This window comes from Podarcis muralis, chromosome 2, assembly GCF_964188315.1.
Source record: "Podarcis muralis chromosome 2, rPodMur119.hap1.1, whole genome shotgun sequence".
NCBI classification, from domain to species: Eukaryota; Metazoa; Chordata; class Lepidosauria; order Squamata; family Lacertidae; genus Podarcis; species Podarcis muralis.
This window is the reverse complement of record NC_135656.1, coordinates 35,731,673-35,782,929: the sequence shown is the minus strand read 5'-3', so window position 1 is coordinate 35,782,929 and position 51,257 is coordinate 35,731,673. Positions and strand designations below refer to the sequence as shown.

The 51,257-nt window shown below is 44.8% G+C and overlaps 1 protein-coding gene across 2 annotated transcripts; it reads right to left on the bottom strand.

Annotated features, from left to right (window-relative positions):
* Positions 1-19,021: 19,021 nt before the first annotated feature.
* Positions 19,022-50,930, bottom strand: UBALD2 (UBA like domain containing 2). Of its 2 annotated transcripts, XM_028716995.2 has the most exons (3): positions 50,204-50,814; positions 48,522-48,584; positions 19,022-20,961 (listed from the first exon to the last, which is right to left on the bottom strand). In XM_028716995.2, exons 1-3 carry the CDS (start codon positions 50,321-50,323, stop codon positions 20,641-20,643), a joined length of 504 nt encoding a protein of 167 aa, XP_028572828.1. In that variant the 5' UTR covers positions 50,324-50,814; the 3' UTR covers positions 19,022-20,640. The 2 variants fall into 2 exon arrangements, with proteins under 2 accessions (XP_028572828.1, XP_028572829.1); XM_028716996.2 differs by lacking the exon at positions 48,522-48,584 and having other exon boundaries at positions 50,204-50,930.
* Between the last annotated feature and the right edge of the window lie 327 nt (positions 50,931-51,257).

The window sequence follows — 51,257 nt, the reverse complement described above, 5'->3', positions numbered from 1 at the left end:
GCAAGTTTGTTTCCTTTTTCTTAACACTGTTAATACAGTTGCGATTTGACTTCGAGGAGCAACTCATAGCACGTGTGGTAGCCTTTTTTGAGGTTTTTGAAGACTTTGGTGATTTTTGAAGCTTTTCCAAAACTTTTCCGACACCGTGCTTCGCAAGACGAAAAAAATCGCAAGACGACAAAACTCGCGGAACGAATTAATTTCGTCTTGCGAGGCACCACTGTACAACCCAAAAATAGCAGAGGAACTGTGGGGAAATACATGTGGGTTTCACAAGGTGAACATTTATTTTCTTCGTCTCAAGTATGGGTTTGAACTGATCAGTGAGTTGAGCAAGCCGCTAACTAAATTCCACTTCTGTGTGGCCAAAACTTTCACCCCCTTGCAAATCTTAAATCATCACTTTGGAATTCCAAAAGCTTTCCAAACCAAATAAGCTTTGGGTGGAAAACATAACATTTGGTTCCCCAGTATGGCTGCGGATCTTTCAGTGCCTAGTTACATCATGCAGAATGCAAGCAGACTGGGAAAATATCACAGGCTGTCTCATAAGACAACAGAAGGGCAATATCGAACTGTTCACGCAGAGGTGCTAACACACAGTAGAATGAGAGGGATACTGGCCGAATTGTTCTTGGAGGTCAGCATGGGTAAGTTACCAAGAACTGTCTTTTAGCAACATATTTGCACCTATTCAGTCTTCCCCTGACAGAAAGGCTGGCACCAAAGAATGACAGTGTCAGGCATTTGCAAGGGCTCAGAGAACAGTAGCAGGGCCACTGCATCCACGTTCTTGCTGTCTTTTATTTTATGCAGGACATTCAAGAAGCTTAAGTAGCAGTGAGAAAGAAAAAAACTTCCGGCCACACAAAGCAAGAGGCTTTACCTACCCTTCCTCCAGAGTTCTCTGAAGGACCAGAGGAGATAGGATTGATCTCTTGTGTCGCACCAAGGCCTGCAGTGTCACAGTATTTTCTGCCCACTGTAGATCACAGGTGTCTCCCCACTATACATTCTTGGGAAATGCTTCATAGGGACTGAGTGCTTGTGGGAGTCACACCTTGGAACTCTTGGTGACCATGGCAGGTAGGTTATCAGCCCATCTGCCAGCTCCCTCAAAATGGGCAGAATATAATAGAAGTAGAATCCTTACAGATGGGAGAATCTTTAATCCAGAGGTGGGGAACTTGGGACCCTCCAGATGTTGCTGGAATACAATTCCCTTCTTCCCTGACCATTTGCCATGCTGACTAGGGATGATGGGAGCTGGAGTCCAGTAACCTCATGGGCTCCCCACCCTACCCCCTGCTTTTTTCCACCATCATGTGGGGGGATTTAACTTAAGAATTTGTGAATAAATGTGACAAAATTACATTAGTTTGCGCAAGAACCACCCATAGGGCTGAAATTAGGACTCGTCAAATATAGGCTACACCTGAGGCTGTGGAGTTAAAATACCATGATGCTGTCAACGAACTAAAGAAAGGTGTGTGAGACAAACATTCCTCAATGTCAAGCTGTTTCAAAAGCAATCCATCTAACATACAGCATACTTGGGAGGGGTTTAGTATTCAAGCAACAAGACCTGCACAATGCCTGTACCTGGATCCATCTTCGTACATCCTCCCCAAACCAGAACGGTCAGTCTTTTGACAAAAGTCTCTCTCAAAAACATTGCCAGTTTATTTTAATTTATTTAATAAAATTTATATGTGGCTAGACTGTAGAAAAACCTCTGAACAGTTTATATATTATCAATTAAAAATGTAAAGTATCAATAAAGTACCTTCCATGTATGTACAGGAGGCATGTAGGAGATGCACACCAAGAGATGTTTGACATAATAGTCCTCAGGCTTTTTTGCTGCAATCCATCCTATTGTGTTTGTGATTCAGGAAATCTTTTACATTTGGTTACAAACAACAGAAAAACATGCTGCTACTCCCCAGACACATTCCTGGACCCAAAGAACTCTGCCCACTTCAACTGCATTTGTATTAAGTAGTCAAAGATCTAAAAACCTGATCCCTCAAGTATGAGACTAGATTTAGTATTTGGTCAAGATAGCCTTCAAAATTTACTGGAGAAAGTATAAAGAGACTGCACAGTCTACTATGCATTTCCCCCCAGAAGCAAGCATGGGCTGCTGTATTTTATGCATGCTCCTTTTTATTTGTAGCACTTTCTCCATCCCTAGCATGCATTTGGGCAGCACACACATCCCCTCATCTCTACATCCCCCAAAATGCCTCCTGTACTTCTCCCCCCCCCTCCAAAACCCCCCCAAACCATAAGGCTTTCTTTCCCTCCCATGCTGCATCCTGCCTGCTTTCGCTATACTCTCTCAAATGGTTCTTCCTTAAGTTAATGTGCTGGTCTCACAAGCGTGGGCATGAGGACTCTCTATTCTGCCCTCCACAGTTTGGGCTCCATCATATTGCAAGTCAAACAGATGCCCATATGCCAATGAAAGGGATCCTTCTAGCATAGCACAACCTAGCTTAAAACTACACCCTTGTCCAACAGAAATGCAACGAGGGAGGCAGAATGCCCAGGGCACTTGTGGTCCTCAGCTATTTACACCCCAGGGTCACCCCCTTGACACTCAGAACATGTCCCCACTGCAACCCTATCTCCATTTCTTTGTACTGTGCGCAGAACCTAAGCCAGTATCTTGCATGCTTGGAGTGTTGAAGTGAGGTAACAAACAGCCAAGCTGTGGACAACCATCCACATTTTATATTCCATGTGATGAAAGTGGAGGAGGAAAATGCATTTCAGCACCACTTCCTACTGTGCTTGGCTCCTCAAAACGCACTTCCAGTGAATTTAGTGGGACCTACCCCCAGGTGTGTACAGGATTGCAGTCTAAGTGTGACGACGAATGCTGTGACAAAGAAGAGGTGTTAGTGTCCACCATCATACCAGAGGTAATATGATAGGGGGACCTGCACAGGCAGTATGGCATACAGAGCTCTGCCAAGAGAGGGGAATGGTCACCCCCACCCAGCAGCTGCTGCCTGAGGTGGTCATCTCCGCCCCGTCTAACAGTAGGGCCAGCCCAGCATGTTAAGCAGCAAGAAATTACAAGCTCTCTTCTCCTCCTCCCTCCATACTGTGGCATCTCTAAGCAGAAGCTCCTTTGGTTTCAAAAGTGAGTTATCTATCTTCTCAGAACGACCAGAGCTGTGGCCTGTGGCCTACAAAGTCATCTGCCTTTCACAATATGGTATCCTGTCTCCGGAAGCAGAAGCATCATTCATAACCCCTTCCTTGGCCTGTTCTTTGGGACTGGAGATAGAACAGCAAGAGCCGGAGACACTATCACTTCCATATACCCTCCCCCTCGCCTCTTCTTTGCCCTCACAAGCTGCCTCCCATTCACCAACGGCCTCTTCCACTCATTTCAAAAGAGCTCTTGAGGGGCTGTTGCAACACTCAAGACTGGAACACCGTGTCACTGAGGGGAAACCACAGAGACCTTAGGGCTTTTTATTTGCACATTAAAAAGGAAGTTGCAACAGCAGCTTGTGCTTTCTTTTAGACATTGTGAAGGGAGAAACTCCCTTGTTTGCACCACCCTGCACTGAGAGGCATAGGGGCTAGGCCCACATCTGGAACTGGGGCGGGGCGAAGAGACCCACAAATTCCCCCTTTCCGTGTCGTTTTGCAGCACATCTTTCTTTCAAGGACATCAGGCCAACATACATAAATATGGGCTACAAATGGAAATGGGATGGGCCATAGGACTTGTTTTCAATCCTGTTGTTTTGTCTTGTCGTGTAAAGAGCCATAATATATAGAGTGCAAGTGATGCCTGCCCTTGTATCTGCATGGAAAATGTAAGATAGAAGGAAAAGGCTACATGGGCTTTATCTCACTAACCTCACAATATAGCCCTGAATGGAAATTAGGCTAGACTCGGGATGAGAATTACCTAAGGCCAACCCCAGTGAACTTCAACAAAGATTTGAACCTAGGTCTCCCTGGGTCAACTACACTACACAATATAATAAAGCATGCGATGCGGCATCTTTCATCACCTCCTGTAATGTGCAACATGAGTTTGAGGAACATTGTGACGGCAGTTCTCTGTCCAGCCAACTGTCCAGCCTCCTGCAAAACAGAAAGCCGGCGAAGATGCTTTAGCTGTACCTTCTAACATTGGACTAAAGAAAAGCCATGTACAGTGGTACCTCGGGTTAAGGACTTAATTTGTTCTGGGCGTCTGTTCTTAACCTGAAACTGTTCTTAACCTGAAGCACCACTTTAGCTAATGGGGCCTCCCGCTGCTGCCACACCGCTGCTGTGCAATTTCTGTTCTCATCCTAAAGCAAAGTTCTTAACCTGAGGTACTATTTCTGGGTTAGCGGAGTCTGTCACCTGAAGCGTATGTAACCTGAAACATATGTAACCCGAGGTACCACTGTAATCTAAACACACTGGGTACAATGGCGCCCAGATTTTTTCCCTGGACTTTCCACAAAGCATGCAAAGCTGAAGGTGCACAAGTTAAATGTATGTAAGATGTGCGCTTACTATACTGCATACCGCATACAAAAGAACTTCCTAGCATGTAGTCAGCTACTTGGCGTGTTATACAAAGTTTTTTTTTTTTAAAGGACTGTAGATTGGATTGAAAGGGGGGTCTGGTCAATTTCCTGCACTGATCCAGTTTGTATAGAACCCTAAGCCTAAGAAATAGATGAATAACCGAGTGAACACTATTCCCTCCTGCACTTAGCACTCTGACAATAAATTTTCGAAGGAGAGAGACACCAAGGCGGCATTCTAAAGAGAAAATGTTTTAATAAGTGATTTTAGCTTACTCTCACATCGACTTGAGTGTTCATGTTGAGGAGACAAAATTTCTCGATGTGATAAATTACTGTGACCCAGAGAAGCAGGTCAAACTCACACAGCTAACTAGAGGGGAGGCAACCCCTGACTTAATCACGAAGACGCCCAGATCTGGGGCATGTTATTTGCTCCTTTACGTATCATGCGCACAAAGAGGAGTTTATGAGAAGGTGAAGCAGGGGTGCACCCTTGTGTGCCTCCCCCTTTCAAGCCCCTAATATCTACACACAGGTGGCAGGGGGTCATGCAACAACAATTGCAGTGCCAGTGGCAAGGTTTTGCTTCCCCTTATACTCACAGATACTTATTAATTTGTGTCATGTGAGCAAGTATTGGTTAGTAGCTTGGAGGGAAGACTCGGGAAAGTGACCCCCTCCTTGACAATGTGTACAATGGTAAGGGAGACTTGTGTTACTGAACTGCTTGGGGACAGCCACACATTTATATGAGCCACACATTTATATGAGTGGTAAGATGCTCCAAAAATTCAGTACATTTAACAATGAAAAAATGGAACTCTGTAATAGAAGATTACTTGCAATGAAGTCAAAGGGAGATTCAAAAATGGCCAGATATATTGAAGATGCTCAAAGGTTAGTTAAAACTGTCATATTAGGAACTCGAAAACAGAACGTTTATCTTAAAATTGGAAAGTTACAACAATCCAAAGAATGCAGCACTGTGGTAGACGAGTTGAGTCAAAGAAACTATAAAAGGAAACACCACGAGACAACTTCCTTTAAAAAGTGGAAGTCCTGCCCAAACGAGATAAAACATGAAAGAGCGCAGATACTGACAAAATAAATATAAGCTGATAAGACAAGCAAAAAAATGTCAAGAAACACAATGCAGCGGAGATGTTGGAAAGCATAATAAAAGCCAGAATGAAGAAGCCTTGTTGAGGAAGTGTCAGCAGAACTTCTGCCAAGTCCTGATTCTCCAAACTTTTAGAATTCTTTTGGTGGGCTCAACATGTTAGGGTTGCCATATTTCAAAAAGTAAAAACCAGGACACCCCAAAAGTTGTTGAGCCTTTTTTAGACAAACTCCAAAGCTTTTGAGGCTGACTTCCCAGGTATGTGGTTGCGCTTTGCTAGCAAACTAGCCCAATAAAACAACCAGCACATAAATGTAACTGATATAATATTGCAAAAAAAAAGAAAAAAAAAAAAGGAGTCATTTGCACTCAACATATGATCCACACAGACTCTCAAGGAAGGTTTGCAGCATGGTTGTGCACACTGTAAAGCTGCTGCTATGGCGGCAAAGAAATGTTTCGGAAACCTTTTAAAAACACAACTTGATCACAGTTGACCAGCTCACTGTTGTACCTGGTACCTAAATCAAAGCAAATTAGCAGAAATGCTCAGGAAGGGAGGCACTTGGTCTTATCAGTCTCTTAGTGCCCAGATATAAAAAGCTGGAAGCTACATATGGTGCTTCATAGCAGTCACTGTTTACAAATGATGAACAAGTCTAACTCTGGTCTCAGACCACCACGCTGCTGGTATTTTTTTGTACAACCAATGTGTGTGAGGGGGGAAACTGCTTTTTCATCATACTTCTGGCAAGCCTTCAAGTACTTCTCGCAAACACCTCTTCCTCTCTCTTTCTCCCGTCCCACGCTTTAAGTCTTAATCAACGCATGAGTGGGGAGGAAATCCAAGTCTGGGCAGAGTGTAGCAGGGCATGCCAGGAGGAAACACACTCCCCACAACCCACCGTTCCAGCAAAGGCAGCAAAGCTGGAGAGGTATTTTTATTCCAGAAACCAAGCCACTTGCTTGTCTTGTGTATGAAAGGAGATAAGACGCTTCCTTGAAGCCACTCGCTGCGCAACACGTACGGGAATATTGCATTGGCTCTCCCTATGGCTTCCCTGCCCTTACTTGGCCTCTGTCCAACAACACTGGTCGAGAGTGTTAAAATAAGCCTATTGCAAAAGAATGGTTTTGTATACATACATAGGGGACCTTTAAGGGAAGTTTAGCGGGTGTGGAAGGCCTGAGTGAAGCAAGAATGTGCTTGAACTCCTAGAACAGGAATTGTTTTGAGCAGCCAGCGGGTACAGTTATCAGTAACAAGGCCAGTCTTTAGCCTTTGTTTTGCAGCCTTGGTTCGCGATGGATTAATCGAGGAACCCAGCCTCCTGTTTCACCCGTAAGGGGTGGAAGGGAAAGGAGGCAGAACTGTGAAATGCTACCAGTGCTTTTACTCTAGGGGGGAAAAGGTACTGGTAAAAAAACTTGTTTGTAGCTCAACAACTTTGGCCAAAAAATAACTTTTGTGTCTGGATTTTCACTGTTTAAAATATGGCAACCCTAGCTAAAAGCGCCTTGTTTTTGTGGTTGTGGGTTGTTTTAAATTGTTTCTAATGGTTTAATGGTCCACCCTGGGACCACACGGTGAAGGCCGGTTAATAAATTTAACAACAACAACAATATAAAAGAGGCAGTGTTCAAAAACATGTGATACAGATAAAGCTCCTGACTGGCTGAAGGAACACAGAGGAAAGAAGTACAGCTTTTTTCCATATTGGGGTGTGGGGTGGGGAGTGCAGCTCCTATGCACAACATGAAGAAGCACTTACGAAACCTGCATTTGGAGTCCCTGAAGTATTTTGTGTTGTTGAGTTTGCGGTGTTTGCTGCGTTTTCCTTGGCCGCAATGCCAGACTGCAGCTTGAACCAGTTGAGAAGTCAGGTGTGCCTCAGGTTCAGGGAGCCACAGAGTGCAGGACTAGATTGATTTTCAATTTTTAATGAGCAACTTTCCCCCATACAACTCATTTAAGGCTTTAGAGCTGGCCTTCTGACAGAGCAATCAGACAATTTGCCCCGCAGCCAGCTTTAATGCACACCCTGGTTCTGTGACTGAAATACCAACAGACTTAAAAAACTAATTCAGAATTCCTGTCATCCATGAGGAAGCACAAAAACCTGCCAGGGTATGCGTGGTGGCAGCAGGGAGATCCAGTTTAACCACCCTGACAGGGTGATTAATGGACAGTTAATTCACAGAATAATAGAATCGTAGAATTGAAAGGGACCCAAGGGTCATCTAGTCCAACCCCCTGCAATGAAGGAATCTCAGCTAAAGCCTCCATGACAGAGGGCCTTCCAACCTCTGCTTAGAAACCTCCAAGGAAGGAGAGTCCACCACCTCTCATGGGAGTCTTTTCCACTGCTGAACAGCTGGTTGCAGTTTAAGGACCGCTTAAACTAATTTATTATAGCATAAGCTTTTGTGGTCTAGATTCACGTCATGTGTAAGTTGCTTGACTGACCTCATATACCTGCCAACTGAGGTAACACTTCATGAATCTGATGGCCTCTGGGCCATGAAAGTTTTGAGTCATTAAAAAAAATAATGCATTCATCTTTAATATACTGTACCAGGACTCTTTTGAGAGACCAGAGGTATAGCAGGTGGGCACCACCTTCCCTTTGCAACACAGTTTATTCAGCTTTCCAGTACTTTAATTTACATTACGGTGTAAACCCTACTGCCCCCTCTGGTGGTCTGAGATAAGGCATTCTTGGCTTCTTACAGGTATTGCCATTTCAACTCCCTTTAATACAGGAGTATGCAAACCATAGGTAGCTGCCTACGATATTTGGCCTAACAAGGAGAGAAAGCAAGCAACCCAAAGCAAACCAAAGAGAAAGCAAGGAAAGAAAGAAAAAGTCCTGTGTGTGTGTGTTAGTGCCATAACATGGTCTACATAAAGTACAGTACTTCCATTTCCGACTGGCAGTCGCACGAGAGCGTCAGTCTAACTAAAAGTCTGCACAGGGCAACTAAAAAATTGGTGATACTGTATAAATCAACCCTAACTGAATATAAAAGGGTAAAGCTTCGCTACCCACCTTAGACAGTTTCTACATCCAAGACGACCTGCACTGCACAGCAAGGCCGAAGATATACCTCATTCCTACTCTTAAGGCCTTAATGCTATGAACAAGACAGGCCCAATAAAATGGCCGTTGCGGAGGGGTGGTGTGGAGCCGACTGCATATGGGTTAATCTGTTGTCAACACACACAGCGCTTATGAATGAGCACAGCGCTCTGGCCCTTCCTGCTGTCAGCCTCCATTGCTCCCTGAACAGAGCAAGCATTCAGTATGTTGCGGGTGGAAAGGGGGCAAAGGAGCCCTGTGAACTAGCCTATTCATTGCAGCTCTCCATATTTCCCACAGTGTCGGTACATTAAATACATGAGCACATTCAGTCCTGAAGCGAGAGAAAAGAATAGGCGCCGTAGAGTCAAAACAAATTCTAGCCAATGAAAGGCCAACCAAGCAGGTCTGGAGCTGTTGGGCCTCCCTGCTAGGACGGGAGCAGCAAATGCTTTCCATACGTGTGTTTGTAAAAATTATTTCTTAGCAATGTGGATGAATGGCCGCAGTTTATCCATGCTGCTGCTGCTGCTACATGTCCAGGGATCTTAAGTTTATTCTGTGGGCGTATCCAAACTACCAGTGAATACATGCCCCCAAAGAAATTTCAGCATTCATGCAACAGACCTCCTCTATTTAAAGATGAGAACATATTTTGGAGGGGTGGGCGGGCAATTCATTTTACACAATGACCTGAATGTGTGCTGGAGGCGGGGAGGGAGGGAAAATAGTACAGCTTTCGAAAACACAAACTTTAAAAGCAAAGTTTGTGAGACGGCAAGGTGTCGATGCATGGGAAAGGGGGTTACTACTTAGGAGTAGGATGAGTCCTTCCAGGCATGCCGTATTAAACTATAGGGTTTTTTTTATTAAAAAATATGGTTGAATGTGAACAAGCAGTGTGCTCACGCTTGCTGCTCAAAAGGCTCCTCCCACTCCTTTTGCTTCTACACTGTCAACAAAACAAGCTGGCGTCTACTTTGTTGTGAAGTTCGAATCCGGGCTTGTGGGTTTGTTTCCTCTAAACATGCAACAAGCAGTTAAGTCAAGAATAAAGCATGGTTACTGCTTGTGGCTGGTTTGAAGAACAATGAACCACAAGCCAGACACCACAATAAGCCAGACTCTACCTAGTTTCGCAGTGGTGCAACAACATCAGGAGCAGCGCTTATGGGTGGGGAGCAAGAACTTGCTGCACATTCACATTAATGTATTAATGTTGTATTTTAATCTCTTTTTTTTGTATTTCAAGGGTGGGTCAAGGGGGGTACAGGGAGAAAAAGCAACATGTAGTTTAGAGCCTAATGAGTAGTTCCCATAAATGTAGACAGAGGGGGGAAACCGTTGTTTAGAGCTTTGGACATTCTAAACCTTCAGCGTCACACTGTGCAAAATACAGAATCTGTGGCCAGGTACAAAATGCATCTTCCTTCAGCAGAATGATGGCTTATGGCTACAGCAGAAGCCGTTAGATGCTAAACATTCAGCATGTGGCTTATTCGGTCTCTTAGTGCACTGCATATTGACATTATCTTACCACACGTTCCTGTGGCACACACAATGAGGAGCAGATATATATAATTGCTTCAACCATTATTTAGAAGAACCAGGGCCTATCTAACATAGGAATGGGGAACCTGTGACCATTGGGGCCATGTTTACCGGGGCTGATGGGAGTTGGAGTCCAGCAACATCTGGAGAGCCACAGGTTGCCCTTACAGGTGTGAAGAAAATAACAAAACAGGCAGGCAGGCTGAATCCCTTTGCAATGCTCAGGGAGGGTAAGATTCTGTGCACAGCATAGTCTTTTTGTCCATGTCCATAACTAGAAGCAGCAGGCAAACTAATGCAAAACAGGCATGTACAGTCAAAGCATTAATGATAGCAGCAAGCTTAAAAAGCATAGTAAACATGCCAGACAAGACGAAGGGTCTGTTTAGTCCAATGTTTTGTTTCTAGCGGTTAGATGCCCCTGGGGCGCTCACAAACAGGGCATGGAATCGCCCTCTTTTGCTTTCCCCCCAGTATACTGCCTCTGGCCAGACAGTTTTCATTTAGTTATCATGGATGATTCTTATGGGTTCTGAAATATACTCGGAGTCAAGAGTGGATTTCATGCTCTTTATTCAGCTCATAGTGGTGAGGAGGAAAGGAAGGTCCCCCACAATATCTGCTTTATATACATTATTTACACAATGGGCTGCATGTGATTGGCTAATTCCGGGATTCTCCTGTAGGCCAATCAGGTTGTGGATTCACTTCCACCTGGAGCTGGATTGGGTGGCTCCTGCGGACCAATCATACTGCTGCATTGTTCTAGGACCAATCAGACTGCTGCATTTTGGATCCTATTCAACTCAGTACATAACAGGTTCCTTCCTGCATTTGTCTAATCCCCAGCTTTTAAAAGCCATTTCATGGAGGTTTGCTCCTCCTGGAGCTTCACCAGAGCCCCAGCTTCAGCATCTTTCTGCAGAAAAGAAACATTATACATTGAGAAGACATTTTTGATGGTTAATTAGGGGTGGGTGTGGATTTTTTAAAAATCATTTGCTCTTTTTAATCAGCATTGTTACTGACTTTAAAATCTCTGATAGAGGATAAGATATAAACTCAAACCACTGAACCCTTTTGCCTGGTGCAAGGAAGCGAATTCATGTGCATTTCCAGGAATATGCCACGTGTTGCAAGAAGAGCGGAGTACACACAACCCGGCGGGGAGGCTTACGCAAGAGGGCAACTCTCGCTCATAAAAGGGCACAGACAGCAGCACCTGCCAAGCAGGGATGACACCAGATCCCTAGGCTATTCCAGCCAACTAGGACTGGGTTTCTGAGGTCCTGTGGAAGTGATATCATTTGGTGACAAGAGTCAACAGTGTCACTGGCTCCATCACTTAAGTCACTGGTTGCTTCACCCTTCTCCAACTTCCCATTGGTTGACATTCTGCAAGGCTATTTTCGGATTTGTTCCCAAAGCACAGCCAAGACATTAGCTTGTTATTGTTCAGCTTCTCTCTCTGCCTTTGTGCAAGATTTGGTAAGTGTAACACAGCCAAGCTTTTTAACAACATTACAGCATTCAAGGCAGCTTCAGTTACTACTGGAAGAAAAACAGCAAGCTTTCCTCCAAACCACAAAGCTATCAAGCTAACTGCGACTACGGCCAGGCATTCTGGGGGGAAACCCCCGATCGCCTACTTCTGAAGCAACCCTTTCGCAGTTGTGGCATGCAAAAAACCCACACAAATTGGTGGTCTGTCCCAGTCCCAGGCGATGAAAGCAACAATTGAAACACATGTGTGCTTTGTAGCACTTTAGAAGTCGAAGCACTTCTCTTATCTTCTCAGGAACCCCTATATAAGAATCTTGAAAAAGGTGAGTCAACACCACCACCATCCTTGCACAACAAGGCACCTACTGAGGTCAGGTCAGATAGATTTGAGTAGAGAACTTCCTGGCTCGCTGCTCAGTTGCTTAACCGCTACATGGCACCACCTCTTAGCTTTGGACTATGTTTCTCTGTGCCCAAACAGTGCCCCTCCTACAGCATGAGTCAACAAATCTAGAAGCAGTTTTTGTGTTGCAAGATCTAGCTGCTAACAACTTTTACTTCAAATTAACATACAGAATCAATCCTGATTAGGGCACCCAAAGCACTATGTCTGTACACTTTATCCCTGCCAGTCTATAACGTCAGCCAGGTCAAGCTGCATAACGTGCCTGATCCTTATCTGTATTGACAATGCCTGCGACTGTGGCGCCATCAGCAAACTTAATTAAAAACACTCCTACTGCCATTACCCAGGTTACTACCCAAAGTATTTCCTAACATGGGTCCCATGACTCACCCTTGAGGAATGCTACTTGGTACTTATCTCTAGCATGGAAGCGCTTTGTTCTCGCCACTAATTCCTTACCCACTGCATGATACCTGCACAAAATGTTAAGTTAAAGGAGGATAACATGAGCTTCCTGTGCCTTATCATATCAATGGTTTGCTGAACCAGAGAGGCATAGGTTTTATTTGACCAACTGATGTTCATGTTGCTGAAACCGAGTTTTGATTTACTGAAATCCAGAGAATTGGTTCGGACCACATTTCCCTAATTAAGGAAAATCAGCAGCAATTTTTAAAAGATATCAGATTAGGGTGCACCGATCCATTCTACATTCCGTTACCTACCAAAAGCGTTCTAACACTCACATAGAATCTACTCCGTCACCTTTAGAAGTCTCGCTTTTACGGTTTGGTCCGGGCCTTGTTTACCTCTGAAATTAAACTAACAGGTCTGCAGTTACCTAGGCAACTTATTCCCTCTTGTTACATATAGGCAATATATATAACCATCAAGCGGCAGCCATCAGGTTCCGTGTCAATCTTCTATTTTACATACCAGCTCCTTTGACACTCTCAGTGGTAGATCAGTATAGGAGTTCACAGAGCGATATATTGAACATAAACTTAACTGGAAATAAGTCTCATTAAATGTGACTTAGCCCAATACTTCTGAATAGGTGTGGTTTAAGACTTTCAAGGTGTGCTTCCAACAAACGGAGCAAATCTTTCTCTATGATCATTATTGGGACTAATAAGAGTATTCACTGTATATTTATACTACACTGTACCTGATCTCTTTCTCACACACAGCAACTGAAGTACAGCAAGAAGACAGGTGTAGCAGCAACACGTTGACACAGCAAATCCTATACATCAATAGTGAACTCATTCTCTTAAGTGTGGTTCCTTCTGAAGCTAGAAAGGACTCCATCCATGCCTAGTAGGGAAGAAACCTCTTGACAGGTTTGCAAAAGTATGAAAAACAAGGGTTAGGAAAAACCTAAAAGGAGATCCCCAGAACAAACCAAAGAAGATTTTAGCATGCTTAAATGAAACATCCCGGAAAAGGGAATGGCCGACTCGTATTATGGACAGGAGCATTTCACACTGCAATATTTCGTTGTAGGTCCAATGTTTTCTATACAGTACTTCTTATGTTTACAAAGCTTCAAGTATAGCTACACCATTTGCAATGCTCCTATTAAAATTTTAAAAATACATAAATCTAGATGCCCACATTTTTGCAGCCTAAGACTTGATTGAAGCTGTTCTCCCACTCCCACCCCAGAGTTAAACAAAAGCAGTCTGATGAACAACAAAGGCCAGAAGACTTCCCAAAACAGAACAGCAGACTCCATTCCCCTCCTGAAACCATTTCCCCCACAGCTGCCAAGTTGCTCATTTGCTGCTTTCAGGAAACAGTAAGTAGTGCATCAGCAGCAGCTGCCTGGAGTTTAACCTCTTTTATACGTAATGCTTCACTATAATTTCTCGGCTGAACGTGGACACAGTGTGAGTCAGCCTGACTAAAGCACAGGAGGGAGAAGACTTATTTGAAGAAATGAGACCATCAGTGGCCAAAGCATCCACCCCTTTGAAAGGGCATTCTGATCTGTTGGCAGAACAGGACGGGCACTGCATGAGTGTCAATGCCTCTAAGGCAACAGCTGTCACCCATATTATGCACACACAATATCTAAACCACTCTTACTTTTGACTCAATTCATTCTAATAGCAATTTTGGGTCTTTGCACTATTCAAGCTATTGGGTCAATGAGGACTAGAGCCATGACCATTTGAGATAAGAGAAAGGAAGCTATGGTTTCCCCTGTAGCCTAAAGCCAGATTCCAGATTTTATATGCCATGCTAGGCACACACAGCAGCTTCGCCACAAGCCAGACTTCGAACATGCTTTTTTAAAAACAACAGTAGTGATGAAAACAGATCTTTCCAGAGGGAAAAACACAGAGAGAAAAACCCTCCTGTGTTATATACCCAATTTCTCTCTGCCAAAGCTCAAATCACTTGAAGCACACAGACAGCAGAAGCCAGCCAGGCTGTGTAACTTTCAGCTCCCCTCGCCTCCCATTTCAAGCATGTTGGTGGTGGGAACTCATCACAGGCAATAGTCGAAAGCCAGAGAGAGATATCCCTCAAAAACTTCCAACTGGTTCAAAATGCAGCAGCCAGATTACTGGCTGGGGTTCTATTGAGAATTTATGTAAGCCCTTTTTCAAACGGTTGCACTGGCTGACAGTTCATTTCTGGGCCCAGCTCAAGGTGTTTTAACACATTTGTGTGTAAAAAGCCCTGATCACATAGCTGTGTCTTGCACTGTATAGCTTTCCCCTTATGCTGAAGACACACCTCTCCCCTGCCCCAACTTTGGCAGTTGCAATATTTTGTTTTATGGGGTCCACCTCTTTTGCTGAATTTACACTGTTATGTTTCATTTGCAATGGAGAGATTGTGCGATGTGTTGTTTTTTTTAGTTGCAGATTTCATTGCTGTGATGTGCCCCGGTGGAAGGCAGGATGTAAGAAATCGTATGAACAAACCCTGAGAATGATGAGTTGCAGGTCTCTGCACCTACTCCCACAATTTTCATTGCTTGTGGAAAATGCAATGCCATCGGCATTAAGTTCAGGCCTTACTTAGCCACGTTAAATTTGAGGTGGACCCAGGGGTTTTGAAAACACACACAAAGCAAGTTCTTTAGAATCCGGGCCATCCATCCAGTGTACTTCAAAGAAACCCAAAATAACACCAGCTTGGTGCTTTTGGCACAAAGAGTCAAAAGAATTGTAGCTTAGCTACGCTGCATGTGAAAAAGTAAGAATCTAATTTCTCAAAGAGGGGTTCTTGGAGAAGGTATTCAAGAGCATCAAGAGCCAATTCCACAGAAGGGCTAAAACCAGAGAGGGAGATTGTAATTCTCCATGGCAACAAGGACATGGGAAGTGGCACCCCTAGCAGTTTTTTAAACAGAGAAGCAATCCAGAGGCATTTAGGAAGCAGGGTAAAGCAGCACATGGGCGAGCTGGGGGGGGGGGAACGGGACAGTGTGGGACCAAGTGCACTACCTCTACCCCCTGAATCTCATCACCTGCTGCAAATTGGAGAGCACAGCATCATGCAGAAACCTGAAAAAGTAGGGACAGTGGTTGCATGCTCAACCCCCAACAAAAGCCTGAATAGGGCTTAAGAGTCAAGCAAAGATGTTAAGCCTATAGCCTCTTAAAGGTATGTATAATTCAGGAGTCTTCTACCCAGACTTTTGCTTTCTTTCATGTACGCTGTTATGTTTTGATAGTCAAATTGCTGGGATCTGGGCGGAACAGGGGTGTTGTGGCTCTCCAAACATTGTTAGCCTGGAATTCCTTGTGTGTGTGTAAACCAGGGATGGGAAACCTGTGGCACCGCAGATGTTGCCAGCCTCCAACTTCCACCATCCAGCACATTGACTATACTGGATGGGGCTGATGGGAGTTGGAGGCCAACAAGATTTGGAGGGCTACAGGTTCCCCATCCCTGGTCTACATGGGGTGGGGGAATTCTAGGCTGCTTCTGCCATGCCATCATGCTATTAGAAATAAAGCTCAGCTATTACTGACTGTAACAGAATGGTGCATTCTACTCACTAAAGAGTATTTTTGTTTACCTAACACCGAGATGAAAAGATGGAACCGTCTCCAGTCTTGCTAAGGATGGTTGACTCAACTCAGCCTATAGGTTTTGTCTCTCAAATGTGTAAACATGGGAGCAAAGAGCCTTCAGTGCTTGGTTGCAAACACAGTACTACCACTCTATACAAATATATGCAAAGCAGGTCCTGCCCACCAATGTATATTTGGGCTGAAGGTGGGGCTTCTGGGTCAGAAAAAGTTGAAGACTACTGGTTTGGAGTGAGCTCAGCGGCTGCTAATATACCTGATCAGGTACGTGGGGGGCCACAGGTGGTGCTCTATTGAATATAAGGAAGATTTTAAAAAATGGTCCATTGGTAGATCACTAGAATGACAGACATTTGGCTGAACAGAAGGCAGTCATACAAGAAGGCCTAAACCGAATTCACCAACACCAATGTGGTCCAATAGCGCAAGGCTGGCCTACAGAAGAACAGTGGCAGTAGCACACCATTGCCTGCAGGAAAGTCTTTAGCAATGAAGTGTTGATCACAGCCCCACTTTTGTTCTTACACCAAGTTGACAAAGGAGGGGGGGGGGAGAGAGAGATTTGAGCAAGTGTTAAAATTCACACTTATAAAGCTACACTTATTAACAAGGCCAATAGTGTGAAGGAAGGGCTTACAGCAGACTTTAGTCTGGGCTGTAGAAGAAAAGATGGGACTGAGAAGCAAAATGGATCTCCTTCACCAAGTTCTTCTCATTGCAAACAAGATCTCCCGGACTTCTTTTTTATGACAGCAGGCTTTCCCTCTCTCTTCGGAAATATGCATAGCACTGCTCTTTTGGGTTACATTATCCCAACTGAAAGCAATAACGGCAGTGACAAGATTCCACAATGCAGAGATCAACCCCCGACTCATAATTATCCCCCAGGTGATGTTAAATTCTACTTTCCTTGCCCATAATTTTTCACCCACCTTCCATTATATATTGAGCTTCTGAAGGCACCCCCATAGTAAGAACAAACAAATGTACATTCAAACACCCACCACAATTTGGACTAAAATCCACACCTTTATATACATGTAGATACCTACCTCTGTGTGCCTGAGAGACAGAGAGTTTCACACCCCTTGCATGAAACTGGAACTGAGGGATCTTGTGTTTTTCTGGATGTTGGTAGGCCCTGATCCCAGATCCTGCATTCAAATCAATGTGTGGCCCCTCTGTTCACTTCTCCATGTAGTGAGGGGAGGGATGGCAGAGGAAGTGTGTAACCCCATCTTTTAGTGACACAACAGTGTGTGTGTGTGTGTGTGTGTGTGTGTGTGTGTGTGTGTGTGTCTGTCTGTCTGTCTGTATGCACACTCACACACAATGGAAAAAGATGCCTCAACACCTACTTCAATGTGTTTTTGTTCTGGTCAGAGCCTACTCAAAAACTTCTATTTAAAAAAAACCCACTTCTTCCAAAGCAATAACGCCGACAGCAGAGATAAACTTGAATGCAGCTTGATATAGCGGCTCCACACAGAAGTCAAAGCAGCCAAGTGTTCACTACAAGGCAATTAAGATGAGAATATACAAGCACTCTTCTTCAGGGGTCTAGGGAAGAGGTGGAACTAACATGAGGAGGTGGTGTGGGAACAAGTCTGCGAAGGCTGCTGTTTATTCCGTTTTCCTGACATCTCCCTAAATGTTATTTTGCACATTATATTTGAGCTTTTGCACAACGCAAAAGCTACTTCGGGAAAACGAATGGAATGGAATATTGTGCAAGTTTAGCACTCATTTTCATGTTAATTGACTCCAGCAAAAACTGTTTGCAGCCCTCTCAACCTGGAAAATCACAGGACCTTTAGTGTGGCATTCCCCCGTTTTCACGCCGCAGCTGCTCACATGACGAGCCGAGAGGCGGCATACCAGCATGCACTGCACTTCCTGCCCATTTTGAGGCTCATGCCCTCCTTTTTTTACCTGGTTAGAAAGCGTGCTGGAATTTCAGCACAGAACAGCACAGTGTCAAGGGACGGCATTTTGACATCTGTGCGAACGACATTTCCCGCACCGTGTTGGTGCAGAGGTAGATATGTGGTGGAACAGGCTTATGCAGCATGCAAGGAAAGTTAGCAAAACCAGGCACTAGCCTTATAATAAATGAACGCAATACACCCACCATGCGAATGAAACCAAAGTCTGCCCCCTGCCCCATCATCTCCCTCTGCAAATTAGAGGGCAGCAGCCCGAAAGGGAGGTCCTGGTTTTCCAGGGGTCCTGGAAATCCTGGTTTTCCAGGGGTCTACACTGCATGGGGGAGTATACATGAGTAGAAGCTGGCTCCCCGATTCACAAAGACACCCTCCAACCTCTGGAGAGAGAAATGGGAATGGGAGTACAGCTAGCACTCTCGTTCCCATGTTTCTCTCCTCATCTGGCACTGAAGTGTGTACGTGCTTTTTCTTTTTTAACCTGAATTAAGAAGCAATTCCAAATGAATGCTAATATTAACACTGACGACCTAGTTTCGTTTTGCTTTTCACATAAGCCAATGAGTGACGTGCAGCAGGGATAGCAGGGAAGAGTGGAGTAGGTTTCTAGATAAAGGAAGGGAGGGGGAGGAAGAGGAGAGCAAGCTGTGTGCCTTTGCAATGTCGCATATGTAAAGAGGAAGCATTGGTTTTTGGTTTCCGTTCAGTTCTAACGTCTATCATTCATACCCAGCAGATTTCTTTGAATTAAAGAAGAAGAAGTGTAAGGCAACAGGGTGGGGGACAAAGAGACAAGTGCCACTCTGGTTAAAAAAGTGATTTTTTTTTTATTTTTAAATTAATATAAAACCTTCAACCTGTTTAAGCAAGATTCTGATTTTAAAACCTAAAAAACAAAAAAACAAAAAAACAAAAAGAGCCTCAGCATCGCCCTTGCCGCCGGATGTCAGGGAGCACTCTCTTGAGTCCTCCTTCGAAAAATCCATCTTCTGGGGAGGTTGACGTTTGTGTTTTTATACCTTTGAAAACTTCAGCAACTTCCCTTCCAGCTTATCCTCCCAAATGCTTAAACTTTGTCCTTTTAAAAAGGGAAACAGCTTGAGAGCTGAAGGGGAAAACCATTCCCCCCAAAAACAAGAAGGGGACAGGTGGGGGGGGGGGTGGGAGAGCAATAAAGAGTCTGTGGTAAGGTACCAAAAAACAAAACCCCCAACCCATTTCTAGTTTCTGCTACTTGGAGCACACCTGCTGCAGCCGTTGAAGAAAAAGGGTTTCAATAGGCCAAAGTTGGGGCAATGGAGAAAGGGTTTAAACCCAAATGACAGCACGGACGCAAGCCCACGAAACCCCACTCTCGCCCATAAATTTGCCAGCCCATGTATAGGCTAGAAGAGCTGGCTGGTTTTGCCAGACTGTACATGTCTCGGCACCTGTCAAAAAAGGACAAGATTTGCCTCCTTGAATGTACAAAATCTTGAGTAGGACTCAACATGGTCTCACAGATTTACAGCCCCGATAACGTGACATTTTGCACTATTCCATTTTTTTTCTTTTCTTTTCAGGCTCCTTCTGTGGCCTACAGGAGAGCCCTGTGGAGCGGAGCCCACAGTGGAAAATTACTTCCCCAACCCCTCACGCTCAGTCACAACATGGGGCAGGGGGTAGAAGCTCAATTCCTTTAGCAGGTGACACCCCACCCAGCCTAGGAGGCTCTCTGAACCGCACGGCCACACAGACAGCCACAGAATCTGAGGCCTGTGCTTTCCCTTCAAGCAAGGAGGGTTTCTTCCCTCAAGGCCCCTCAACCGTCTCAGCTGCTACAGGCAACTCCTGACAACCAGGAGCCAAAGGAAAATCAAGAGGAGGGCAACAAAATTGGGAAAGGGTGGAAAGGGGAGGCAACTTTCTGAGCTTTCCCAGCCACCCCCAATCACATACATACGCGCGCACACACAGGGAGACACCCTGAAACCCCTCCCCGACCCCCCGGATCCAACACAGCCACCCTTCTTTTTTCCAGGCAGCTTTCGCAGAATGCTACCTGGATCTTTGCAATTCCGTTGCTTTCATTCGTGATGTATATACATTAGATATATTTATATATTTATATATTATAGTTATATAATTTTTTTTCTTTTAAAAAAGAGAAAAAGATCAGTTATTAACTCTCCTGAAGAGTGGATAAGGGAAGAGAAGGAAGGTGGGTGCGGGGGAAAGGAACATCGGGGTTTGGGTTGATGACGACATCTCATCAGTTTTTTTTTCTTTAAAAAAAAAACACTATAAAATATTCCAGTGCGATCTTCAGGGGGGAAAAAAATACCCCCACCCCATTTCCCTGTGCCCCCTTGGATTTGCCACACCCTCTTTACCGCCCCCGCCACCCTATCAACTTCTTCCCCCCCCCATTCCAAAAACATTAAGTCTTATCTCTGGCCATCCATTGCCGCCATGGCTTTCTGCTGGGGGGGCCCTTGCTGAGACACAGGAGGCCACATGGGCTGCTGGTGGTGGAGGTGGTGGTGGAGGTTGTGACTGGTGGGCGACGAAGGAGGGATCCAGGCAGGTTGGTGGTTTGGAGGCGATGAAGCCCAGTAGGGGCTGAAGCTACCCGGAGGAGAGCAAGCCATGGATGTGATAGGGCTGTTGCTGCTCTGAAGGTTCTCTGAAGTCCGCAGCTTGGAAAACATGGCAAGGGCGTCTGGGAAGTTGGGAGGCGTGGCTGGAGTATTGCTGGGTGTGCACATCTGGAGGGCAGAGAAAGAGAGAAACAGGGTTATAATTGCGGCTCCCTTCGCCTGGTCAGTGCAAGGGTTCACCTAATGACTTCCCAAGTCTACTTTAAAAATAATTAATAATAGAAGGATATCCAACTTCCACATGCAACACAAGGAAATAGCCCCAACAAGAGCACATGGCTTCCTCTCCTTCCCCCAACTAAGCAGTACAATGTAGAGTCTGGGAAAATAGATAAAAGAGTTTAGGTTGTTTCCAAAGCATGTGCCACACCCTTGAGCTCCCTCCTTAAAAATTAACTACCCCACTCTGATAAATATTGGCAGAGCAGGGTCCCATATTCACAGCTAAAACCAGTGGCTGGATCGGCATTTTCACCAGCCTGACTGAATGCACCAAATGGAAGGTCTGAGAGGAAGGGGAACTCCATTTTCCACATGGATTAATCAACTGGATGTGCAGCGGATCAATAGGAGCTTGGTGTAAACTATTTTGAGCTCATGGTAGAATGAAATAGAATACAACAAAATGTATAAATAAAACCAACTGATGTTTAAGAAAGGGTTTACAGCTGGTTAAACAGATTTGATGACCTTGACTAGTCAACCTATAGACTGGCCCGGGTCCCACTCAATGCTACATTGCCCCTACACCCATACCTGCCGGCAAGCTTCTTCCTCAATAAATTCCCACCTTCCCACACAATAAATTATTGGAGGAGGATGGGGCAGATTGCTGCTTGGTGAGCTCCTCCTACCCAGAAGTGGCCAACCTTTTGCAAGATTACAAAATGTTGCTGAAGGAAACCAATGGCAGGAACTGTTGTCAAGATTCTGGCCAAATCTGACTTCAGAGAATGCCCTGCTTTAGGCAGGTGGAGGAAAGAGAGAAAGGGGTAAAGTGATGGGGGGGGGGAGGGAGAGGATGCAACACTGGTTTACAAACTGCTTCACAGAAGGATAACAACTAAGGTCTACACCAGTGCTCTTCAGATGTTGTTCAACTACCCATCTTCCCTCACCACTGGATATCTGGCTTGGAGTGATGGGAGTTGTAGCTCCAACAACTGGGGGACCCAAAGTTGAAGAACACTGGTCTACACCATCCTCCATGTTTATCCAGCCCCCAAGCAACTTTTTCTGCCCTTCCCTCCAAAGATGGGGGGCAGAGAGATCTGTGTGTGTGTGTGGCCTAAAAATGTTCGCTCCAAAATCTTCCACAACAATATCTAGTTGCTGATCAAGGTATTAAAACCTTCCCACACAATAATAGTAGGAAACTAAGTGATTTCCCTTTGCACAAACCTGCAGGAAGCAGACTTTGGGCTGGCACCAATCTGTGGGCTGGTAGTTGGAAAACACACATAACCCCCTTTTTGGTTTTTGGTGACAATATAAAACCGAAGCAGGAGGGTTTAAAGGCCCAGACCATGTATGATCCAGAATGCATGATCTACATGCCAGGAAAATAGCTGGTCCTACAATTCAGAGAAATGGATGCAAAATCTAAAAGCCTCCAAACACTGGTACACACTGACCAAATAAAGGCAGGGTGTGTAACTGATGCCTGTTTGTCATGTAGTTTGCAAAGTTATGTTTCATTTTGCTTACACAAAGACAGAGATGGATTGCGCAATCCCAAAATGTACAAAAAGCTTTCTGTGTTATGCCATCAAAATGAAGCAGGTGAACAAACAGAACTGAGTGTGTTTTGCATAATTTCAGAACGGGGAACCTTTCTGGTTCACGGGAGGCCCCATTGCCAGTGAGCAATGTTGCCTCATCCCCGACAACTGCATTTTCCACTGTGCAGGGCTGCCTTCTTCGGAGTCTTGACATGTGATGTTTGACTTGCATCATTAATCAAGCGCCAACCTCAATCTTCTGGGGAACTCTAAGACTCAGGGTTGGCCCTTTATCTCAGCAGCATCTCACAAACCACCCCCTCACAATAAGCACACTTCCTTATTAAACATCTTCTCCCTCCTAAAGCCTGAGAAGGAAGCATGACAGCTTGAGAGTTGAGAACCCGGCAGAAATTAGCTGCACCAATAGAGGCCAATTTGCAGAACGTGCCATCTATGATGAAACAATGCATATTAATTGCCCCAAGCACGTTGTCTGTCTATACCTTTTGTCTGGCTCCGTCACCATGTAAATCGACTGCTCTCTAAAGCGGTTCCCTCATCTGCAAGATGACCTCTTTTATCAGATCAAACACGGCCAGGTACGCAAGTTCCAGTTTAAGTGAGCAGCTGTGCCAGCTTCAATCTTCTGCAGCCATCCAACTTTCCTATGGGTCCACCCTGCAGTCAAATTCTACTCATGACATGCTGGAGTGCTCCAACAATCCATGCTGGCCTGGTCTGGCACGCCACTTAAATGGGGGCAAGGGACTGCGTTTGGGAAGCCCATCCACAGAAAGGCACACAAGAAAACGAAAACGCACGCACAAAAGAAACTAGTTACACTTTAACTGACCTTTTCCTCACACATGGCTCGGCATATAAAGCAGGGGTGGCTAAGCTTTTTCTGGCGAGAGGGTCGTGTTCACCCTTGGCCAACCTTCTGGGAGCTGCATGACAGTGGTGAGTGTGGCCAGTTCACATGGGGACATAGAAAGGTGGTTATACAGAGTCAGGCCATCTACCTCAGTGCTGTCTGTACTGAAAGGCAGCGACTGGCAGTCTCTCACAGACCACACGGAGGTGCCAGGAGCCGAACCTTTCACAAGCAAAGCAGATGGTCTGCCACTGAGCATCTTCCCTACATGTGCCACACATGCCCATAAAGCAGAGGATCATGCGCAGCCTTCCCTCCCAAGCTGATCTATGCAGATCACCTGAGGGAAAGGGGTTATCATGATCTCTCTGCATGTCAAAGGCCTGATCAGATGACTGGGGAAGGGGTGATTTCATCCCAGCACTGTCTCTACTTTCTTTTAATTTTGCCAGAGGCAAAATCAATAGGGACTTTGAGGGGTGGGCAGAAAAAAATTGCTGGGGGGGCGGCGGCAAAACGAGAGTTGCAATTTTGTCACCTCAATATGAAGAGTAGGGACTTTCCTGTCTTTCCAAATGTTATATATAGGTAAATCAGATCTAATTTGCATTAATACCGGACCATTCCCCAGCTAATTACCCTACAATAAATACACACACACTGCAAAATTTGTATTTGCAAATGAAAGAGTTGAGCACAGTAACAGGCAATATCCCCATGTTATGGAACCACAAGTTTCCATCTGTGTTAATGCTTGAAAACAGAAGCTGAGGGTTCTATGCTTTTTTCTGGCTCAGACATTTCCAAATGAGAGCACATGATGAATATTTCCTGTCTCTGCTTCACATGCATCAGGAAGTTTCATCCAAAATGCCCCCATCTCAGATATTAGGTACTTGATAAAAGGTAAAGGTACCCCTGCCCGTACGGGCCAGCGCTGTCCAGAGACACTTCCGGGTCACGTGGCCAGCGTGACAAGCTGCATCTGGCGAGCCAGCGCAGCACACGGAACGCCATTTACCTTCCCGCTAGTAAGCGGTCCCTATTTATCTACTTGCACCTGGGGGTGCTTTCGAACTGCTAGGTTGGTACTTGATACTGGACAGCTTTAATAGAGGGAGTTGGGGGGGGGTTCCTCGTTCTTCAGGTAATCCTAATAGGGTAGTTTCAAATTGCTTGGAGAAAAATTGGTTCATTCCAGCACAGTCTGGGCCCCACCCTGCAAATAAGTATACTCCTTTTTGTCGGGTCCCTCTAAAAGCTACATTCAAAGTCGTCTGAAAAGAGGAGCAGCTACCTCAATCACCAAGCACTGCGTCCATCCTACACACCTACATGTAATGTAAAGCCCTGAAGTACTCTCCACGTTTGCATACAACTTTCCCTTGGGGTGGAATTCGAACACGCCACCCTTCCGCTCAACCTACTGGCATGTTTGTTTTGACGACTGAGCTCTTTTTTTATTATGTGTACGCAGACTCTCCTGCCTTCCATTTCCCCAGTTCTAAGACTCTGTTTTGTATCTATCTCAAGGTGCTCTTTTTAAAAAAGGAAAGAAGAATGAAGATAAAACACCAAAAGCTAATCAATTTGTCTAGGGTTTTTTTTAAAAAAGGGTACCGTGGCTAGCTCAGACACCAGGTTAATAAAAACAAGTTTCCTTTTGTGCAGTCAACTGTGTGAAGGTGCATCTGAAGGGTTGAGTGGGAACAGCAGCAATTTAGCTAGCGCACTACAGTAACTCTACTCTAAAATAAGAGAAGTTTAAAAGGTTTGCTAGACATCTAGTAAGCATGTATATCCAGTGGGGCATAGGCTGCAGGTATGTTCATGCTCCTCTCCCTTGTGTGCCACAGCGTAGGGTTGATCTCCCAAACCTCCCCCTCATAAAAAGGAGCCTGGAAGATTGCCTTGCATCACCCACCTGCACAGTGAGGTGCCCAAATCATGTATGTAAATAAGCCGGGCTGACAGCATTTCTCAACCCATCAAGATGTCAGCCAGCCCTAACTCCCTGATGCCAAATACATTGTGTGGAACTAGTTGAAACAATGGGATTTGGCTGCCAAGTAAGAGTGTCTCAACCTACATAATTTATTCAAATTTAGTTTTTTACACAACCGCTTGCATGTAGGGAAAAACCCATGAACGTCATCAGACATGTGCCTATTTCACATCGCATCCAAGTGATGAGGATTAAAATTCCCACTGTATGGAAACGTGACAAGAGAAGACACACAACAGCCTACTTACTGTTTTACCTTTAAGGAAGTGATCTGTCTGTAGGAAACTCAAGCCAAGCAACCCTTACCAGAGGCAACTTAGGCACAAGAAGTTGTCGGAAATAAAAGCCACTGATTTATGGTGCTCACTTGCATCTCGTATATTTAAAACATCAGAAGCAATAGTATTTCTTTACTACAAGTGTACCTCCCCCTTTCCTCCAAAGAGCTCAACGGGCAGCATACGTTGTTCCACCCCACCCTTTATTTTCACAACAACCCTGTGAGGAAGGTTAGACAGAGAGATGAAGACTGGCCAAAGGTCACCAGTGAGCTTAATGGCCAAGTGAGGATTTGAACCTGCATGTCCCCAGTCGCAGTCCAACAGCCTAACCACTGTGCCACACCAGCTCTCGTTACCCTGATATATTTTGCTTCTTTACTTAGAAAATTTATAAACCACTTGCTCAAAAAGCACAGTCATACCTCGGGATAAATGTGCTTCAAGTTAAGTATTTTCGGGTTGTGCTCCACGGCGACCTGGAAGTAATGGAGCGCATTACTTCTGGGTTTTGCCGCGCGTGCATGCGCAGATGGTCAAAATGATATCACACGCATGCGCAGAAGCAGCGAAACGGATCCCGTGGTACCACTGTACTTCAAATGGTGTATAGGTTCACACATACACGACAAAAAAAAATGCACCATAGAAAAGTACACAGTTACCAGTCTTCATCCAACTCCTGGAATGGAAGATTAGAACCACAGTAGAAATATGCCATAAGCAGATGAACACAACTAGTTTCTTCTATTTTGCAGCCTACGTAACATCAAGCACAGCTTTTCCTTTGATGGCCTTACTCTAGAAGTACTCTCAAATGAGAAAAACAGATCATTATTCAAAAGTTGCTAAGTGAAACCTGCCACAAAGTTTTGAAGTGTGGAGCGGCTCCTATTTACGTTTCTAGCCTGTCCCCCATTTTCAACTCTGGTTTTCCCTCTCTCCCACCTGTGCTGAACCAAAGGTGAACTTGTTCCAGAAGCTCTGCTAACACCATCTTGGTAGTCAAGATTAACCCCACAACGAATTGGTAGTAGTTGTAGCAATGAGCTTTGATATACGTGAATTGGCTTGCTTTGATGTTACCCTTATCTGTGGGGCTTGGGGTGCTGGGCTCTGAGCCCAGAAAAGGGGAGCTATCCAAAAGGTTTGGATATTTGCCACCTATGCCCTCATCTGGCCAGGTGGAGTGATGGGAAGTCCTGGCCAAAGTTACATATGCTGCAATTTTCTTAGGCAATGTTTATAGTAAGTATAATATAATCCAGGGTAGGGGAACTGAGTTTATGTAGCTTAATGCATCAAAAAGTTAGCCAGAATATCCCACCTCAGGCAATGAAGTCAAAGACATAAAGCCAAGATGCAGTTGGCCTCTACAGTTATCATCCATGCCCACCTTAGGCAATGTTGTGAAGATGCCTCACACCGTATAAACACTGGCCTATAGGGCTATTTTGTGATATTGTGCATGTTTTTAAAAAGCAAGCTTCTAGTCCTCATACGTAAAAGGAAAACACCTGCAAGCGTCATGTGCTAAAGGTTCAAACAGCAGGGGCTTGCTGCAGTCAAGGGGCCTTCCATGCCCCTACCTGCTCCCCACTCCTACTTCATCCTTTTGAGGCCTGTTTCTTTCCGCCATTTCAATCCTTTAAAATATTCTGAATTCTGAGGGGAGAAAACCCACCCGACTGGAGTCAAAATGGTCTAACAATGCAATGTCAAAATCAAGCCTGAAGGAAAAGTTATGTCCAACTCTGAAGCCTCTGCAAAATACTAGCTAGACCCCACCCACTTTTGGCCTCTGGCCCTGAGCAAACTACTTCTGAGGGAATGTGGCCCTCAGAATGTGGCCCTTGCCTGGGAGTGGAGGTTCCCTAGCCCCTTTAATCCTGCAATCTCCTCACTTGTTCATTTTTAATTCTTTTTTATTTTTAAAACAAAACCTATCTCTGCATTAATTCTGAGGAGATCCAGAACATTTTTGGCACGAAGCATCGTTGTGGCATGTTGCTTTGCTTTGTTTATCCAACGCCAACAGAAAAGGCGTCATGTGAGTCCAATAAGTCACTGTAAAAACACACACACAGAAACTACCAGAGCCTTGCTTTATTGGAAGGTGTGTTCTGGGGGTCATGTTTACTAGAGGGCAAGTTTCCTGTGTCACAAACAAGCCGAATCAAAAGAACTATAGTCCACAACATATATGGCAAAAACATTGCCAGTGAACACCATTGTCCTGAGGAGAAATGAACATTTCCCTCCAAGTAGCGCGTGCCAGATTAAACAATCCCAGAATAGACCAAAGGGGTGGGGGAAGAGAGAGAGAGAAAGAAAGAAACCCCACATCAGTTTTAGTCTATTTAGACACCGTGAACATGGCTGCCCTCTCTAAAAGGCAGGGCCCCGTGTTAGCAGCCTCACAGTGATCAGCAGCGTTACCACAACAAACAGAGAAGTTACAAAACTAGCAAGGAGGGGGCTTCTTGCTCGGGTTACAAGAGACCTCCAATTCCCCCCCCCACACACACACACACCTGCAGGGACATCCATGCTAGGGTCACATAACACAACTTGGTGAAATCCAATACCAACCTAAAATCCAATGGATCTTTCAAGAGGAGAAAAATAGGTGTGAAAAATAACTTAAAATTGACAACACCTCTTATAATATAACAAGGGACTACATATGTATACACACAGAGAGAGAAAGAGGTGCTTTCTTCTTTAACTCAATGTATAAGTAGTTTTTAAAATTAGGAATAATAGGGAGCTGCCTGGCACTGCCAATCTATTGGTCCATGTGGCTCCGTTCCTAGACCAGTGTTTCTCAAACTTGAGTCCCCAGCTGCTGTTGGACTACAGCTTCCATTATCACTGACCACTGGTCTTGCTCACTAGGGATGATGGGAGCTGTAGTCCAACAGCAGCTGGAGACCCAAGCTTGAGAAACACTGTCCTAGATATTGCTGAACTACAACTCCCAAGCTGCTTGGTCAGGGATTATGGGAGTTGTAGGTCAGAAACATCTAGAGCACTAAGTCTACAGTGCTGACAGTGGCTCTCTAGGGTTGCAGACAAGAGTCTTCCAACCCATCTTGAGATGACAGGGATTGGACTTGAGACCTTTTACATGCAAACCACACGCTCTGCATTGAAGCTAAAGCCCTTCCCTGTGTTTTGGGTTGGAACAATAAAATACACAGTCATATCAAGTAATATGCTTTGCTGATACTGAATGATGGGCAATTTTTATATAGGGTTTTTTTTAAAGGCACACAAATGGAAAGTTCAGGGTTAATTTGCAATCCAGAGCAAACACACAAAACAGCCATTCACAAACAAAGGTAGTTCCTGGTCTCTAGGAGAACCAGCCAATATAGTTCAAAGATGAGCATATGCATAAGCACTGCATCCAGCTAAATCAGTGTGCGTGGGGAACAATTTCTGCGAAGGCCATAATGGAACGTTTGTGAACACCCCGCCAAATCAGCTCAGGGGATTCCCCCGGAGCAGATTTGGGGTGATGCACCCAAGGAGCAGCAGTTCCACTGTGCTTGAGCAAGTTGTTCCACACAATTTTTTTATTGGATTCAGTGCAAAGACTCAAAAGCCAGGAGAGGCCTGCTGGCCATAGAAACAACTCAGGACACTGTGAGACCTGAAAAATTCAAGTACTGTAGAGAAATGAAATCTAAAGAACACATACGCATCTTCAGAAGAAGCAAGTGGCCAGAGATTGTAACTTCCTTTATTTTTCTGAATGATGTGCAGCAGCAAAGGGTTTGTTCCATCCATGCAACAAATCAAAGCTACGTGGGCTATGAAAAATGTGGACAGGCCCAAGCACAAAGTTCTTTTTACACCTCCGTCTCAGTTCTACTATGTCTACTTTATAAATGGCAAATTGCCTGTGGCAAGCAAACTTGAGGAAGTTGTCGTGGGTGGAGTTAGGGCAGAATATAACCTCCATTATAGTAACTCGATGTTAAAAGGGTGGATTTTGTAACCAGGGTGGAAAAAAACCAAGGAACAGGCTCGACTTTGCAATGTAGATGTATCCCTATCAGCAAGAGCCAGGCTGCTTTTCCTTCTCATCTACAGACTAATTTAGCTAGCAGCTTGCGACATCCTAGAAACCTCTGGAGAGGTCCAACACAAAAGAGTACAGCAGAAAAGCATCTCCGTCTCCAGCTTCTCCTCACTTCCTGGTAAGTCCTCACAATTTTGTGTAATCATTCTAATTTTAGCATCTTAAAACACACACGCACACACACACACAACCCTCCTGTCAGGTCTCTCTCTCCCCCCCCCCCCAGTCGTCACCCCAAATGCCTGCTGTCAACACCCATTTTGCAGCTGAAGGTGGGGGGAAACTTAAAATGCTGAGGGCCAGCCCACAGAAGGAAGAATTAGATCACTGTGTTCGGTGTGTACAAAAAAAAGAAAAAGAAAGGGAAAAAAAGCCTGCCGAACTTCAGAAAGGAAGAGGAGAACATGACTAACAGAAAAATGGGTGTGTGTTATGAAACAGCTGCCTGGGAAAAAGTGCGCAGCAGCCCAAAGAAAGGAGTGGGGAGGAGGAGAAAGAAACAGCAGCAGGGAAGGGTTCCTTTACCAATGCCCCAGTTTTAAAGGAGCAACAGGCCATTACTCCTTAAAGCATAAGGTATAGAAATACTACTGGACCACACAGCCTAGACACCCCTTTGTAAATGAAGGCACCGTATTTTTCGCTCTATAAGACGCACCAGACCACAAGACGCACCTAGTTTTTGGAGGAGGAAAGCAAGAAAAAAAGTATTCTGAATCTCAGAAGCCAGAACAGCAAGAGGGATCGCTGCGCAGTGAAAGCGATAGCTGCGGAGCCTGCATTCGCTCCATAAGACGCACACACATTTCCCCTTACTTTTTAGGAGGGAAAAAGTGAGTCTTATAGAGCAAAAAATACGGTAACTCAACGGAACAATAACACCCAAACATACTGCCCAGAAAATCCATTCTCCCTCTTGTTGCATTTGCTATTGGATGCAGCAGAGGGACGGTGTTATCTATCCTCGCTGCAGGTGAGTTGCCTCACCATCAAGCAGCACAGCCTGGCAGGAGGAAGCCCAGAACAGGCAGAAAGCAGGACCTATATAATTATAAACAGGGTTCAGCAGGGAGGAAACCATTGCATAATGCTCCCTTATACATGACTCAACCTTCCTGCCTGTCAAATTAAAAACAAACAAACGCAGCAACAACAAAATCCTAACAGAAGCTTTGCAAACTAAGGATTGGCAAGCGGAAGCACAGAAGGTAACCTTGACCTTCCTGGCATAAAACAAGCCCAGCTCGCCACGTGGGGCAAACACTCTTTTGCAATCCCAAGCAATTCAACTTTAACGCTCAATGCAGCCTAATAAGGAGGGGAATAGACATTGCTGAGCTTCGTATGCTGATTTAAACTATACTACCTCGGCTACCACAAAGATCTCATCCTGTCCTTCTATCATTAGCCTTGCACTGGAAGCTCCACTGTATGTTTCATACGGCCACAGTTCAGTGTGGGGTGGTTGTGCAAGCATGTTTTTAAAACAGAGAAGGCATTCACATGTGCCACAACAGGAGCATTAATTCCAACTGATTCGCTGCAAGTCGGAATCACGCTATCAGCTGCTATGTGTGTGGGAAAACGGCACCATTTGTGCCTGCAGCAAGCTGTGCAAAGTTAATATAATTAAAACAGTTAAGCTGTCACAGATCTCTTTTATTAAAGGCAAAGTCAATGCAGTGGTGTGAACTGACCCCAAATGGCATCATTGAACGCATCCATTGGCAGAGTAAGCAGCCTGGGTCATCGTCTATTTAGGGGTGAAGGCGTCAGCTAAACAGGGTGCCCACCCCCAGGATAAAGCAAAATGGTTTGCGATAAGCAATACACTGACAGCCAAATCAACAGTGTTGCTAAACGGAAACCCACCAACAGCCAAAGCTGGACTGCTGCGAGAAGGAAGTCTTAGGAAAGAGCCAGTTCATGCGCTGGGCACATGACTGTGAGTTTGTCACTTGTCCACTTTGTGCCTCCTGGTGAACTCCTGTAATGTTTGAAGATTCACGTCTATAAACACGTGGGGGCAAACCATCCCCTTGTGACACAAGTCCATCAAGCACCTTTAAAGACATACATTGACCTTTCAAACTCTCTAGCAACTACTCAAGTGTACCTGAGAGGCAAATTTGTCTGCTGTGTAGGAGAAATGAGAACTTTCCATGCTGAGAAAACACACAGGCACAGCGGTATCTTCACTGTCAAGCTACATTCATAAATATCACAGGTCGCATCCACAGCATATATTTAAAGCACCACTATACCACGTCAACAGCCATAGCTTCCCCCAAAGAATTATGGGAACTGTAGTTTAAAGGTGCTGAGAAGAGAGCCCTATTCCCATCACTGAGCTACAATTCCCAGAGTTCCCTGGGAAGAAGGATTGGTTGTTTAAGCACTCTGAGAATTGTAGCACAGGTCTCCTAACTCTCAGCTCCCCTTAAATGACAGTTCCCAGGATTCTTTGGGGGAAGCCAAAGCTGTTCAAAGTGCTGTAACAGTGCTTTAAATATATGGTGTATTGGCAGTCTTTGAATCACAGAGATCTGCTTTACAGTGCAAGACATTGCCGCTAAACACAAGGCCAAAGTTAGAGCATATGCAACAGCCAGTTGCCTGGGACAACTGCAATTCTCGGAAGGTATTATCAATGCCGTTTTGTCTTGAGATGATCCTATACAAACATGCCAGTTTCAAACTAGGTTTACTGTGTTGAACAATTTATTTTGCTTTTGCCAGTCATGGGAAGGGGCAACTAGCTAAGCAGGGTCCCAAAGCCTCGCCTCTGGCGATTACTTTTGCCCTCACCCCCCCACTTAAGATTTTATGTAGGTCCATGGGGTGCTCAGTGCTCTTGTCAAGCACCTTTTGCTTTGTGGAATCTCAGAATATACATAGCTGTGTAAAAACAATAAAAATTCCAATGTTGCTCAACACATCTCAACAGCACTCCTACATATTAAATTCAATTATTCCACGTAGCCTAAACCACTTTCCATTTATCATTCCAATGGCCTCTGGCCACAATCCCTGAACCTCTGAAGCTGCTTCAGCCCCTCAGACATCACAAGGCGCTACTATTTTCTACGTGATTTGTGAGTCGCCCTGAAGGAGAGTAAGTAACTGCAACTCCACTGCATGGTTAACAATCAAAGCCTGCTATACCTGCAACACAGAATGAGAGCTCAATTTTTTTTATTAAAAAAAACCTTTAAAATGGCATTTATTTGGGAAATGGAGCATTTGTCCATATTTGCTTCTATTAGCCTAGAAACTGAGCTTTTCTGGGGTGTCAAGGCTGCAGCTGGACAAAGAAAAAAAGGAGGAAGGTTGGATGCATGCATGCATGCATGTGTGTGTGTGTGTGTGTGTAAGACAATCATTTTATTTTTTTAGTTTCCATTTGTCCCTTAATATAAAAATGTTTATCATACCCTGTTGCTGCTCATGCAGCATTCAGGGCAGTTCCCAACAATGTAAAATCGCATTACACTAGCACATAGTCAAACAGAAAAATAAAACAATAGGAGAGACAAAATAAACTATATTAACATCCATTTGAAAGCAGCAACAGCAGAGATCACAGGTAAAACTGACCATATGTATTTTTAAGTCTTTTGAAGTGTTTAGGCTACTTGCATTCTAACACATTTTTGTTCCTTCATATGCTCACCACCTGACCAAAGACTTTCGGCTGATCTTGGGAGAAGGAAAGTGACATCAAGTCTGGTTTCAATAGCTCTGAAATAAACCCTGAAATAGCTCCATTTACAGCACACCAAATGTAGCAGAAATAGCGCTGATTTACACATTATGAATGAGTGTTCATGCAAGCATTGACTAGAGCATATACGGCCACATGACCAGTACAGTGCAAAGAACTTATGACACCATGTATATCGTCTCACATAACACCTTGCTGTTCCCCTGAGCATGCAGAAGCATGCACGTGTGTGTGTGTGTGTGTGTGTGTGCGTGCGTGTGTGCGTGCGTGCAAAGAACTTTGAACCACAAATGAACACTGCATGATCTTGATGTATTAAAACAATGCTCAGTGGGCGGGGGTGGCTTCTAGGAGGAAGTCTGGACCTTTCATTATACGCTGGCTGTGGCCAATGCTACAAGCGCTACGATAACAGACATGCTTACACAGAATGCTACGAAAAGGCTCTGATTTCAGCTGGTCATTTATATAGCACTGACAATGTGCATAGTACAGAGCAAAGCAAAGCAAGCAACACACCCGCAGGTTCCTGCCCCAAGGAGATTACAATGTACAGTTCAACCTTGGGGAGATGAAGGCAGGGGGAGAAGAAAAGGGTGAGGCAAGAACAAAAGAAAGCAATCAAGATGCAAACTTAGGAACATGTTGCAGCACTGACACAGCCAGGGGGAAAAATATTATATTGTCCCAGCACAAAGAAAGCACACACAAAGCAGTCATGGCATCTTCACAATAGACAAAACTAAAGTGCCTAGAAACGTACAAAGCCACAAGCAAGCATCTTACGCCAGTGCTCCGTAAACATCCAGCGCACTTGATAACCTTAAATATTTTATAGTAAGCTGTAGTAGTAGGAAGGAGAAGATCCCCAAGCCACCCTTACAATCAAATGTGCGCACACCCACCCACCAATTTCTTTTGTCCACATCCAATTACGCAGTTGGCCTTGACATATATTCAAATGGAGCTTGGCTGTGTTTTTCAGAACTCAATAAACTAAGCAAATAGACAATCATCCTGGGTGCTGGAGGAACTACAGAAAACACAGAATACTTTGAGGTAGCTACTTGCTTGCCTTTACTCAATTCTGCGTTGCTCATTCACTTTAGTAGCCCAACTATTCTCCAACAGACAAGGCTGCTCGTGTTACCTCTACTACCTCTTGCCTACAAATATGTACCCTGCTTATCAATAAAACCATGCCCTAGGTAGGCTTACGAAGGTATAACAAAAAAAATAGAAATAAAGCTATAACCCAACAATGAGAGGTAGAGGAACATATAAGGAGAGGGATAAAACAACAACAACAAAACTGCTGCTAAATATATTTGTTAAATTTGCACCTTGCCCTTTCCACCCCATAGTGGCTCACAGTGAAATAAGGTCTGGGTAAAACGCACACACAAACATTTTTTTGCCAAGAGTCAAAAACACAAACCGTTAGGTGCCAAGCATACGGAGCTGCAGGGGAAACAATTCTGGAGTCAAGGTAGCACTAGACAGAAGGACCCAAAGTCTCAACCGCCAACCAGCCAATCTTGGCTGGTTAGGTCATCTGAAGGAAGAACTCCTCAGATGACCTCAAGGAATGGGCAAGTTTGTACAGGAATAGGCAGCCTTTGAGATACCATAAGCAAGGGCAGGGATACTATGGCCATCTAGAACTTGCTGGTCTACAACTCCCTTCATCCCTGAGCATTTCAACCTCTGGAGGGCCACAGGCTCCCCATTCCTTCCCTATACAGGGTGGGTTCATGTCTCATAGGTTACCAGCAGCATGTTGACTAAAGCCTCAGGACACACAACATAACGCTCTTGAAACTGGCAAGCTGTGCTCCAAATGGCCTGGTCATGTTGTGCGGATGCCTGATTATCGTCTTCCAAAGAAACTACTCTCTTCCGAACTTAAAAATGGAAAGCGTATTGCTGGTGGTCAATGAAAGAGGTTTAAAGAGTGTCTCAAGGCAAATCTAGAAAAATGTAGTATAAACACTGACAATTGGGAAACACTGGACTGCAAGCGCTCCAGTTGGAGAACAGCCTTTACCAAAGGTGTCATGGGCTTTGAAGACACTCGAACTCAGGATGCAAGGGAGAAACGTGCTAAGTGGAAGGCACGCTTGGCAAATCCACACCATGATCAACTCCCACCCAGAAAGCATGTGTGGATCCAGAATTGGCCACCACAGTCACTTATGAACTCATTTTTAAAACCGTGTTTATGGAAGACAATCTTACTTGGCTACGAGTGATCGCCAAAGAATAATAATAATAATAATAAAGAGGTCCCAGTAACCACAACCAAAGCTGGTGAAAAGAACTTCGTGCCATTTGGGTGTCCAAAAAGCAGGAGTATAACCTCAGATGAAACTCCAACCCTTGGATCAGACCATTAGCAGCACCTCCATCTTGTGTAGGCAAAATCTCAGTTTACCCCTTGTCCAGTTTATTACTGACCCCAAGACATAAGATCGCCACTTTACTACCATCGTTTTCGCTGGTGGAAAACAGCAGCAGAGAGGCACTAACTGAACCCAAGCCAGGAGGAACACCCAATTCTCCTCAATACAGACAAATTGGTAAATGCATCTGCAGACAAGGTGTCAGATATTCCTTACTGCACAGGTTATTTTCTTCTTTTCAGCAAGTTAATAAACCCAGTCTGTACCATTTCCACTTCTTCTAAATTATCTGCCTTTGAGGGGGGAAGTGGGTGGGTTTTTTGTTTTTTTAACTATTCATGACAAGTATATTTCATTCAAAATACTCTAGGCCAGCACTGGGCTGCCTCTTTTAGCAAAAAGTGCTGCAGTGTTGCACATTAAAATTGTCACACGTACATCAGCATGCAGATTAAGTGCAATTAAAGCATTCTGCTTGTTATTTTCAAAACTCTGGCAGACACAAAGATGTGATTTAAATGCATGTTGTTACACCGTGGCAATAACACAGAATCAGTTATTTTGTGCAGAATTTAGGACTCGGACCCTCATATTTATTTCAAGCAAGTTGCTAAATAGGTATGCTTGAAATTGTTTGTAGACAATGCCTGACAGTGGTTCAGAAACTGGTGAAATGGGAGAGGGCGGTTGTCACCGAGCCGAACTTCCAGAGATGAGGAAGAAGAGCTCAATGCCTCCCTTCCTGGGGCTACAAAAACAGTACAAAAGAAATATAATCAAATGGGCTTCGTTACACAGGTCACAGAATACAGGTTTTCTTGTGGCTGTGTTTTAAAACAGAGATTGTGAGGAAAGACGTGCACCAGGCTTCAGGAATATGTTTTGTCAGAGCAGAAGACACCTGGAAGCCAGTGGGATAATTACTGTATTGCTACAAGCAACTGCTTGTATAAAGCTGCCCCGAATCCCCTCAAACACACCCCTACTATCCTCTTGCTGCGGCCAGGAGGAAAAACCAGAAGTGATTACCAACTGAGTGACTGCAGGACTGCACACCTACTTTTAACACCCTCCCCAGCTGCATTGGAAAACCTGCCTCCATGGTCCAAGAGTCTAGGAAAGTGGACAGAACTATGCATTTATTTTTGGAGGCTGTCAAGATGCTGTTGGATTCCCCAGTGCCATGATTTGGAGGGCCACACATTCCCAGTCCCCATTTTAAAGGAAAACAAGAGTGCCTCTTGTTACCTACCAGCATTGTAGAATTCTACAGTGGTACCTCAGGTTAAGTACTTAATTCGTTCCAGAGGTCCGTACTTAACCTGAAACTGTTCTTAACCTGAAGCACCACTTTAGCTAATGGGGCCTCCTGCTGCTGCCGCGCCGCCGGAGCACAATTTCTGTTCTCATCCTGAAGCAAAGTTCTTAACCTGAAGCACTATTTCTGAAGCGTATGTAACCTGAAGTGTATGTAACCTGAGGTACCACTGTATTTCCCAAGGTACTCCCAAACCTCAAAGAGGTGGTGAATGTAAGTGAGAAGTCTGCCAGGCGAAGGGAGCACAAGAGCCAAGAACTATTTCAAGCCCCCCTGATTATCATAATTTCAGCCTCAACATGCTTACTTGCTTTGAAGTACTCCCTCTCTTTTTTTTTTTTAAAAAAATTCCTTTATATAAGAAAATCACAAGCATCAAAAATATACAAAAACAGAAGTGTCCATCCATTCTTACCACAACATTGAAAACACTTGAATTTTCAGCTTTTAAAATTATTGATCCTAACTGTTATAGGATCATAGAATTCTAGAGTTGAAAGGGATCGTGAGGGTCATCTAGGCCAACCCCCTGAAATGCAGGAATCTTTTTGCCCAACGTGGGGCTCGAGCCCTATATTTTTATATTTAATAAATTGCATGACTTTTACAGTGGCCAAAAAAACACAATCAATTTTCAGTGAATTCATCCCATCTTTGATTTTCTTCTTTCCTTATAACGTATCATTATTTAAGGGTTTGATGAACCAAGAGGATGTAGGGGGGGGTTAAATCTCTGCAATGACAGCTAAGTACCTCCCCAAATAATTGTCCATGTAGACTAAAGCAAGTGTTATATCCATGTGGTGCTCTAAGGCAGTGTTTCCCAACCTTGGGCCTCCAGCTGTTTTTGGACTACAATTCCCATCATCCCTAGCTAGCAAGACCAGTGGTCAGGGATGATGGGAATTGTAGTTCAAAAACAGCTGGAGGCCCAAGGTTGGGAAACACTGCTCTAAGGAGTGTTCACTGGGGAGTGTAGACAAGTGTGCAAAAAAGGAAGAAGAGAAGTGGGGCAGATGACTTGTAACCATGCTTGCTTGTGACACAACAGGGGGACAGTCCCTGCAGATTCCAGAAACAGACTGAAGAGCAGCCCAGGAAGAAGTCAAGTTTGCTTCCAGGTACTGCCTCATCTACATGTTAGGGCCCTGTCCTCTTAGGCTGCGCATACAGCAATACAGCATACATTTAAAACACAATGAAAGCACATGGCTTCCGCCAAATAATCCTGGGAAATGGTAGCTTGTTAAAAGCGTTGGAAACTGAAGCTCTGAGAAGGATAAGCTACAGTTCGTAGGGTTATGCAGCCTTCGGGTCACTTTCTGCTACCCTTGATTTCCAAGTACAGTGATACCTCGGGTTACATACGCTTCAGGTTACAGACTCCTCTAACTCAGAAATAGTACCTCGGGTTAAGAAATTTGCTTCAGGATGAGAACAGAAATCGTGCTCTGGCGGCACAACGGCAGCGGGAGGCCCCATTAGCTAAAGTGGTGCTTCAGGTTAAGAACAGTTTCAGGTTAAGAACGGACCTCCGGAACGAATTAAGTACTTAACCCGAGGTACCACTGTAGCTGAAAAATGGTAGGACTGAAGAGGGCAGGATGGGGAGAGCCCTGAACAGCATTCACTAAAAGGTAAAAAGGTCGTGGCCTTCGCTGCAGGAATGTGGGGGGTGCAGATTTTATTGTAGTTTTCGGACTAGAGTTTGCCTTTTCAGGCCATCTTAAAATAATTCCTCCTTTCTCCTGCAACTCTCTGTGTCACTACAGCACTACACTGTTCTGGAAAGTCTGATACTCTGGGATAGGTTCTTGGGATCAAAGAAGGCTTCAGGTGTTGGGGGTGGTGGTGAAATGGGTTAAAGATTACCTTCTCTCCTTTCTGCAACTGGAGATCTTCCAGGATCAAAGTTCCTCTGATGGGAACAAGTTAGTCATGCCCACTAATTTCAATGGGTCAATTCGGAGAATGACTAACCCTAGATCCAGGCCTCTAGATCCAGGCAGTAACATCTTAACACTGATATTGGGTCACTGAGTCACACACACACACCATGTTAAATGCTCTCCTCTGGTCTAAAGGACTGGCTAGGTCTATACATGGTTAGTTTTAAGTTATGCTTCATCACTCTAGAGACCATTCACTGCAATGGGAAAAACCTTTAAATACTCACAACCAAGCAATTACTTCCTTCTCTTCAGATGAAGTACCTAAACTAAAATTAGGAGATTTAATTCAATGTCTTTTCTTGGGAGTTTCCAAATTGCTAGCAGTTCAAAGGCAATGAAAGCACGCCCCAAGGCAGCTATCTGCCTCCAACACATGCAAGCACACATGGAATTTTGCCTCTGTAACCCCCACATACATGACCTGGTATACTGGTTGGATCAAGGGAACAGCTGTGCTGTTTTTTTACTTCATTTATTGCATATCTACAATGTCATATCCGTACAGCCTAAAGGCAGAGTCAGAAGTCAGAACCCCACATGCCGGCTTACAGCTCTTACATCTGTAACACAAAAACCTTGCACAAATACTATGCAAAGATTGAAAGATCATTAACCCCCCCATCTCTCTCCCCTCTCCCCCCCCCCAACTGCATAATGTCTATGACAACATTGTCTCATACCAAATGTAAACAAACTGTGACAATGCCTATGAATTGACTCTATGAATTGAAAGTAGAGACGCTGTATGTACTTTTTGGTTACACAAGTAAATTTTTAATAAAAATTCTTCATCATCATCATCTCTTAACCACTGGCCATGCTATCTGCAGCTAATGGGAGCACGCCTGGGTCTAGAGAACAGGCAGTAGTCACATCACTGAAGCTAAGCAGAGCTGGTTCTGGATGCAACTTGGATGGGAGGGCAGCGGGCTTTAAAGATGCCCACCACCCCCCGGAAGAAGATGTGGGGCCTGAGTACCATTAAGTCAGTAACTGGCCCAGGCAAGCAACCACCGAATTCAAGCCAAGTACTGTCACTAACTGCAAATAGAGGTGTGTGTATTGCAGGAACTTTTCCCCCCTTTTCACTAGAACCCTAAGGTTTACCAGTTGATTCTAAGTACAAAACAATGGGATGGGAAGCAGGCAAGCATTTGGAATTAAAAGAAGAGACTAATGCCAAGTTCCTGTTCAGGACAGGAATTTGTGTTTGGTACTAGAACGCAAGCTTGCAATCCTTCCACCCAAAATACCACCCCTGCTTTTCCTGAGCTTTCTTCAATTTGGCGGCCTAATGTAAAGTGGGTTGGGAGAGATCTGGACCTACGTACTTTTTGCTCATCTAAAGAAAGTAAAAAAAATAAATAGCTGTGATGGCCTATTAAAAATAAATAAATCCAACAACCACAGCAGGGAAAGGCCTTTATTAGGACCAACCCAAAGGGCACAAAACAGTGAGCAGGCTTTTGAGTTCCCCAAAGCTCTTCGTTGAGCAAAAGCAGTGGCCCGGGGAAGAGGAGAAAAGTTTGCATTGGCCTCAGTCTTAAGAGAGAATGTGGGAAGAGACAGCAGACTTAATTGGATTAGCCTACCCCAGGTGCTATGAAAGGTTTCAGATAACACCCAAGAAGTGCTAAGATAAAGGAACACACAATTCCTTATTTTTGAGAAGATAAAATCCAGCACCCGGGTCCCTGCCCATTCTGCTGATCTTTCTAAAACAGGGGTGGGTAACCTTTCTTCTTCTTTTTTTGCCTTTCTTTGTGGGCTTGGATACCAGCGGTGGGCAGAGCAGTGGTGGGCAGAGTCACTTTTAGCAATACAAAAGGCAGAGAGGTTTTTTTTACATATTCACACCTCTGTCCTCCTTCCAAGCAGACAAGAGGCATTATGCTCACAGATCAAAGACACATTCCAGACAGGTGAAAGTATTCCCAGGAATGGTCTCTGGCTTCAGGGACTGGGTGAGGCTAGGGGAGAGTTCCTGGTCAAATAGAGAGGCCCTTGAAGGCTGCATGAGGCCTGAGGTTCTCTGCTCTCTAAGGCAGAGGTCAGCAAACTTAACGCGCCTTGGGCCGGTGTCTCGCGCGGCGGGCTGGAGAGCGCGTGCCCATACGTGTGTGTACACGCTATTTCCGGGTCGAAGGAGGACCGGAAATAGCTTGTGCGCATGTGCACAGGCCTCCTTTGACCCGGATGTGCACCGGAAATAACGCTTGTGCATACGCAAATAACGCGTGCGCATGCACACAAGCTATTTCTGGTGCTCCTCCGACCTGGAAGTGGGCAGCTGTGCAGTGGCAGCGGGCCGGATAAACAAGTCCTTCGGGCCTTATCCAGCCCGCAGGCCTTAGTTTGGGGACCCCTGCTCTAAGGAGAGAGGAAGTGAAACAGCAGACTAGCATGGTGGCAGCACAGCAGTTGAGAAGACATGGATAGGGACACTCTTTGTTTCGGTGGCAGGGTGGTGCTGGTGTCAAGCAAACCAAGGGCTTGGCTTGTAGACCACAATGAGGAAGGAGGTGATGTCGGCAACCCAAGACTCTTTAAGCAGAACTAAGATGCCCCTTAACTGAACTGCCAAAAGAACAAAATAAAAATACACCAAGTTTCTCTCCACTCCACCCCCCCCCCCCCGAATTTTTGTTTTCTCTGGGGAGCCAGGGATTTCCCACTGGGCTTAAGCAGAAACATTGCTTCATATGCCCCACATGCTAGTGTTTCAACCAGAGAGAGGGGCTGGAAGCAAAGCAAAACACCACCCTCTAAAATCCAACATTTAAGATCCTGAAATGCCTCTGGGAAACGTAGATTACAAAAGGGGTTTCTGGGAGGGAATAGTCACACAGAACATCATGACTTGAGCACTAGTTTCCTGATTAATGTGTCACCGGTTATAGAGAGATTGGGGGAGGGGGGGGAATTGAAGATAGCCTTCCAAAGGAGACAGGATATCCTTTGTTTGCAATCTCTATTAAACTGCCCCTAGCGAATGCAGGAACTGTAAACTCCTTAATGCTTGGCAGTTGGGAGAAACATTCCAGGCCATGTAAAAATGGGCCCAGCTCGTGTCTCTTTAACGCAGCTATGATACGGCGACGCCTTGGCTTAAATCTACATCTCAGAAACAGTTTTTATGAATAAATGGAGCCCCGGCAAATCTGCAGTCTGCATGCTAATGAGAGAAATAAGGAATTTCAGAATGCCAGACAAGGAGAGCAGGAAGGAGGTTTTCCTCAGACTGCTGAATCTGTTTACTTCTATTGTTTTGGTTTGGTGCTGCTTTTCAAAGTGGCGTCTACCTGTCAGCGAGCGCTGGTGACTTGCTTTAAACACACACACACACAACATACAAATATAAGGATCAAAGAAAGGAGGGCAGAAGTGGATTTGCTGGCAATATGTGCAGAAGGGCACACAGCACCAAGAACTGGATATAAAACAGATTAAACAGGCTAAGCTCCCTGTAGCAGTCAGGCACTGAACTAGGCTCCCCCGCTGTGTGCTAAGCATTTCAAACACCTTGAATCAAATCTGAAATCCTACTTGCTTCTTTCAGACCGCTAGCTGAGCTGCAGAAGGGACTGCACAAGATGAAAGGGGTCCCGTCAAGATTCCAGCTTGGCTCCGGGTATGGACATGATTAGCCGAGACTCCTGGTGATCCCTGGAATGCTGTCTAGCTCCATGATGCAAAAAGGGCATCATCACCTTTCCCTTACTTACCCTTAGCAATGTCTCACACACCCAAATGACAAACCCTCAATGCTGCCTGGCTCCATTTGATGTGCTGCAAACCCCAGCTGCCAATCACAGGTAAACTGCCTTCTCCCCAAGTCAGACCTTGGAGTCCCGTCTAATCCAGTATTGTCTATTTGCTAGCTGGCAATAGTTCTCCAGGATTTCAGACTGGAGCCTCTCTCAGCTGTATTTGGAGATGGCAGCACTTGAAACACGGGAACTCTTGAATGCAACGCACATACCAGGGTTTGTCGTTTCCTATATGTGTCATACCTACTCACCTGGCATGAAACCTCACAATAAGATGACATCATGCAGATTAAGGTAATCAGGAGCCAGATTTCTGGCGGCAGACATATAATGCCTTCCAGCAAAGCTGGACTTTTTAAAGCCATATATTGGGACAGATGCATGGGGGAAGTGTGGGCTGTGCCCATGTGAAACATCCTACCTATATAATAAAAAGGCTGCTACTACTGGACCCAATAAAGGATCAAGATGGCATCTCCAGTGACTCTAATCCAGATGTGAGGCATCTTTGACCCTCCAAATGTTGCAGAACTACATCTCCCATCATGCCTGGCAATGCTTACCTAGGTTGATGGGAGCTGTAGTTCAACAAGATCTGGACAAATAAATAAAAAAATTGTCCAGTAGCACCTTAAAAAGGTAAAGGTACCCCTGCCCGTACGGGCCAGTCTTGACAGACTCTAGGGTTGTGCGCCCATCTCACTCTATAGGCCAGGGGCCAGCGCTGTCCGAAGACACTTCCGGGTCACGTGGCCAGCGTGACAAACTGCATCTGGTGAGCCAGCGCAGCACACGGAACACCATTTACCTTCCCGCCAGTAAGCGGTCCCTATTTATCTACTTGCACCCGGGGGTGCTTTCGAACTGCTAGGTTGGCAGGCGCTGGGACTGAGCAGCGGGAGCGCACGCCGCCGCGGGGATTCGAACCGCCGACCTTTCGATCGGCAAGCCCTAGGCACTGAGGCTTTTACCCACAGCGCCACCCGCGTCCTTAGAGACCAACTAAGTTTGTTCTGGGTATAAGCTTTCATGTGTATGCACACTTCTTCAGATACACACGAAAGCTTATACCCAAAACAAACTTAGTAGGTCTCTAAGGTGCAACTGAACAATTTATTAATTTTTTTCAACTGCATCAGACCAACACGGCTACCTACCTGAATCTACATCTGGACAGTGTTAGCTCAAATATATAAGCTAGGTGCCAAACGGCACCTTAAATCTGGGTTACAGTTGCCACAACAGAATGTCTATTTGCCAGGAGGTTGGACTGTGATCTCTGTAGCTTGCTCTTACAACAATTCACTTGTCCCAGCATGCAAGAAGGAGAACCACACTCAGTGGAAGTGGAAATAACTGTGGACTAAGGCAGAGGTTTTTAAACTGTGGGCGCCAACTCGGTGCCCAGAAATCTCCACGTAGTCACAATTGGACCCACATCAGTAGGAAAACATGCCTGGCTAATTTCTAACACTGCATCTGGAGGGCCAAAAGCCCCCCATACTTGCTTAACCAAAGGGTCAAGAGGCCTGTTTCATTTCCCCTTTTCCTGGAGAACTCGGCAAACTTTTTGTACACATTTTAACACTGCAACATAGGACCCCATTCCGCAGCCTCAAGTGCAGAATATCTAGGGTTAGCTGATTTATGATTTAGAGGTTTAATGTTACCAGGAGACAGGAAAGTCAACGAGGTCTCAGAGAACTTAGTAGGCCTCACCACTTGGGATGGGCTTGAATTCCTTGTAAGTCACATGTAAAGCGACTCAAGGACACTGCATCCAAGTTTTCAAGCAAACCTCTAAACACAAGAGATCTACTTTCACATTCAGGATTAAAAGAGCAAGCTTAAATTAGCTCACTGGCCACAGGGAACGTGTTCCAACAAACCTGGCAGTGGAATATGAATCAGGATTCCAGCTCTTGCCACCTCATACAGACCATTCCTCTTATACCACAGTTTATTTCCCAACATCTTGAATTTACTTGTCTATACTGTATTGCACAGCAAACCCCTGACAAAAAGAGGGAGGACTCTGCTGAAGGGGAAGAAAGAACCTAACACATGAACTTTGATAAGGCATTCATAAAATACTAGTGATAAGGCAAAACCAGAGCAATGATAAACAAAACCAGAGAGACGAGGACATTGTGAAGCCATATGGAGAGGGTGTGCGAGAAAAGATCCTTTAAACAGACTAAAGATACTTTAGAGCAGGGAGCTGTTAAATTGCATTTCGAAGAGAAAATGCTGATTCAATATTTTAATAAAATCTTGAATTATTCCAGGAATCAAAACAAGAGAGATATTTAACCCCAAAGTTATAACCTTGGCATGACAAACGGAAATTATCTTCTAAAAGCACGACAATTCTCCATCTTTGAGAACTCAGCTTTCCTTTGCTAAACTAATACAGACATTTCCTGATTATCATTAATACTTCTGTTAAACCGTGAAAGGGCTTTACACCCCCAAAGCCTTGTTTATTCCCGAAAACATTATTTGCATGCAAACCTCAGCTTCACTACCTGAAGAATCATGGAGCAGATGAGGTGACAGACTCTTCTCTGCCTGATATACTAAAGTCAGAGGAGACTTATATGTGGGGGTAGATGAACAAATAATCCAATCTGCTGCAAGACAGCTTCCTATGCTTCTGAAGTGCATTGTAAACCAGGTCATGCCCATTACACAAAAAAGACAAATGGAAAGGAACATTTGCTAAAGTTAACCTATCTCCAAGAAAACTGGGTCACACTGCTCATTGTAAATATATACAGTACAGAAGTAGATTAACAGAGTTTTCTTATTTATTTTTTTGTCATCTGGAGAATAGCAAACAGTGTCCACAAATTTCAGCCACTTACCATTTAAAATTTTGTTTTGTAAACAAAATACACCTGGGACAAAAAAAAAAAAAATAGCCAGCCCCCCCCCCCCAATCTACAGTCATACTTCGGGTTACGAACACTACGGATTGCGGACAGCACCGAACCCGGAAGTACCGGAATGGGTTACTTCCAGGTTTCGTCGCTCGCGCATACGTGCAAAATGACGTCGAGCGCATGCACAGAAGCGGCAAATCGTTTCACGCGCATGCACAGATGCAGCACTTCAGGCTGCGAATGGTGCGGGTTGTGAACATGCCTCCTGCATGGATCACATTCGCAACCCAAGGTATGACTGTACAGTGGTACCTCGGGTTAAGAACTTAATTCGTTCTGGAGGTCTGTTCTTAACCTGAAACTGTTCTTAACCTGAAGCACCACTTTAGCTAATGGGGCCTCCTGCTGCTGCGCCGCCAGAGCACGATTTCTGTTCTCATCCTGAAGCAAAGTTCTTAACCCGAGGTACTATTTCTGGGTTAGCGGAGTCTGTAACCTGAAGCGCATGTAACCCAAGGTACCACTGTACTGATTTTTGACACTGGGATGTGTTTCCCCCACCCAGGCCAATGTTAATCTATTGTGGTAAAATAAAAAATACTATCCAATTTTTTTCAAAGAAAAATTAACCCCCCTTCCCCAAAAAGCAGTTAGGTGCCCTTCCTCTGATAACACACACATCATGGCTTTTATTCTAGGACATTTTACCATCCCGACACACTTTAATCAGCTTGGAGTAAAAAAAACTACCCCATAAAACTTTCAATGTCCAATTATTAGTTTTCTTAACTCAACAAGCTGGTGGGGGCCATTGTGCATGTGATATTCCTTTCCAATATCAATAAAAGGAGTAAATGTGTGCAGTTGCATACATATGCAGTCATGTTCAAAACTTTCGTATTTTGGTATGTGCAATTGGGACAAAACATACATTTTCATGGGTTTCACAAGTGAAAGTGTGCACGTTTCCCCAACTCTTACACTCCCATTGGAAAGGTACATAAAACAACCTTAATTCTGTGACCAGAATGAATCATGGTTTAAAAGTCTTCTCTTCCCAAGATTAATCAGGGGTGACAGGCTCAGAATCTGTTCTACATGAAAACTTAAGGTTTAAGTACAGGGCTTATTTGGCAGTGGCCCCAAAGTTGCTAAACATCCTCTCCAGCTATGTCTAACCCTGTAGAACTTGAAAATGCACAAGAGTCTTTAACTGAGATTGTAAATATCCTAATTTACTTTTTTTTAAAGGAATGTTGTAATTATTTTCCATAAATCACTTTGTTAGGTTCTCCTGAGAAGCAGTACAAAAATGCCTTAAAAGGAGTAAGGCATGCACACAAATATCCATTTCAGGAAATTTTATGATACAGACCCTTCTAATGTTCCCAGCTGGATGTTTCCTATTAATTTTGTTGTTTTTACATTCTCATAACTTTATCATATGATTCACTTTAATCTATATTAAGGCCAGCCTGAGGAACAGAACTAAGAATCTAATGAGCACATCTAAAGGTAGAACACTACATAACTAAATTTGTGACCATTTGAATAAACAGGATCGCTCTTACATAGCTACACATTCTTACTGCAGCTAAAGCTTTACAGATATGGGCATGCAATAGCAATAACAAAACAAAACGCTTTGAAAATGTTCCCTAAATTCAAATGGAAAACTAGTAGGTTCTCGGGGTAATAAAATCTACGTTGCCCAAGTAGCAAGCAAACAGCATTAAAATTCCATGAGATATTTCTTCCCCAGTCTCCCCCCCCCCCACTTCTAAGGCTAGACATCAGTTTTAACAATGGCCAAGTAAGGGGGTGGGGGGGTGGGGGGGAGAGCTGCAGCTTAAGTCTCTATCTTCTATTATCCTAGCACACAGCACTGGTTTAGTTTCCTTTAAAAAAAAAACCCACTTCCTTTGCTTGCCAAAGAAACTTGCCCTCAGTCAAGGTCATGTAAAGTTTTGCTCAAGTTTAGACGAAACGTGCAGAGGCAGGGGGAATAAAAACCCAAACTTTGTCTGAATTTGCTCCTTCCCTCCAACCCTGAAGGTTTTCCAGTTATTCAAGAGCATAAACATAAGTAAGGTAGATTTATGTGAGCACAAAGGTTGGGGGCGGAGGGAGGAGAAGAGAGAAACAGAAGTCCATGTTTCCTGGCAGACATTTTGGCTCTTGTTTACATTTGCAGTCTGTGTGTTTCTCTTGTTGCAGAGCAATATGGCTGTCTGAAGAGCTGACAGCTTTGAATGCACAACCACTGCTGGCTGCAGGCTCGTGTTCCCCTCCCAGTATCAAAGGTTGTGTAAAATTATGCAGACGTTGCACATACAAGGCAAAAGAGTTCCTCCTCCTCATATTTACACGGTTTGACAAGTCAACTGCTGTTAATGAAGGGGGTGGTCTTTGATTTGTCGTTTAGAAGGTGCTTTCTAAGCTTATGGGGAAAGGACTAAGGCGGTTTTGTTCTGGGTTTATTTGTCCACAGAAGCAAGGAATATGCAAAGTGTTTCTCTTTTAAAAAAATAAATGGCACGCACTCACACACAAACACATACTCCAATTGCAAAATTTCACTTCAGCCCACAAGAAACAAAGATACTGTGAAGAACAGCGTGAACCTGAGAAGTTTGAGCTACTTACCATTTGGTGGTGGTGATGGGTGTTAGGAATGTTGGTTTCTTGAAAAAAAGCACTCAAAGCAGTCTAGGTTTAAAAAAAAACAACACAAGCCTACAATTAGAACAAGGGGCTACAGCCTGAACAAAATAAGTGAAGTTGGAGGGCAGGGATTAGCAGCAAGATTTTTGCAGCAATAAAAAGAAAAGGAGAAGACCTCCTGGCATGCTTCTTTCCCCCCTCCCCAAATACTTCAAGTGTCAGCAAATAATCTAAGTTGACAAACACAGGCCCGGTTTGGGCCCTTACATTCTTCAGCATTGGCTTGGGACACCTTTGAAATGTTAATTTGTCTTCCCTCTCCCTTTTGGGAGGGGAGAACAGGAACAACAACAACAAAAGAGACAGAAGAAAACCCAAAACAAACATAGCTTCCCCTGCCTTCAGTTTTCACAAGACAAGAGGTGTTCACACACACACCAAAAGCCTAGAAGAAGAGACTGAGGAATGTAAGGGAACATACACACACACCCCAATTGCAATTGGGGGTGGTTTCCTCTTTTTTTAAAAAAATGACAATCAAGTCAGAAATACAAGTGTTTGTTTAGATTTAGAACAACAAGAGGGGCAGGAAGAAGTATTGGCGCAAGGGGGCAGAAGGGACGAAAATTATAGTATAATTTATAATATAGTATAGTATAAACACTATATCTAGTGAAAGTGAACAAAGAGCCTTATTGCATCTGTGGTCAAGATGCTGGCTCAAACCAACCTTTCCCTGCTCTCCAGCCTTATTAACCAAAACAAAGAGCACACCTTTAAAGCAGTTCGGCTAGGCTGGGCAGAATTTGACCACGTTCCTCTTTAAAACAACGATGTTGCTATGTTTCACCATGCAAACCGCGTGTGTGTGTGTTAGGGTGCGAGAGATTACTAAACACAGGCCAAGCTTCGAAACTGATCCCACACCCCCTTCCCCGGTCGAGGGGAAAAAATGCCGTCGTCTCCTTGACACTTCTTTTCCGCAAGGGCCTGGTGGCCTAGTCAAGAAATAAATTACTATTAGGGGGATGGGGGCTAGATAAGCAGAATCTTTCTCCCCCCCCCCTAACTACCGCATGGCCTACTGGAGGTTTCAATTCTTAGAGCGATTCCGAGTTTCCCTTCAACTCGAAGCTTCATGGCTTTTGGAAATAGTTATTCCAACGATTGTTCCGACCATGCAGCAGCCGTTCTCTCCCGGCCTAACAATTACAATAATATAAATGTGCGTCCAACCCCCCCCTTTTTTTTTCTCTCTCCCACGACCAGCTGCAACAAGAGATTAGTCAACACGCAAAAAGGCCCAGCGCATTCCCAGCCCCGGAAGGCACTTACTACTCCGGGAGGAGGCAGTCGTTCTTTAAATGCCTTTGATGGGTTGTTTATTTATCTGTTGCCAGCAGAAATCCGCCGTCCCCCACCCCCCACTCCCGCGTTACACAAAAGGGTGCAGGATCTTTTTGAACGTCTGTGTGGTGCGGGGGAGGGGGGGTTTTGCTGAAAGCGAATCCACCACCACGGGCAACTGTTTCCGCCACCCGCCACCCTACTAAGAATTGGAGGTGGGGGGTTCGCGTTAATTTCCACCACCTTTCGCTCGTCGGCATTGCGGGTGGGGGGGGGAGGGGTGCCGCGTGGGTAAAAAAGAAGGGGTCTCAACGCACCTCGAACTGCCAGTGTGCCGCCTGCAGCAGCTGCTTTGCTTGATCCGCCGCACAGCCCGCAGCCAGCACGAACTGGTTGATCATGACCTGATGCCGAAGCTCCTCCATATTCACCGACATGGCGAGAGAAACGAAACCACAACAAGGGAGGGAGGGAGGGAGGAGGAGAGCCAAACACGGCGCCGGCGGTATGCGTGAGTGTTCCGGGGAGGGGAAAATCCACAAAGGATCCCTTCTTCTCCTCTTCCTCCCCAAAACTCCCAAGCCGCTTCTGTGTATCCGAAGCTTCAGAGCCGATGAATCGCCCCCTCGGCCTCCCCCTCCTGCTTCAATCGGCACGAACAAGGGTATGTTGATGTCCCCCTCCCGCCCCTCTCGTAGCTCCTCGGCAGCTAAAACACCACAAACAACAGCATCCAGGGGAGGAGCATGTGGAGAAAATCGGGGTGGGCAGCGGGGGAAGCCGGCGGTGTCTCAACGTTCTATTCCACGCTTCCCGAGGCCGCTGATTGGCCGCTGCAGTGTTCTCTGCGTGTATGAACGTTCGGTGCGAATCTTCCAGGCGCTGGATGTTTCTCTTTCTTTGTCCCGCCCCCTTCAACCCCATTGCTTGCATTTGATTGGAGGAAAGGAGCCACTAGGCTCCTTGCTTATTGGTTGGGTGCTATGTTTTGGCTGAGAGAGATGCTGTTATTGGTTAGGGTTTTTATCGTAAGGGGGAGGGTAAAACTATGCTCTTGTTTGAACTGAACTGGAAATTCTACTCCTTTTGTTGATTGGCTGCTCTGCTCCCCCTCCCGTTCTTTTTTCCACTGTTGTAAAAAAGAAGAAGAAAAAGAAGAAGGAAGAAGAAGAAAAAAAGGGTAGTTTGTAAAAGCCAAGTTCATTGACGAGCTTCACTGTAACCAGCATGCTCAGCTGGAAAAACAAGAAAGCACAGCAGTGATTCATTTCCTTTGAAAAGGCTGGTCATCCTGAAAACTAAAGTTATCACACAATAGAAAAAGATATAGATAAGATGCATGACCACTGTTGGAAACACAGTTTAGAACTT

Excerpts from the sequence above, each read along its gene's own strand:
- UBALD2 (XM_028716995.2), bottom strand. The coding sequence starts at position 50,323 with ATGTCGGTGAATATGGAGGAGCTTCGGCATCAGGTCATGATCAACCAG. Across the intron at positions 48,585-50,203 it reads CGGCACACTGGCAGTTCGAG|ACTGCTTTGAGTGCTTTTTT; the intron begins GTGCGTTGAGAC and ends TTTTAAACCTAG. Across the intron at positions 20,962-48,521 it reads CCCATCACCACCACCAAATG|ATGTGCACACCCAGCAATAC; the intron begins GTAAGTAGCTCA and ends TCTGCCCTCCAG.